Consider the following 60,948-nt stretch of genomic DNA (forward strand, 5'->3'; position numbering starts at 1 on the left):
AAAACAATTATCCGTTTTCAGTATTTCGGTTTATATTTATGTCTCTGTTAATTCTCTTTGTTCTGTTGTTCCTTCAGCACACTGATAGAATGGAAATAGTTGATATTCAATTGTGTTCCTGCTAGCACAAAGATCTAAGAATTCACTAAGTGCTATTTGTCTATCTATTGGTTGTCGAATTTGTTGTCAGTGCACTGTCATTCGTTTTCAAAGTGACATTCTTGTATATTTATATATATATAGAGAGAGAGAGAGAGAGAGAGAGAGAGAGAGAGAGAGAAGAGAGAGAGAGAGAGAGAGAGAGAGAGAGAGAGAGAGTTAAATTTTCATATTTAAAAAAAAACGCGATCGTTTTATACAGACCGACTTTATCGTACTTTTTCAATGATCTTCAAAAAGACGTGTTCTTCATATGTGACGTCATCGGGCATGATTGGCTTTTTTAGTGACGTCACAACAGTGAAGATGCAAGATTGAGGAAGATTCCAAGGAAAATTCAAAAAGTGAAAGTCCATAAAAACTGACAAAATCAAACGCTATCAATCAATGGAACAAGTGAAAGACAACTGTCATATTTCTGACTTGGTACAGACATTTTCCGAAGAAAATGGTTTTTTAAACCTCGTTTTATAGCTAGCTAAATTTCCTACTTGTATGACAGTTGTTTATAGTTCCGTTATATAGACAAAATTGGTTGAGCAACCCAAATAGACATAATAGGTTAATGTGACAATTATTGGGATCTAGCAGCCAAAACTGTGTAAACATACATCTCTGACATACAACACAACTGACTCAAATATTCAAACAAACTTACAAATTAATCTAACAAAGACTACAACAAAAATAGAATAGTAGATAGTAAATTTTAAAAATGACTGTCAATAAAAAATGTTTTTTGTCGTTGATAGTACATACCGTATGTATAGTATATACACTTTCTCGATGAAATTAAAATTAAGTAAATATAAATACCAAGGGTAAACAAAATAGAAACAATACTGTAAGAACGCTTTGTGCGATTCTGGACCCACCTGATTCAGGAATGCCCAAAGTCACAAAGTTATAAACCCGATGCCGGATGTAGAACTACGAAAAAACTTAGAGTGAAAACGATTCTCGGATTACATACGTCAAGTGATGCAAAAAATCAAGCTAGATCCTTTGTAAAACCGACCGCCTCGTAGAAGAAATTTTATTTTTACCGGACAAAATAATCCTAACAACTGCCCTGTTTATACCTATCGTACGAGATTTTTAACTATGAGACAGTGAGGAATATAAGGGCAAAATATATCATCCCTTGCAAACACTAAAAACTGAATCCCTTCAATGTTTTGTCCTTTTTCAAATCGACGCTATTGATAAAAGATTCACAAGAATAGTAACAATACTATTATGTCAATTATACGTATACTAGATCAGAAAAAAATGATCTATAACACAGATTTACACTTTTTAAATTAAGTTACTAGGTCAATTCAAACGTACTTTATTCCGATGTAAACATTAATGCAATTACATTGAGGAGATTGCACATACATGTAAAATGTAAAAAGTCGAGAGGACCTATAATGAGAATTATTGAAATACAGTAAAAATCACTTTTTGTTTCTTTTTTTTTTAAACCAGAACAGACATAACTTTAAAATCGTTATATTGACGAAAAGAAAATATTTTTATATTTAAAGTTCATGCAACAATAAGCAGACCGGCGTACTCGAAAACTTCGTTGTGAAAAAAGGTAACTATTGAGAAATTGCAACATGCTAAGGACAATGTAGAACACTCCGAAATTTTTTGACTGAAAAGCGCTTTTGATTGCATATTCATTATTTTTTGGCAAAATATTTAATCAATTTACAGCATAGATTAACTTTTTTTAAAATATTTCAATGAAAAAGCTTCTTATGCATTTATCTCGATAAATAATGAAAATAAGACATTATATTTCAAGTGACATATTTTAACAGACAATTTCTTTAAAATGTACTATTGTTGTTTAGAATTACATTTTGATCAGTATGGTTACCGACGTAAACAAACTATTGAATTTGTCGGCTTTTTTATAAGAAAAGTTGTTTTTCTATTGTTCTCACGACATCGTTTTTTAAGAGGGTATTAGATATCTTGACCCTTCAGGATGTATAATAAAAATCTCCTTATTGCTCTTGTTTATCATCCCCATACACATATAGTCCTCCTGCTGGTCATGTTATAACTGGAGACATTGGCATCATTAATAGTAAACAACTTAGAAAATTGCTATCCAAAAGCCTGAAATACCGAAAACTTCAACCGGATAAAGAAATTCAAGTTACTGATGGATGCAGTTGAGGACTATGCCAGAAAGTGGGTAAAAAGTGATCAAGTTGAACCAAAACTGAAAATTTTATCCGAATGGATCAGAGATTCTCGGTCGTGCATTTAAGAGCATATTCAATTCTACAACGTACAATGAGCACACAGGTTTCTAACCCTTTCAGGTCGCCCGAAGTTGTGGATGATTTATCCTCTTTTCACACAAAATGTGTTGTTTGTCCAGCGGACAATGCCTTAAACGATACTATTTTTCATGCCAAACTCATTCTTTGGAATGTCTAACTAAAGAACTTGGAATTCACAGCCAAATATATCCCTAAATAATTCACGAAAAAGGAGATTTAGAACATTACAAATCAGCCCTTCTCTCCTTTGGTATTAACACCTAAAAGGAGAAAGACAATCTCTCGTCTTTTTACTGGATACTTTAACTTGAAAAAAAAACTGCTTTATAGCCTGGTCGTCAAGATGTTTGACTAAACATTTATCTAAAGTTCTGACCACCAATTTTTTCTACAGTAAAAGATGGCCTCCAGATATATTTTGACGACCTATATTCCACCAGCGGTGTCAATCAGTTGTGGGTTCTTAGAAACTCTAAAGATCCGCTACAAACTCTTAATTAACAATCTTTATAATTTTGCAGTAATTCAAAATTTTTTATTTTTACGTTTTACTACGTTTTTTAATATTTCTACGCTTTTTTCATATGTTCATTTTCTGTAAATTTACTGTATACAAAATGTAGAAATATTCGAAAGACTAAGGTTTTTCTACCCCAGGTATAGATTGCCGTAACCGTATCTTGTTCAACTTTTGCGGTATTTAAATTAAGCTCTTCAACTTTGTATTTGATTTGGCCTACCAGCTGTTTTGGTTCCGGTGCCACTGGTTGGTCTTGTGTGTACGACAACGTGCGACTAACGTACAAAATGATAAGACTGGTCTTTAAGTTGGATTGATATTTCAAGTATAAAGTAAAATAACAAATATACCCAACTCCTAGGAAAATTCAAAATGGAAAGTCCCCTATCAAATGGCAAAATCAAAAGCTCAAATACATTCAAACGAACGGAAAACAGCTGTCATATTCTTGAATTGGAACAGGCATTTTCCTATGTAGAAAATGTTTGATTAAACTTGGTTTTATAGCTAGCTTAACCTCTCACTTGTATGACAGTCGCATATAATTTCATTTTATTGTAACAAACCGCCGCCACAGACCGAGTAATTGTGGAAGGGTCTGTTGACAATCTTTGCACCCATTGTAACTTCGTCAGGCATATGCTGTGGTTTGGTTTTTCTACCTCCGAAGACGAATGGACGCCAGGCAATGTACTCATTATAATCTTGTTGAGTTGTAAAATTCTAGTTGTAATGTAAATAATATTTATTTACATATATGTGATCAGCTATGAGATTTTCAGGCTAATGGAGGTATCAGGGTCAAAATGATTTTTTTTTTGCATTTTTATGAAGTATGCATATATTCAAAACACCATGACAAGTTATTTTGCTAGATTCTTCAAAATAACAGAATTATGGTCATTTTTGTTAGTTTCGATTACTAGTATATCAAAAACATTTTTTTCTTCATTTTTTTCACATGTATGTTCATTTATTATAGTTTATCATTTTTTTGAGGGGGGAGGGGGGACAAGTCTTTTTTTTTAATTAATCAAAATGTAATTGTAGCTTTATAACTAAATAACTGAATTTTTTTAATTCGGTTGCCATAGCAACAATGTACCAAAATAAGCAATCACTTTCGTAAGGAAAACTACATCAATGCTAAGAATGTGAATAACAACATATATAATAAAGCATCAATGAGCTGTGTACTATTTAATATGCTTTCTTATGTCATCTATTATCTTATTGTTGAATAGATTTTGTACATGTATTCTGACAAAATGATTAAATCAAAGATCTGTTAATGCAGAGTAAGATGAAAAATCAAACAGCATGATCAATAATATTAGGGCATGTAGGCAAAAGGGATGTAAGAAATTTTTCAACAACAAATAAATCTTGTTTATGTAGTTCTAAGACATTCATAGATAAAAAAAACTGGGAATTAACATGGGATGAGATACTATTTGGGTCCTAATGGGCAGGTATATCTTGCTTGATTTACATGTACCGGTATATGTCCATACATATGTTCATATTTTCCCTTACAATGTGAAACAATGAGATTTACTCCAAAAACTTGGTGTTCATGCTGCAATCTAATTCGGGAAAGTTAAAATTTTTCGGTACTTTATTTTTCTAAATAATATCTTGCAGTGGTGATATATTTCAAACTATTTTGTATAATCGAAAACATATTAATGATTCAGGAGAAAGTGATTTACGCAATGAAATCTAAAAGATAAATTGTGTAACTTTAGAACGCGATTCTAAACGGGATTTTAACCTAAATTATTAATTTTACGTAAAAACTCTAATTATTTTGTATATCTTCATATAAAATTCAAATTTTCTCAAGTCATGAAGAAATGAAACTTTTACCGCAACATTCAATAACAGGTGCCCCGATTACGTTACGTGACTTTACATCGACGTTTTCTCATTATGACGTTTACCGCCATAAACCTGGAAATGTCATGGAGGGTCACATATATATACAAATGCAGACGTCTTAGTAATCATTACATTCTACCCATGGAAATATTGTTCAACGTTCGGGACACTTTAGGTCACTCAGTGTGGTGGGGGATATCTACCACTACATTTACTTTTCTTAAAAATACTTCATCGTATCCTAAATTTAATTATATTAACCTGCTTGGCTATTCTGTTCTTGAAATGGTCTGGATATAATAAGCTTCGGTAAAATACGGCATATTTGCAATAAGTCTGTACCGCTTACTAATTAGCAGTTAGACTTGAGATAATCCGCCATTTCACCGAGAAGAACCCTACTTATACTATTAGGCGATTCCTGAATTCCAATAAAAAATACGGGATCTAGCCTGGGATCCCTGAGGGCCAATGAGAACTCTGTCAGGATTGACAGGAAAATGTCGGACAAAAAAGAACCTGACAGGAAAAACGGCACATCAAGAAATTAAATATAAAATGGACATTGAAATGCCTGTTCATTAATTATCAAGTAGAATGGACATAGTCTTAACTTTTCCTTTATTAAACTTTATAGATAGAAGCTCAAAACTTTATAACTAGACTTGTTTCCAAGTTCTAGCAGTGCGTAGGTCTAGCAGTGCGAGTGCTTATATTACAATCCAGCGGTAAACTGGTTACAAATATAGTTCCTATTGACTATTCTTTTCCAGGTATGAACATTGAAGCTTTAATAAAATTATTTAAACAATGACTTAATTTGTTACTCTTGAACTCTACTTTAGATAATTAAAGTATGTACTGCCCTAGCCTTATAAAGAAAAGCGAAGCAGCAGTTTAACCGTTTATTCCATCAAAACGTGTTATGATGACATGTGAATGAGGTGAATGTGATGATGGTTAAATCTGAAAGTACAAATGACAAACATAAATTTTACAAAAATTGCAAATAAATCCATATTTCAAGTTTATCTTGTATGTTCATTACCAAAAAGAGTATATGAATGAGGACTATAAAATTTAGATTAACAATAATATCCATATAAATGATTACCTTATAAGTATGTTGAATACTGTGTTTGCATTAAAAAAAAAAATGCTTAATACATGAGATCATAGTGTGTGTAAGTACAAGTTTAACTGTTCAGCACTGTCTAAAAAGTACAATAGAATCACGAAGCACTGTATTATGAAGAACAACCATAATATAGTATTGTAACCAGTATAACAATTCAGTAAAATGTACAGTATTAATAGTTCCACGGATAAAGTGTTAAACAATAAGTTGCACATGTGCAGTACTGTAGTTTATGAAACACCGACACTTGTAGGTTACATAAGTGCGGGACTGTAGTTACCAAATATATATGCTTGTCATCCACAATAATTCCAAAAATCAACAAAGGAGGGTTTATCGCGACCCTGGGACATTATGCAATGAGGCAATAATTATATAGTAAACGTACATACATAAGAAAGTCAAAATAAGTTCTGCGACACCAAAAATACATGGTTCGGTTATCGGATGACAAGTGTGTGTTTGTATCAAAAATACACAAAAGAATTATCAAGAAAACATTGCTAAAGCTTAGTCCCTTACAAACTAGCATTACATAATAAAATTAACTTACTCCATTGTGTTCCAAAGTTTCCAAATACAAAAAATACAGCACTGAGCTCCTTGTCAAAAAGTAAACACGTGTGAAGATAAGAGTAAGTATGAGTCCGATTACGGAAAATGACAAAATTTCCGGAATTACAAAAAATACAAAAATATGTAACATGACACTCCCCGTCTAATATCATTTTGATAAAAACATATATCAACCAAAAAAAAAAACAACTTCTCAAAAAAAGATACAATTTTCTGCTCGAATACTCATAGTCAGATACAATTATTCTTCCAACAATAGCACAAGTTCAGTTATCGGTCGTGTGTACAAAACATGTTTTCCATCTCTTGAGATCCTGACAACAGCCTTACGAACCAAATTATCTTCACTCTTGATGGCCTCTTCCACGACACCAAGTGGCCAGTCGTTACGAGCTACACCTTTGTCTTTCACAAGTACAATGTCACCAGGTTTAAGATTTGGCCTCTCGATACACCATTTCTGACGTGATTGTAATTCAAGCAAGTAGTCTTTTCGCCATTTATTCCAAAACATATCGGAAAGAAGTTGCACATGTTTCCAATCTGCAGTGTATATATCCTTAATAGAGAAACTTCACCTTGTTTCTGTGTAAGTAGAATGTTCGGACTGAGTATAATAGGTGAGTCATGATCTGACTATATAGTAGTAATTGGTCGTGAGTTTATAACAGCTGTGACGTCTGCCATGAGAGTTGACAGAACTTCATGAGTAAGGTTTTTAATGTTCTGTTGCGAAAGTATTCCATCAAGTATCCTACGTGTAGTTTCTATCATTCTATCCCACACTCCACCCATATGGGAGGAGTGTGGGGGTTAAACTTCCAAATAGATCCTGTATTGTCAAGCTGTTGTTTTACCTTTGTGTCTTCAACATTGATAGATTCTATGCCAATTTGATCAGTAGCTCCGACAAAATTGGTTCCCCGATCTGATCTGAAGATCTTGATTGGTCCTCGAAAAGCTGTAGACGACCAATGCATTGATGTAGCTAGAACTACTCATCTCTACAAGTTCAATGTGGACCGCACGAGTGGTCAAACATGTAAAATTGATCGCCCATCGCTTACTCAGAGCAGCTCCACCACACGGTTTACAAGTTATGTTCCACGGACCAAAGGTGTCCAACCCAACAGCAGAAAAGGTTGACCCAGGAGTGATACGGCCCTGAGGCAATTCAGCCATTTCCTGTGTTTCTACTGAAGCTTGCGACAGAGCACACAGCTCCTAATAAGTTTAGAAATGAGTCTCTTAGCTCCAATAATCCAAAAACCATTTGAATGTATTTCTCCTTCTGTGATTTTCCTGCCTTGATGAAATGCATTTTCATGGTAATGTCTAATTAACAATGTGGCTATGTGACTTTTCGGAACAATAATAGGATAGGTCGAAGCAAGTCCTAACTTGTTTCTTAAACAATTCAAACGTCCGCCTACTCTAAGTATCTCGTGCTCATCAAGATATGGAGACAATGAAATGATACGACTATCCTTTTTGATAGCATGCCCTTTTTTGAGATTCTCAATTTCACACTTAAAAAATGCTTCTTGACTCTGTTTCAATAGAAATATTCGTGTTTCTTGAATCATATCTAAAGATTTCCATTCCTTGCAAAAGTGCCATCCCTTACATGTTGAGTCCTTCCTTCTCCTTTCAATATGACGTAAGAATGTTAATGCATTCACAAGTTTGTTCCAAGATAAGTAGTGAGTAAATAGTTCATGTATGAGTTTTTCTACCGAAATTGTTGATTTGAGTGCTTGCACTGGCCGAATCTCCTTATCAATGTCAGGTTCAATCAATGGAAAGTCGTCTTTACTCTCATCTAACAATTTATTATCACGCAAAATGTACGTTGGACCTTGAATCCAAATGTTTATCGCACTTAAAATATCTACTGAAGAATCCCTCGTAGCAGCATCAGCTGGGTTGAGATTTGAAGGTACATAGTTCCATTGTTCAAAAGATGTGAACTGTTGAATCAAAGACACTCTATTGCTCACATAAGTATGAAATCTGCGTGTTTTGTTCCTAATGTATCCAAGAACCACTTTACTATCACTAAAATACTTTATATCTGACGGTTGAAGATCAAGTTGATCAGATACGAATTGTCCTATCTCTGTAGCAAGTACCATTCCACATAACTCTAGACGCGGAATACTATTTCCAGCTGGTGGGGCAAGTTTTGCCTTTCCCAGATGAAACCAAGATGATGTGCATCATTTAAATCTGTTGTCTTAAGGTATGCAGCTGCAGCTACAGCCTGCTCAGACGCATCTGAGTAAATTAGAACCTGATGATCTTTAAACGTACTAAGGGATATCTGTGCGAACATCCTAGGATTCTGATATTCATTTGACAAGTTGAGATTCTGAGTCCAAGTCTGCCAAGAGTCCTTGTGAACATCTGGTAATGTCTCATCCCAATCAATACCTTCTGGATACATTTGTCGCAATAACATCCTTCCACTAACTGTGAAGGGAGAAATAAAGCCAACAGGGTCGAATATGCTGCTAACAGCAGACAGCAGTCCTCTTCTTGTGAAAGGGTTGTCTACAACTGGTGCCGAAAATGCAAGCGAGTCCGTGTTAAGATTCCATGCTAGCCCTAAGCTATGTTAAAGAGACAAAGAGTCATCACCAATGTCCAAATCCTTCAGATCTTTCCCAAGATCCTCCTTTGAGAACTGAGACATAGCTGTTTTGTCATTGGAGGCAATTTTGTGAAGTCTTATGTTTCCATCATCTCGTAGTGTTTCTTGGGTGCGTTTTAACAACAGAACAGCAACATCTGCTGATGGTAACGAAGTGAGAGCATCGTTGACATAAAAGTTACGATTTACAAATTTCCATCTATCTTTATTTTAGAGTTTTCAACATCTTTTCTTAGTCCATAAGTTGCCACTGCTTGGTTTGACCTGTTTCCAAAAACATGCACGGTCATTCCATATTTTATTATTTGGTGATCCGGGTCATTGTTCATAAACCAGAAAAATCGGAGGTAGTCTTTATGTTCTGGTTTAACAAAGAATCTGTAAAACATCTGCTCTATGTCAGCAGTGATTGCACATTGATCTTTTCTGAACCTTTCTAAAACACCTTAAAGACTATTAGTCAGTTCGGTCCTGATAGCAATTCATTGTTCAAAGAAAGTCCCTTGTAAATAACTGAAGAGTCAAAAACTCCACGAATCTGATTTGGTTTTTTTGGGTGGTACACCCCGAAGATCGGCAAATACCATTTTTCTCTGTCATCCTCAACCGTAGGTGCTATCTCAGCAGCATCGTTGTTTATAACTTTCTCTATGAATGTCAAAAATTGTTTCAATTTATCTGGGTTCCTGTGTAAACTTGATTACAATTGACGAGCTCTCTGAAAAGCCTGTGCTCTGTTGTCTGGTAAGATTGATCTTGGAGTTTTAAATGGTAGAGCAGCTACCAATGCACTTTTATCATCCTTAGTAAATTCTGAGTCCATAATTGTCACAAATTTCCTATCCCCATATGAGGTCCCAACCACTTCATCCCATTGAGTTTTAACAAACAACGAATTTTCGAAAGAATGTTCTACTGATTGTTCACAAACACGTAACTTTGAATTGCATGGTTCGCCCGTCTACAAGTAAATTTGTTCTAAAGAACGTTCACACTACTATAATTCTTATGAAACTTGCCAAAGCAAACTTCTCCTACTATTAACCATCCTAAGCTTAGTTTCTGGGCAAACGGTGTGCCTTGTGGTCCTGTTATTTTTCCTGAACATGGTGTGCATCAATGAGATCACATCCAATGAGAAGTTGAATCTTACCAGATGGTAACAATGGAGATATTTTATCCGCAATTGAGTTCAGATGCAAATGTAGTTTTGCCACTTCTGGTGTTGGGATTCCTGAAGCATCATTTGGAATCGAGTTGCATTCAATAACTGTAGGTAAACTGTGACGTCAAGTACCATCCCATGATTCTACAACATAATCTGTAGCCCATCTTCCTTGCATGTTCACAATGCCGGCACAAGTTAAGAGTCGATTTCCAGTAGACGTACTGTCTACACCTAATAGGTCCATGAGTTCAGAACAAGCCAAAGTTTTGTTACTGTGCTCATCCAAAATAGCATATGTAGTGACAGCTTTCTAAAGTTTGTTGTTAGGGAAAACCTTTACACGAACAAATTTAGAATATGAACGACCAGTAAAATCACATAAAAAGATTTGCATTTGGTTACCACATCTTTATTTTCATCCGTTGTACTCTCCCAGCCATGATTTCTTTGGGGTTCAATACTGTTATTTGTTGTCCTTTTGTTGTACCATTCACTCTGTTCTATTATTTCGATGTGCATAGCGGTTGAGTGTTTCAAACTTCGGCAATTTTGACATATCACATTTTGTTTGCAGTCTTTCATCAAATGATTGTGTGTCTCACAACACTTGCAACATATTCCTTTACTTTTAAAAAAATCTTTTCGTTTTGACATATCCCATCTTGAAAATTCTCTGCAAGCATTCAAGGAATGAGTTGTACCATGTACTGGACACATATGATCTGCATTGTGCAAAGTTTTCTTTTCTGCATTCACCTGTGTTTTCCAAATACAAAATTTCAATTCTGGTATCTATGATGAGTGTATTTACAACCACTGGGTCGATGCCACTGCTGGTGGAGTTTTTTTCCCCGAGGGTATCACCAGCCCAGTAGTCAGCACTTCTGTGGTGACATGAATTATTATTGATATGGTCATAATTATAAATTAACTGTTTACAAAACTTTATATTTTTGAAAAACTAAGAGTCTTTTGCAGACGAAACGCGCGTCTGGCGCAAATACAAAATGTTAATCCTGGTATCTATGATGAGTTTATTCCTAGCAATGATTGCTTTCTGATTTGTAGGTTGCCTTGATCATGTTGACAAGAATGATGCTTTCTTAGTTTGCTGTCCATAAAGATTCGAAAACGAACGATCATTCCTGATCCTACTAATTTCCTTAAAAAAATCAAGAGCATATGAAAAAGGCGGAAATGGTACATTATGTTGCCGTTTGTAGTTCAACGCTCTATTGACCCATTTCTCTTGGAGGTTAAAGGGTAGTTTGTTAATAATAGGCATCACGCCTGAAAATGAATTAAAGTACGATAGCAACACTGTTGATTTCCCATAAGTGATTCGATCTCTATCATAATGTCAACAAGCTCATAGAGTTTTTTATTATCTTTGTTTCCTATTTGTGTGAATGAACTGAGTCTCTCTTTGATCGCTGCCTCGACCATCTCAGGTGCACCAAATCTTTCGTCAAAACGTTCCCATATTTTGGAAACTCCCCAACTTGGATCTGAACTTAATGAACATCTTATAGTCTTTGCATGCCTACCTGACTCATGACCTAACCAACGAATCAATAAATCTGCTTCTTCTGATGGCGTAACACTTAGTTCAGACATAATGGTTTTAAAATTAGTTTTCCATTACATATAATGTTCAGGTTTTTCATCAAACGTGGTAAGTCGTGTCATTAAGAGATCTTTTTTCAACAGGAAGGTGGTAAGTTGTGATGCTAAAACGTTAGGCGACTCCTGAAGTCATGGTTTATTATCGCGAATAACAGGAAGATTTTGTTGTGGCTTTGCAGTAGCAAGTATCAGTGTGCAACTCATTTCTAGGACGACCAAAATTTTCATTTACAAATCTTTCAGTTCGATTTTTATCAACAGGAAGTTTCAAGTCACAAACAACACTTTTGTGATCTGCATCTTCAACTTTCGCCTCAACTTCACCATCCACAGCTTCTTTTTAATTTGTAAAAGTTTGAGGTCTGCATGTACGTGTTCTTCGTCTGCTTTTTGTCTCATTGTGGCCATTCTTTTCTCAAGATCAGCTTCTTCTTCCGCTAATCTTACTTTAGCCTGAATGGCTTCTAACTTTGCTCTTGTCTTTGACCTTTGCGAAGAGATTGTCGATATGGATCTTGCATCAGCATTTTTAATTATCTTTGCTTGTGTCAAAGCACCTTTTTACAGTTTATCACATGATGCACGATCTCTTTCCATGAAGCTTTATTCTCTGCGAATTCCATGAGTACTTATGTCTCTTAAAAATATCATATACTCATTCTTTAGTCTTTTGTATTGTTCATAACTTTGCTGTAGTAGTCGTTTTATATCATCCAACTGTTCTAAATTACATTCTGACAGCTGTTCTCACACAGATTGTACATTGGCCCATTCTTGGTCAAGTTTGTCTTCGTAAGTTTTAAAACGTTTCTTGTAATGCTCCTGTGCTCTTTCCGTAAGTTCTCCAAAGCGCTCTGTATCCTCCTCAATCTTCTGTTGGTCCTTAAGTGCTGATACGGAATCAGCCATCTCTTTTAATGGAATCTAACTGTACTGCCCTTGCCTTATAAAGAAAAGCGATGCAGCAGTTTAACCGTTTATTCAATCAAAATGTGTTATGATGACATGTGAATGAGGTGAATGTGATGATGGTTAAATCTGAAAGTACAAATGACAAACATAAATTTTACAACAATTGCAAATAAATCCATATTTCAAGTTTATCTTGTATGTTCATTACCAAAAAGAGTATATGAATGAGGACTACAAAATTTAGGGTAACAATAATATCCATATAAATGATCACCTTATAAGTATGTTGAATAATGTGTTTGCATTACAAAAACCAATGCTTAATACATAAGATCATAGTGTGTGTAAGTACAAGTTTAACTGTTCAGCACTGTCTAAAAAGTACAATAGAATCACGAAGCACTGTATTATGAAGAACAACCATAATATAGTATTGTAACCAGTATTAGTGTGGGACTGTAGTTACCAAATATATATGCGTGTGTCGTCCACAATAATTTCAAAAATCAACAAAGGAGGGTTTATCGCGACCCTGGGACATTATGCAATGTGGCAATAATTATATAGTAAACGTTCATACGTCAGAAAGTCAAAATAAGTTCTGCGACACCCAAAATACATGGTTCGGTTATCGGACGACAAGTGTGTTTTTGTATCAAAAATACACATAATAATCATCAAGAAAACAATGCTAAAGCTTAGTCCCTTACAAACTAGCATAACATAATAAAATTAACCTACTCCATTGTGTTCCAAAGTTTCCAATTACAAAAAATACAGCACTGAGCTCCTTGCCAAAAAGTAAACATGTGTGAAGATAAGAGTAAGTATGAGTCCGATTACGGAAAATGACAAAATTAACGGAATTACAAACAAATACAAAAATATGTAACATGTCAAAATATGTAATTGCACGAGTTGTTGTGGAAGGGGCACTAGCCAAACAAAATAGAAAAAGTTTAAAGATGCAAATGTTACATTATGAGCAGTTCAAATTAATTTTCATCAAGGCAATTATATTTTCTGTTGCAGGTTTTCACAATGAAGGTTGATATCCATGTGTTGTTGTGTTCTTTCTTCGATTGAAATGGTAAATTCCAGGTTGTTAAAATAAACAAATGTCTGTTATTCCACTTATTACAATATTGACAACAATGTGTGAGCAAAACAAACAGACATTATAAGTAAAAATGTCAAACATTTGGGTACAACAGTCAACATTGTGTTATAATCTAAATCACTATAAAAACATACAACTATGTCAACAAAGAAAAACAAAATGGCATATGTGAAGTAATTGTGTACCCTTATCTGCCGACTTGCTTTTGTATTCACATGAAGCAGTGTTTATTCAGGACTTGAACAAAAAGCATCTTGCAAAGTTTTTTAATATATTTATGATGTCCTGTCACTCAATAATCCACATTTCAGTGACTGCTCGCATATATCTCAATGAGTTTAAGATTGATGATACTACCGAAAGTAGAAGGTCTACTGCATATCTGAATTATTACATTGCAGTCGTGCATGTTCACTCCATATTGACTTAATTAACAGGTGTGTGATCCTTACATAAAAACTGCCTCAACAGAGTTTTGATAAAGAACGAATCGACATTAACATACACCGTCACGAATAACTTACCGATATGATATGGCTTTGTCTCAACTCACTAGCAACTTCTTTTCGCGGTCTTAGATCTTTGGATACCGGAATAGTCGCCTGGTCAGTAACCTAACCGGATGTGTCCGATTGCGAAATTTTTACAGAGTGGAGATTTGCATTGCGGGTAATGTATGCATAACAGGAGACGCTTATCCTGTTCACGCACCCGGTCTCGCTCATTTTGAAATCCTTGCAATTCTCTCAAATTTTGTTTGTTACCTTGATTTATATCTTCTTAATCTAAAAATGAGATTTAAACATCGGTACACTACTCTTCCCTTACAACGGTACATTGCCGGCTCATCTACGTGTTCCACAACGGAATTGTCTATTAGATTGACAAAAATTATGTCCGCAGTGAAAGAGGGTCGTCAGAAATACTGGGAAACTGTTTACTCACGTAGTGATATTAACCATATGTGGATTCTAAAAAACTCTAAGGAACTTCTGGATGATTGTAAATCTCTATCTTTCTCTGAAATTAAATCTTTTGATTTTTCAACCCTGTATACCACCATATCCCAAGTGAAATTGAAAAATCGTCTAAAAGAAATAATCCACAATGCTTTTCAATATAAAAATGGTAGCATACGCTATAAAATTATTACTTTGGGATACCATACGACATATTTTGTTAATAGTGAACAAAAGGGTAAAACATGCTACACAGAAGAACAAGTGATCAGTATGCCTCAGTTTCTTATTGACAACATATCTGTTGAATTTGGAGGTAGACCTTTTCAACAAATTGTCGGCATTCCTATGGGAACGAACTGTGCGCCTCTCCTTGTCGACCTCTTTTTATTTTTATATGAGTCGGAGTTCCTTCAGACACTTGTCATAAACAAGAAGATCAAAGAAGCCAGATCATTTAATTTCACATTCAGATATATTGATGTTGTTCTTTCCATTAACAATCCAAACTTTTCTGATTGGATTCCATTAATATATCCTCCAGAACTAGATATTGAAGAAACAACAGACACGGCTTCCTCCGCCTCATTTTTAGACTTATACCTCGAAATTGACATAAGCGGTCATCTCAGTATCAGAATCTATGACAAACGAGACGATTTTGATTTTGAAATTGTCAATTTCCCCCAACTTAGTAGCAATATACCAACTTCGACTGCATTTAGGATATACATTTTCCAACTCATTCGGTATTCAAGAGCTTGCAGCTGCTACTCAGACTTTATAAAATGTTGCAAGTGTCTGAGCAGAAAGTTGTTGAACCAGGGTTATGTCAAAGAACGTCTCTTCCTTTTACTAAAAAAAGTTCATCGGAAGATACCAAGACCTTGTTGATAAATATTCCATATCAACTTCACAAATAATGCATGATGGTCTGTGAGTATAGATTATAGGTACTGACGTTGTTTGTCATCTTAATTACGTGTTATAGTTTTCTTTTATTTGTCTTTGTAAATTATTAACTTTTACTGTTTAGTCCATTTTTTTGGTAATATCCTTTTGGCGTGACTCGGTATCCCGCCATTGTGTTGTTGTGCTGTGATCTTTTTTTGTATGCCTGTCTTTCATTTTTGCTTATGTGCTTTGTTTATATGCCATTTTGTTTTTCTTTGTTGACATATTTGTTTGTTTTTATAATGATTAAGAGTATAACACAATGATGAATGCTGTTGCTGTTACCCCTATTTTTGACATTTATACCTATTATGTCTGTTTGTTTTGTTCACACATTGTTGTCAACATAATTGAATTTTATGCGAGTGTCATACAAGTGAGAGGTTTAGCTAGCTATAAAACCAGGTTTAATCCACCATTGTCTACATAAGGAAATGCCTTTACCAAGTCAGGAATATGACAGTTGTTTTCCGTTCGTTTCATGTGTTTGAGCTTTTGATTTTGCCATTTGATAAGGGACTTTCCGATTTGAATTTTCCTTGGAGTTCGGTATAATGGTTATTTTACTTCTTAATTCATCCTTTCTCTAAGTCAATGTATTTTGAAAGGGGCGTTAGCTACGATATACCAAAAAAAAATGTTTCAAACATTCATTAAAGCGGAATATTGAACTAATATGTCACTATAACCAGTCTGTTTTGTATAATTTTGTCAAAATAGGCTACAAAAAATCGCTGACATAGTTTTGGCTTGCAAGTCAATTATTCAACCTCATTTGAATCCGTATTCATGTAACCTTCAATTTCATCCTTAGATGGTTACGGGTTGCGCAAGTTCAGATATTGAAAAGAAACGAATTTCGTTGACTGATTCGTGCCACAAAAAAGCATCCTAATATCGGTAAAACGATGAGTTACACATTTTTTAAATGTATAACACGAAATCAAACAGACCTAGAAAATTCGTCATCATACTATTGCACGTGCTTGTCGGTCTTATAATGTTAATTTTTATGTTTTTATCGGGTCATATGACTATCGCCATTCTACGGAGGTCACTTCGATGGTTAATTAGATGGCGTCTAGTCTATAAAAAAAATGAAAACAACACGTCATAAATTTCATGCGTCCGAAGCGCTTTTCTGGATCTTCACCAGGAACGCTCAAAGCAGACTATTTGAAAGCCAAGGATTTATAAGAACCGGAACAGTTGTTTGGCATGAAATGCTGATACATTATAACGAGTCCATGCAATGTTAATCGTTTCTTTTGGACTTTTTGTAACTTGGATATACGTATTACTATGTTATAAATCAAATATCAGAATCTGAATCAAATCTTTGACAATGAATTTGACAGCCAACGCCCCATTAACTAAACAAACTATAAAAAGACTATTAGGAAAAAAACCTTGTAAAAAAATAGTAGCGCTTTTTACCATCAACCAGATAAAATTATATGAATGATGTAAATGTGCATTTGATTTGATATTATTATTATTATTTAGTTTTGATTTAGGTAAACATATTTAGAATAATTAACGAGTAAACGCTGAAACAAATGATCTAAAGAAATATCGATATATGTGACTTAATTATTCCTGCCAATCAAACCTTTTTGTCCTAGTTCAGTTTCCCTACAAAGGCATATGTAAAAAATAAACAGTGTGTCAAAGGGGCAACCAATAAATATTTGTCGGAGAAGGTCAGAGAACTTCAATAAAAATAAAGACGAACAGACAAACGTATAATAATCTTGCATAACATATTTCTAATATATTGTTATTTTAGACCGGTGATCTTTCATTTTTTTGTTTTAATCTTTGTCGTGATCATCGACATAAACCAGTCCTCAGAGAGTACATTCGATACAGGACACAATATTTGAGGCAGTACAAATCGGGACTACGTCTATTGTATCTTTTTGCGATCAAGTAACTTTGATAACGAAAATGCGAACATCATAGTTTTTTTTAAAGGTTTTACGTTTGCATTTAAAAATCAGATTAACTTTATCACCGAAAACGGTATTATGCATATATTAAAGCACTATTTTTTTTTATCAACAACATATTTGCTGAGTTTTGTGGATAGACAATTCTACAATACTTTTTTAACACCCCTACTGACTGTATTTTTGTACTTATATAAAGCAGAATTCATACAAAGGCAAAAAGGCAAAAAGAAAAAGCATCTAGCAAAACTCCTTAATTTCACTTTCAGGTATATCGAAGATGTGCTGTCACACAACAGGCGCAAACCCAGTTGAAATTAAACAAAGGAAATGGAACTCTTTGTTGGAGAAGGTCAAACAGGCCAAGTTTGTAAATTTGAATTGTTTACATCTGTTTCTATGGGCTTTAAAAGTTTAATGAATGTGCCTAATTTTGAATTTTATACGTCTTATGTATGTGTTTTAACTTAAATTATGGTATGAAGCTTCGAGATATTTGTAAAATTTTAAATTATAGACAAATTTTCACAAAACAGTCGATTGTGGTAGGTGCAAATACATGTGGATCTTTTTTTTCATAAGCATAAATTCCGCCGAAAAAAATACAAAGAAAGATAATAGATTGATCTTTTTAAAGCATTAATTTGCATCTCTGCCCCCGGCGAAAGTTTTTTGGGAAAAAATACCCAAAATGGGCAATAATTTCATCGAAAAGAAAAAGTTGAGTACACCTTTTTATGTTCAGGCGTGTTTGAGTTGACTATTCTGTCTTAAGCTTGAAAACGTATAAAAGAAAAATATTTGATACATCATCTCGCTTCATATTCTATTTTTTTTTATATATTTAGGCTCTAGGTTGATATAATAACATTAAAAATTTACAGTGCTAAAAATGAAATATATGGGTCAAGTGAAATACCTTTCTAATGAGTCATAACAACAGAGTAGGCGTGTTCGAATAACAAATTTTTACTAAAAGTACTTGACAGACTTTTCAAGTGGATCTTAAAAATGCATAACTTCGAAAAAACTTCATTTTTTGTGTGTATTATCTAGAGTAATTAGTCTTTATTTTTAGTCTGCCCTTCCAAGAAATATTCAATTAGATTTTTTTTTTAAATATTTTTGAACTTTCGATCAGACAATAGTTTTAAGTTGACCAAATGCATAAAAGTACATTAAATGATGCTCAATAGCTAGTAGATACATTTGTCTTTTAAAATACAACTGACATATAAGGATCGTAATGGTGTTATGTGGATAAATTTATTGGTTTTCAAGAGCTAAATTGACAGCGCGTCTTCACTACAATGGCTTCCAATTTTACGATAATAAAAATTCGGTTGCGTAATGGGGAGATAATTTTGACAAAGTAGAATCCTAACTGTCAATAACCCACATGTTTCCTAACTAAATATTGCAGTAGGTTTGAAATTATGATAACTTCTGAAACTTGAAAGTCTCCTTCATATTTGGATCTTTTTCTCGGTATTAACACAAATGGACGACTTCGGAAAATCTATGACTTTTTTTATTAAAATAATCGACGAAAAGGTCAAATCTTATCAAAAATATATGCTTTCATATTCTTAAACATAGTGACCATTTCAGGAATTTTCGTCGAATTTTTCCCGGGGGAACGTCGAATATAGAGCTTTCTGAAATCTGGTATCAAGCTTCATATTAGCCGCATACTATACCGTGTGATTTGTTTTGATTGGTCAGCAATAGCTCACACGTGTTAAATAATGGAAACTAAAAAGTGTTATTCATATTTTCATGTAAATATAGTTTGTTCCCTTAATAACTGATCTACAGGCAGATTTACAGGCAAAATGTTCTCTTTCCTAATAAACGACTCATCCTTGTTAGATACTGCCACCATTTTTCGAGACAAAGGCAACTTTAAAACCAATATATAGTTAGACTTGGGACCTCTATCTATAGAAAAAAATTAACAATGAGATTTTTATCAAAAATTTGAGAATATAAGAACTGAGAAAACTGACCACTATGGACGTCTGCTCTTGATTGAGGGAGATTGATAATTTTTACTTTCCATCCAATATAAGATTCGACACACACAACTAAAATAGAAAATTCAACGCTTTTATTAATCTTGATCGTTTTTTCTTAGCAGCAAAGACCTCGCATACGGTGTCTCTTGTCTATATATAAACCTGCAGTAAATATCACCAGTTCGTACATTACCTATAATGCCAAAATATTACAAAATATGATATATTCATCTTATCTCGAATTTATGACTACATAAAAAGGCATTGAATACAACTTACGTAATACATGTATACATACATTATATAAAAACTCGTCAGATATATAAATAGATATGCACATGATATGCAAGTTACGTGTTCAAACTTCCTTGAATTATCAACATAAACATTGGGGATTTTTTGGTTCAGGAAATTTACGTTGATATACGATTTGATGTTGGTGTGTGGATTTTCATTAAAGTCTATTTATTTTACTAATAAATGATAGACAAAACCTGTTTTTCATGTTTACAAAATATTTGAAACGACAAGAATATTGATTTGTAAGTAAACATACTCAACTTTCGTAATTTAAAAATGAATATTTATCGAATTTAAATAACTTCCGTCTTTACGTTAATTTCATGTATTGTATGTGCATGTTATATTTACTCTTATTTGTCGTTTTTTGTGAACATCGCATTTTATTTGCAGATCAACATATGTTGTTTACCTTTTAAATAACATCATCTTGTCACCACTAAATGCTAGTTCAAAGTGCCCTTTACCCACCCTCAGTGACGGTTATTACCACAAATATTCAAGTTGTATTTTTGGCAATTTATCAGTTTACTATAAAAAATACCAGGCTACAGTTTAACATGGTAAATCTAATGTAAGACTCTGGTGTTTCTGGTGTATGACGTAATCAGTTTTACTTATACATGTTATATGAAAATTAATACAAAAAGTTACCAGTCTGTTCTAAAAAATGTTCATCGGAAGATACTAAGACCTTGTTGATAAATATTCCGTATCAACTTCTCAAATAATGCATGATGGTCTTAAAGTATAGATTCTAGGTACTGACATTGTTTATCATCTTAATAACGTGTTATAGTGTTCTTTTTATCCGTTTTTGCATATTTTCAACTTTTACTGTTTAGTCCATTTGGTTTTGTAATATCCTTTTGGCGTGGCTCTGTATTTATACATTCCGTCATTGTGTTATTGTGCTATGGTCATTTTTTGTATTCTTGTCTTTCATTTTTGCTAAAATGCTTTGTCTATATACCATTTTGTTTTTCTTTGTTGACATAGTTGTTTGTTTTAAAGTGATTAAGATTATAACACAATGTTGACTGCTGTACCCGAATTTTTGACATTTTTACCTATTATGTCTGTTTGTTTTGCTCACACATTGTTGTCGATGTAATGAAAGGTTTAGCTAGCTATAAAACCAGGTTTAATTCACCACTTTCTACATAAGGAAATGCCTGTACTAAGTCGGGAATATGACAGTTGTTTTCCATTCGTTTGATGTGTTTCAGCTTTTGATTTTGCAATTTGATAAGGAACTTTCCGTTTTCAATTTTTCTTGGAATTTTAGTTATTTTACTTTTTGCATATAAAAGTTATTCTTATGTTGTGTTCTTTCAGTGATGTTTAGAATTATCAATATGGTCATGTGTTCACCTCAATATAGCTTGATATGAAAAGATTGAGTGTACACGTTTTATTCGGAGTCTTTGGTGTATGCGAGGTAAGTATAAATTTGATGTTTATCTTATATATAAAGGGGACTGCTTGATTCAGCATGAAGTTAGATTGATGAATATTATTTTGAAAATGTATCAGATTTTGTAGTTTAATCCCTGTATCATAATTGTAGGAATAGGATTTTATTTATTCATCACTTCACATGCTTTTTTTTTCTGTGCAAAGTAATACCAATTCCGAGTAATTATTTTCAAAATTATTATGATTTGAAGGACCTATGTATATTTTTTCAATATTGTCGCAAAATAGATACTTATAAACTGCTAGAACATGTACGAAGAAGGATTCATATAACCGAGTCTGAATATCGTAGAAAGTAAAATCACAAAAATACTGAACTCCGAGGAAAATTCAAAAAGGAAAGTCCCCAATCAAATGGCAAAATCAAAAAAACAAACACATCAAACGAATGGATAACAACTGTCATATTCCTGACTTGGTACAGGCATTTTCTTATGTAGAAAATGGTGGATTGAGTCTGGTTTTATAGCTAGCTAAACCTCTCACTTGTATGACAGTCGCATCAAATTCCATTATATTGACAACGATGCGTGAACAAAACAAACAGACACAATAGGTAAAAATGTCAAAAATAGGGGTACAGCAGTCAACATTGTGTTATCATCTTAATCACTATAAAAACAAACAAATGTAACGAAGAAGCAGAAACGTAGTTGTGTGGTATTAGACCTGCACACAAGTTAACTTCAACAAGACCGTTCAGATTGATTGATCAGACCTGCTTTAAATTTTACTTCTGATCTGCATTTCAATTAAGTAAACTTTTAATCGAAACCAATTTGTGTCGATTGATGACATATTTCTGTTTGTCATTGTTTATCGACATGCTGCATTCAAATTTAAATTGAATACAAATATTTTCTGAAGTTCCTTTTATAGAATAGAAAACATATTTTAGTTTGTCTGTTACAATCAATACCCGTCAATGTACTATCCAGTTCATTTTACCAATTAAGGAACAAAATATTTAGTCGTATAAATCTAAACTGTTTCCCCCAGAAGATAAAACTGATTGTTTTTATACATAGTTTATATTCGTGGAGTATCAAATGTTGCAGAAATCTTTTTTTGAATATTTTTACTGGACAAGAAGCTAATGCCATCTCTAATAACATACAATCACCTAATATAACCTAGATTGCTATCGAAATTAAAAAATTAAGGCATAATAGTGAATATTTTCAGAATCAACTCAAGGCTTAATTTACTTTGTAATCTCAGTTCCTCTATTATACACTGTTAATTACAATTTCATTTGAAGGTAATAGTATCTCCTTTTTCTGTCTCCCTCACAAAGGAACTCAAATAATCAGATTGTTTTGTTATCATACGCTTTCCTTCATATAGGCAGGTCTGATATAAAATGTAACGTTTTTTGTAGACTTAAATATGAGAATAGAGGAGTTCATTTAATCATTTTATCAAATATATTGAATGGTTACAATTAAAAAAAGTGTGCCTCCCTACCACGATGATACTCATTTACCAATCATATCTGACACCTAAAGAGGAATATCGTAAATATACATCTATTACTGTAAACGTTGGTACTAAAAACATCACAACAATCCTAGTTTTTGAGGTGTCTGTTATAACATTTATAGTTTCCATACTCTGTACACATACCACACAATTTTATCAATTCCCCCCCTTTTTTTTTAAGTAAAAAGGTCTTTTGATCAATCTGGCAAAAACTATGTCTTTTGTTGTCGTTACAATTCTTTTATCGGTAATGAAACTATCTAAAATATTTTAGTACAATAATCTTTCGATCAATCTGGATGAAATTGTATCTTTTGCAGTCGTTACAAATCATTTTCGGTAATAAATTCACTTTTTATAAATGTAAAAATCAACTTATCCAAGCTCATTTCATTCTTCCCATTTCAAACTTCATTACTGACCGATGTCCTTTATTAAAATTGCCTGTGGTTATTTTCTAGTGATTGATGCTGGTGTTCCCTTAGTTCCTCCTTTTAAATTCAATATGCATTTTTTTAGTGACGACATGAAAAAACGTTGGTTAAAGCTTTGATAACGTGTTATCAAATATATAGATATTTGTTGTGAAAGTATGATGCTACCTGCAAGACTTTAATCAAAAGTGGGTATTTCGCATCCAGCTTTTTATGGTTATATTACTCAAGTCATAAAGCTAACAAGTTGACGAATTTTCCTTCACTTATTTATAGTTTCAGTATTACTGAATTAATCTTTCTTTTGCTTGACTAGATTGCAATTCTTTAGTTTATTTTTAGCATTCCACATTCCCGTGTCCTTTTTAATTATACATATCATTGATGTACTGCATATTCTATAAAGTCGAAGAAGATACATTTAAGTGTAGTACGGTTTGGTTTTGTATCAGTAGATTACATATAGCTTGCTTTTAGTAACTTTAATCTTTCTTTGATACGATTAAATACTGTTTATTTTTTTTCTACATTAAAAAATAAGGTTCTTTTATGTAAACCGTGTGTTCGTTCAATGATCGAATAAAAAAATCGTTTAACCTGCCACGTCTTAAGTAAGGAACCTTGTCGGTCGGATGTTGTCTCATGTGCATTGTTTTTTTGATGTCAAATCTTTGATAGTTTCTGTTGCATGTATTCCAATCTTTTATAAACTGTGGTCTTTCTGAAGCTTTTGCAGACAACTGACGATTGTTGGTGACTGTCGTTTGCCATCTGGTTTATTTGGATTATTTGTGTTGCTGTCACATTGACGCATTCCAAAATTCCCTTTAATTCATACTGTTGTGATAGTGTTTCAAAATAATTAAAGATACGTCCGTTTTTTACGCTGGTATTCAACTGGTTAGAGGAGATTGACCATTTACAAACATGTTTAATAAAATTGAGAATGGAAATGGGGAATGTGTCAAAGAGACAACAACCCGACCATAGAACAGGCAACAGCAGAAGGTCACCAACAGGTCTTCAATGCAGCGAGAAATTCCCGCACCCGGAGGCGTCCTTCAGCTGGCCCCTAAACAAATATATATACTAGTTCAGTGATAATGAACGCCATACTAAACTCCAAATTGTACACAAGAAACTAAAATTAAAAATAATACAAGACTAACAAAGGCTAGAGGCTCCTGACTTGGGACAGGCGCAAAAATGCGGCGGGGTTAAACATGTTTATGAGATCTCAACCCTCCCCCTATACCTCTAGCCAATGTAGAAAAGTAAACGCATAACAATACGCACATTAAAATTCAGTTCAAGAGAAGTCCGAGTCTGATGTCAGAAGATGTAACCAAAGAAAATAAACAAAATGACAATAATACATAAATAACAACAGACTACTAGCAGTTAACTGACATGCCAGCTTCAGACTTCAATTAAACTGATTGAAAGATTATGTCTTCATCATATGAATATCAGGCACAATCCTTAACCTCACCATATTCAAGTTCAGTGTTTGTCGTTGGTTGGAATTTTTAATTTTCTTTATACTTAAGCTTCAATCAGGTCGTTAGATTTTTTTTAATAGTTTTGCTTTTCCCCCGGAGTCTTTTATAGCTCACTCTACGGAATAGGTTTTGCTCATTTTGAAAGCCGTTAAGTGACCTGTGGTTGTTTAAATCCTTCTCCTTTTGGTATTTGGTGGATATTTGGCCGAATTACAACGATATCAATAGTTGAAGTGTTTTGTTATCTTAAAGGGTTAATTTTGACCGAGAAAATTTGTGTTCTCTTTAAATATTTAAGAATCATCTCTAGAATATGGATTATTCTATTAACTTCAGCGTTTCAGACCAAAACTTATTCTTAAACCTTTATTTTTTTTTAGTTTAATGTGTTTCCTCGTCTTCTTTTAAAAACTTCGCTACCACCACAAACGTTAACGCCGCTACAAAAACTACGAAAATCTCCAACGAGTAAAATGAGCACAATATAAAATAATCATATATATATAGACTGGTATTTAATTTTAACTTACTCATTTAATCGATCTGAAGCAGCAGCGTAAAAAAGAACTAAATGAAAATAACACTTTGTCAATTTTGTGCGTCCAAAGCGCTTTTATGAATGTACCTTCACCAGGAACGCTCAAACCCATACAAAGAGTTCAGTCTTGCAGTGCACAAATATTTATCAGCAACGGTTATATATCCTACCTTCTCGAACATCAGCAATCATAACCCGTTAAAATATTAGCTTTTAAACTTATTAAAAAGCGAGACATTTCCTTTTACAAAAGGTTCGACGAATATGCGTACTAAGGACGAGATCAGACGAGGAGCACAGATTCGAGCTATAGATATTTTGCAGTTAGTCCGATGAATCAATGAAACATATAAAGCGTGGGGAAAAAGAGTTAATGCCTTTCTTTTTTTAACCGAAAAAGAGAGTACGCCTATCGAACGAGTGCTAAATTTGCATAGGCCGCAGCAAACGAAATACTTCACAGAAACCTAGAAATGGAATAATACAAACCAAAATTAGGGGAACTCATGTGCTTCGCAAAGGTGTGCAGTTCCTGTTTCACTATAGAGGCACTCGTCGAGTTGATTGTAACAAGACAAAATCCAGTGATAATTCGTATTTTACCATGATGATATAGACGAGGAAATGGATGGTAGTGTATCCAAGTAGTGGAATATATCATGAATCACTACTGAAAGTCCATAATGGTCAATCAAATAACTGTTGTTTGTTTTTTGGTTTCTTGGGTTTTTTTTTTTTTTTTTTTTTGGTTTTTTTTTTAGCTTTTTCTTGTTTTTGTTTTTGTTTTTTGCTCAACCAAATCATTATGGTGTTCATAAAACCTTCGAATGGACGAATAGTAGGAAATGATTACACTTGTCTATTGATGAATACGAGCAAATTAAATTTATTTCAAGTGTTACCTTTAAAATGCTTTTTATGCATTTACCTTTTTTGCAAAACACCTCTCTTATCTCATATGGAAATTTCTAATTAGGAACAAAGCAAACAAACAAAAAAGACGAAAAGTTAAAACAGAAATGCTTCATAAAGAGAAGATTGTAAGTCATATTTTTTGGTTTTACAGATTTTTTTTATTCAGATTACAAATGCAAATTATAGCACTAATTGTCCAGATAGATCACAGTGGAGAATAAACGCAAAAGAAAAATGTAATAATACAGAAGAGTATCATTGCCTTTACAATCAAGTAGATGAAGAATACATTGAACTGTGTAGACCCGCAAAGGAATTCGTGAAAGGTACATTTTAGAATAATATAAAGTCTGAATAAATTTTTAAAAGAATCAAGTAATTGTTAACCTCTTTCTAAGACAAATTATTAATGTTCGATTCATACTTTGAACCTATAAATCGTAGTAAATTTAGTAGAAGACACAACTTTAGAATGTTTTCGTTTATAAAGTAAGTATTGGGACGTAGTTACTCTCGTCTACTGGGATGAAAACTGTTTTAAGACCACTATATGTATTTTTGTGTGTGTGTCGTTTGGTTGTCTCATTGATGTGAACTCAACATCTGCAAACATTCAATTGTACAGCAACTAATTATAAGAAAAAAACCTTCCACATCTTAAAACACATATAATAACAATAAAGGAAAAAACAGATAGTATTTCAATCTTAAACGTATTTGTTGATTTAGATGGGGAATAAAAATTAAATATCTGCTCAGAAATGATAGACCATACTAAGAATTAAAGTGATACAGATGAAACCATATCTAAATAATGAAACAGTGTAAGAGCCTTGGGTTTCAGTAATAAATATGATATAGCGTATAGTGGACCCCAAACTAGTAAAGACTGTCACGAATGATTGTACCATTGACTAGTACTTCATTTTTGCAGAATAAAAGATTTTGCGAATACATCAATGTGTTAAAAACAATAAAACAAAAAACAACTTAAGTCATATTAAAAATAAAATAACAAAAATACCAAACTCCAAGGAAAATAAAAATCGGAAAGTCCCTTATCAAATGGCAAAATCAAAAGCTCAAACACATCAAACGAATGGAAAACAACTGTCATATTCCTGACGTGGTAGAGGCATTTCCTTGTGTAGAAAATGGTTGATTAAACCTGGTTTTAAAGCTAGCTAGACCTCTCACTTGTATAACAGTCGAATAAACTTCCATTATATTGACAACAATGTGTGAACAAAACAAACAGATCCAATAGGTAAAAATGTCAAAAATAGGGGTACAGTAGTCAACATTGTGTTATAATCTTAATCACTATAAAAACAAACAAATATTTCAACAAAGAAAAACAAAATGGCATATAGACAAAGCACGTTAGCAAAAATGAAAGACAAGACACACAATAAAAGAACATAGCACAATAACACAACGGCGGGATGTATAAGTACCGAGCCACGCCAAAAGGATACTACCAAAAATGGAATAAACAGTAAAAATGAATAATTTATAAAGACAAATAAAAGAAAACTATAACACTTTATTAAGATGATAAACAGTACTCAGAATCTATACGTCAAGACCCTCATGTATTATTTTTGAAGTTGAAACGGAATATTTATCAAACAAGATCTTGGTATCTTCCGATGAACTTTTTTAGAAAACGGTCGAGATGTTCTTTGACATAACTTTGGTTCACGAACTTCCAGCTCAGACACTGGTGACGTTTTATAAAGTCTGAGTAGCAGCTGCAAGCTCTTGAATACCAAATGAGTTGGCAAATGTATATCCCATATATATGTATAAAAGTCACACAAACAGTGTTATAAATAGTGTATATACACTATATCAAGCTCTAAATCGGCCGTTTTTAGAAAGCTCTGCCAAGACCCAAAATGAAAAATATTGAAATTAAAAGTAAAGACAGAAACTGACGTGAATTCTGACTCGGGACAAGCATATTTACATAAGAGGGGATAAAACTATTTCTTTTGTAAATGTTTAGACTTTACTACATGTATCATATACATAGAATAAAACAATTATTCTTAAAAAGTGCAACCATTTATCTTTTACCAATTTACATCTATAATATTACAATTTTTGAGATGTTTGTAGGCCGTAAAGTAGTTTATGCTGGTACAAATTTTGATGTTCCACGTTGTGCGGCTTCAACATTTATGCCTGTTAACGTTATATCAAATATGGGACATGAGTGTGTACTACAAAAGTCAATATGTAGCGAAGAAGGTCAACTTCTATATGAAAACAGATCAACAGCACAGGATTCTGTTTGTATATGTAACTTCCTAAATGGTTATGCAAATGTGAATGATAATTTGAGCAACCTTTGTTATTGCAATCCCTCTGAGGAAGACTGTTCTTGTTACAAGAAGCCTTTTCCTGATGACAACCCTTTGATTTCTGCAGGTAAAAACTGTTGCAAAATGGTAGATATGATTATATTTCAACTGCTTGCGTTATTACATCCCTGTAACACTTTAGGTGAAGTGAATATATGAATGATAATTACCGGTGTGATTTTGCTTTCTCTCATAACATGCAAGTATTCTTTAATTCAATAATCCTATGAAGTGTTTTTGACGTCCTTTATCGTATCGTGTTGTCATGGCTTCTGATTATAACGCTTCGTCCAGATAAATAAACACAAACTTATGTCTATATAAAAATAAGGAGATGTGGTACGATATCCAATGAGACAACTATCAATCAGAGTCCGAATTATGTTGATGTTAGCAACTATAAGTCATCGTACGGTCTTCAACAATGAGTAAAACACAAACCATATAGTCAGCTATAAAAGGGTCCGACATGACAAAATATGAAACAATTAAAATGAGAAAACCATAAACGGAAAACAAATATGACATACAGTAACCAATGATAACCGCTGTATTCCAGGCTCTTGACTTGGGACAGGCACATAAAAATGTGGTGGGGTTAAACTATTAAAAAATCAGTTAGAAATGGCTTGACTCGTCAGATTAGCACAAAGAACAAACAAAAATAACATAGAGAAAACAATATACCAGGTGTATTACCTTGTACGCCAGACGCGCGTTGTGTCTACAAAAGACACATCGTACCGATCTAAGAGTACTCGCAGTTACTGATCATAACATGATTCATAAACGGTGAGAAAATCATAAGTTTGTGCAGTGTTAAAAAAGAACCTAGTATTGACAAGATGTATGACCAAAAGTTTATAGCAGTACATAGTTATGTTTGAATTTATCAAAACACGAAATAAATGATAGTATCGATACAAACAATATTCAAAGATCTTACTACGGTTTTAATTTGATAATCTTTAAGAATAGCATTCAAATGTTTACCAAACTATAACAAATAGAAACATCAGGTTATAAGATCAAGCAAAATTTAACTCTTAGCAGTCAATAGAAGTGGCAGTCTGTATCACAATGCTCCCTTATAAAAGTCTATCCAAATTCAAAAGTTAAAAAAAACACAAAAAATGAACACTTAAGCATACTGGTAAAACATCAGATATTATATTCAAGCAGATGGAATATATATTAAAGGACACAGAAACCCCGGAGATTAAGGTGAATAATTCATGTAATATGGATTTCAAAATGTCATGGCTATAAATGAATTAATGAATACTTAGTTCTTATAAAATATAACATAAGATTCCGACTCCTTCATGCTAAGTTGACCTTCGATGGATTTGGCTATTATTTTTGGCATAAGAGATTTGAGATAGCTCCATTTAAAGAAAATGAGTTTGCAGTTAATATCAGACATCATCCCAAGATTATAGCTTTTAAAGGCTGTTAGCTTTAAATTCAGGGCCAAAACCAATCTTTGAGAGCATTCATGTACTTTTAATATCTAAACCTATCTGTTTATCACCTGCACGATGTGTTCAGCTTTTAACATAATGTAGTGTTATAATGAGTTATCTTGCTCAAACTTCTATTTCAACTTCCCCTGTTTAGATGTCGACAAGCACTGTCAGGCTAACGGAAAGAGTATATAAAAAAGGACATGTAATAAATAGAATGTCATTTATAACTAAACTCATCAAAGATACCAGGCTTAAATATTTATACGCCAGAAGCGCGTTTTGTCTACAAAAGACTTATCTTTGATGCTCGAGTAAAAAAAATTAAAAGGCCGAATAAAGTACGAATTTGAAGTGCATTGACGACCAAAAATTCCAAAATTGCCAAATACAGCTAAGGCAATATTTTCCTGGGGTAGAAAATGTTTAGTATTTCGAATAGTTCAAAGGTTTGTAAACAGCTAATTTTCAAATATGACCATATCAATGATAAATCATGTAAACACTGACGTTATAAAATTTAAAATATAAAAATTCAAAATATCATTTAACTTAAATATGTTACCCATAATTTACCTGTGCATGTGAGGATTAGCACACAATTTAGCCCAAATGTTGACTTGCCATTGGCTCAAACGTGACATTTTTTAGCAAATTGTTACATTAATTAGCCCAAACGTGCATCTCCCATTAGTTAAAGATGCTTTTTGATTATATAGCTCTGTTTCGATACCTATGCATCCTTGCCTTTCAAATATTTGCCTTTGAGCGTGTCTGATGCAGGTAAATAAGAAAGTTTTATTTTCAATAGTATTGCACTGTGTAGATACCTCTGCTGGCGGACTTTTAGTCTCAAAGGATGTTATCATCTCAGTAGTCAGTGCTTTGGTACTTACATGATTTATAACATTAATTTCTTTAATTTTCCGTTTATAAATTAAGAAATTATTAAACGGGCATTAGCTGTCAAATTCATGCTCACCGATTTGTTTGAAGTTCTCATATTTGATTTATAACATACTAAAACGTATATCAAAATATCAAAAAGTATGAAATAAACATTTTACGATGCATGGAATCGATAATATGTATCAACATTTCGTGTGTATTTTACTCTAGACGCCATCTAATTAACTATCGGGATGACCTCCGAAGACTGCCGACGGTCATATCACCCGATATAAACATAAATATAGATATAAATCGATAGCGAACGCGTGCAATTTGATTTTTCTAGGTCTGTTTGATTTCATATAGGTTAAAAAAAATATGTTAATCATCGTTTTTACCTGTATAAGAATGAGTTTTAGTGGATAGAATCAGTCAACCAAATGATTTACCCTTGTTTCACTTTCAATGTTGACATTCTTTTCCTTTAAATAGCTGAATAGGCCTTGTTCATGCGTAACTCATCTCTAGCTAAGGGTTTAAATTGAAGGTCACATGAATACGGATTCAATGAGGTTGAATTATTCACTTGCAAGTGAATTATTCATCAGCGATATTTCTTAGCTGATTTTGACAAAACTGAAACAAACTGGCTGCTAAAAGCGAATTATTATTTCACTATTTCGATTTCATTACTGATTGACAAATAAAAATCATATTTGATTTTTTTTTTTTATATATCTCGTAGCTAATGCCCCATTAAGAAACTAAGTTTCCAACTCCCTTAGGCTAGGTTGACCTTAGATGAATTTGGCTATTATTTTTAGGTCCCTTTTGGTCATTAAACTCTGCATGTGTCTCGGTTCTTATGAATCTTTGGCTTTTAATTATTTAGATATTAGTGTTCCTGATGAAGGTAAATCCAGAAAAGCGCTTCGGACGCATAACATTTATAAAGTGTCAATTTCATTTTTACAAACATGTATGAATATATATAAAAGAACTGACTTCCTCGTTTATTTTTCAATAATAAGCTTTCAGATCTAATTTATTGGAAGAGTTACATAATTAATTAAGGTATTTGAGTTTGAACAATAATGATGAGATATTTTGTCTTTCGGTTTTAAATGCATTACACGACATAATGTGTGGTTCCCGATGTCGTATTATTCACAAAGGTGTCACGTTCTTTCGTATATAGCCAGTACTTCGGTACTGGCATGAAAATACGGATTTTGTGTTATTTAAATTTGCCGTTACAAAATTTCGAAAATGATATGAAATTCAGGCATATATCTCCCTCACGCAAAGCTCTGATTCTTTGTCCGAATTTGGTTATACTTTTTTGTCAATTTTGGTTAATAAGCTCTTCATATTTTTAATAAGCTTGTGATTTTCAAATATTTTAGCCCCGAGCATCACTGAAGAGTCACTTATTGTCGAAATGTGCTTCTGGTGCAGAAAAATTGGTACCGTTAATATTATAGATCAATTATACCTACCTATGCTAATTGCCAAGCGGTAATTTACTTAATATACAACAAAATACAATATGTTAAGGTGCAGACGAAAAACAAATATTTTTCAAGGTTGAAACCTTGTTTTAACGCAGCTCCCGCTTTTTAAACACCATTTATTCGATAATATTATTTGACGAACATCTAAAAAAAATCAATATAGTTAAGAATACGCAAATTTGAAATCTTGTTTTAAAAATTTTATAGCAGATGATTTTTTGCTTTATTTGCAATAAATGACCCTTCTGATATAAGTTGCAGTTCCACACTTTTAAACAAATCGATCTGAGGATATTATATGAGGAACAACTGAAAAGTCACAATTGTTAATAACAAGCAGTTGCACCAAAATATACCTATTTTGGTAATATTGAAAAGTGCTGCAAGAATAAAATGGTATTTAAAGAAGGCGTCTTGTCATTCGTTGCTAAAATAATTCTGCAGAAAAACAACTTTCATCAGGATATCCCAAGGCAAATACATATTGTGCCAGATATGACTATTAAAAGTCCCATAACTCTGGAAATTTTCAGAATCAAAAGAATGTCTACATTCACTTATCCCAACAACAATATACAGTTTGTAGGTTTGTAGTAATTTGACCCAAGCAAACTAGGGCTAGAACATAACATGTAAAAAATTGCCTTTTACCAATCTGGGGACTAAAGTTCCTTAACTCTGGAAAGACAAATCAGATTTTTTAAAGTCAAATGTATCTTCCTTTCTCCAATTCAAACAATTATGTTAAAGTATCAAGTGAATCAATCCAATCATACTCAAGTTATGGAACAATATATGAAAAGTTTACTTTGTTCTGACAGTAAACGTCCCGAATCTCTGGAGCGACGAAAAATAAGATTTTCATGCTTCATGTCATCAACCCAAACAATAATGTTAAGTTAGGAGGAAATCAATCAAATATACTGGAGTAGGTGTACGATATAAAAAAAATGGTCTTAAGTTCGAGGGTTAAAGTCACGTAACTCTGGAACGACACAACCAAAACTCGAAAGGAAGCTTTCGTCTCTTTTTTTATGTTGTGTTAAAATTTCATGAAACCAATTTGGCTAAAAGTGTTGGACGGTAAATCGGAAATCTTACCGTCTGACCGGCTGTATAAAAATTATTTCAATGCAAGTCTTTCACATTGCTTCAAAAGCATAATTATATAATGACGCAATATTTTTTTTGGATATTTATTATTCTGGTCAAAAACGTTATTATGCGCATTTGTATTAAAAGTAAGATTTTTATTAAGTCTCAAAAGATAAAATTTGGAGTTGACTGTTTTAAATGTAAATTACCAACAGGCGTCATTTTTGAAAACCCAATGAAAATAAAAAGCAAAATGGCTTAAATCAAATGAGAAATCTAGGTTTAATTTCAAAGTAAATTTTAGTGCGTAGCTGAATTATGTTGGTAGTGAGAGTTGTAAACATACCAAAATAATGAATTATATCTGTCTTTTTTCCTTTATAAGGTCTAATTATATAATATGTGAAAATTTTGAAAAAAGTTATATCGGAATGTAATATAAAGCTATTCAACTGAAAATTAGATCAGCAGTTCTCAAAATTAAGGGACACTTTTCTTTTGTTTGCTTTAGTCATTATGTTACACATTTATATCAGAAAAAGTAAGCAAGATGGAAATACTCATAGATCATGTAAAAAACGATCAATTATTGTTTAAGAAGACCAAATTCACGTATCCCATTATTGTAATAAAGAAATAGAACATTACGGGAAAGACACATAATAAGTACATGAAGGAATATACTTTTCATATTCGGTTTAATATGCTTACTTATGCTTCAAACTAAATATCAGAAAAAATCCGTCCAGAATTAATAAAATTGAGAATGGAAATGGGGAAGATGTCAAAGAGACAACAACCCGAACATAGAGCAGATAACAGCCGAAGGCCACCAATGGGTCTTCAACGCAGCGAGAAAATCCCACCCGGAGGTGGTCCTCAGCTAACCCCTAAATAAAAATGTGTACTAGTTCAGTGAAAATGGACGTCATACTAAACTCCAAAACATATAAATAAACTAAAATTAAAAAACATACAAGACTAACAAAGGCCAGAGCCTACTGACTTGGGACAGGCGCAAAAATGCGGCGGGGTTAAACATGTTTTGTGAGATCTCAACCCTCCCCCTATACCTCTAGCAAATGTAGAATAAAGAAACACATAGCAATACGCACAATAAAACTCAGTTTAAAAGAAGTCCGAGTCCGATGTCAGAATAGATAACAAAAGAAACTAAGCAAAAGGACAATGGTACATAAATTAACAAAGGACTACTAGTAGTTACTGACATGCCAGCTCCAGACCTCAATTAAACTGATTGAAAGATTATGTCTTCATCATATGAAAATCAAGTACAATCCCTGCCGTTAGGGGTTTAGTATCATACCATCATAAAATATATGAAAAGAACATAACCCGTATCATGACAACTACTGGTTTTAGAATAAATGTGTTTATTTCCGATGCAAAGACCCTATGAGTGAATCAATATAATTACCAAAATATGCAATCCTTAATGACCTGACAACAGTATCGTAACTATATCCCTTCCGAATAAGTCTGTTTAAAGATTTGGTTAGCTTTTGAGGTGAATGCCGACATTTTTGTGCTTTGTAAAGAATATTACCATAAAAGATTGGATGTGAAATATCTGAACGTATAAGATGTCTGCATGTTGATTTATATTTACGAATGATGTCCTTGTACCGATGATAAAATTAAGTTAATGTTTTGACTAGTTTCTGATATCAAAAACCCTGGTGTAATAATTTTTCAGTTATACAGAGATTTCTTTCGTTAAAATCAAATACGTTGTTACATACACGAGCGAATCGAACAAGTTGAGATATATAAACACCATAAGATGGTGACAAGGGAACGTCACCATCAAAAAATGGATAATTAACAATAGGAAATGAAAAATCATCTCTTTTTTCATAAATTTTGGTATTAAGCTTCTCGTTAAAGATATAGATATCAAGATCCAGGAAAGGGCAGTGTTCATTGTTAGTATTATCTTTATTTAAAGTCAGTTCGACAGTATAAATCTCTTAAGTGTACATACTGAAGTCGTCATTATTGAGAGCCAATATATCATCTAAAAATCTAAAAGTGTTATTAAATTTTTGAATCAGATGTTGTTACGATGGGTCTTTGCTGATTTGAGTCATAATTTGTAACTCATAACAATACAGAAACAGGTTCACAATAAGTGGTGCACAGTTAGTCCCCATGGGAATTCCGATAACCTGACGATAAACGGAATCTCCATACCGAACAAAAATGTTATCTAGTAAAAATTCAAGGGCAGTTATAGTATCAAAGCAGGTCCAATTGACATAGTTCTTTTGTTTGTTGTTACTAAAAAAGGACCTAAAAGAGTTTGAACATATTACACACATAAGCTGTGTACCAAGATTGCATTTAATCTTTCCCTTCAAAAAATATACTTTATCCACAGAACAAAACTTCCAGCTTGCACAAATAGTGAAAGCATATATCTTAAGTGTAAATTTAATCCTAAACTTAAGACAATGCAATAAAAAAAACATAAAAAATACCAGGCTTTTAATTTTGTACGCCAGACGCGCGTTTCTTCTACAAAAGACTCATCAGTGACGCTCGAATAAAACCAATTAAATGATCAAATAAAGTACAAGGTTGGGGAGCATTGAGGACCTAAAATTCGGGAATATAGTGGTATTTAGATATTCCCTTAGGTTATTTAAAACCAGTTTAAGGAATCCGAGTTTTGCACGAGGGAGATATATTCCTAAATGATTTCCAAAATTTTATAGCAGCAAATGTCATTCAAACAATATCCGTATTTTTATGCAAATACCGAAATACTGGTTACTAGGCTGGCGGGGACTAAAAGTCCACCCGCAGAGGTATCGACCCAGTCTTTTCAATAAGGCTCGAGGCCAAACTTACACGCTGCAACAAAAATTTCGAACAGAGAGAAGTGAAGGATTTGATTTTACACTGATTGTATAATATAGAAAAAATCATTTAAGAAAAACTTTTTTCTGATTGATTTTAAACTAAAGGTACATTTACATTAAAAATAATGCATTATATAATCAATTCATTATGTATTTCAACTAAGGAACAACATTTATAAATTGATAATATTTTTTTTCTTAAAGGTGATAAATGCATTTTGAAGAATGAGACTGTAGATGGAATTCAACGCAAAATTCCCATTATCAGGTAAGATAGGCAAGTTATTTTAATAACTATTTTTATGCAGACAACGGACACCATTAATTTGTTTCGAAATTTACATTTTCCTAATTCATTTTGGTCGGATTATGCAGTTATCTGTTTTGAAACAACGTATGTTCTGTGACGTCTTTATTATACAAATGAACAGATAAGCGATGAACGAACACACCAAAATGAAACCGAACTTTTCTATTACCATCTCAACAATCATTTACGAATAATATCTCAGTAGTTTGGACTTTTGATGTAAACATTTGTAAATAATTTGGTCATGATATGTTTCGACTGTGTTTATTTCATTGAATCAGCTGACGACGTTTTCTCGTTTAGTCTACCTTTACTTTGCAATTGTTTACAAGTTAAGAGCACGTATGGACAACATTTATTGACGAGAAATTGTAATAACATTCTGGTTTGACCGTTCAAATGTTAAAAACCTATCTTTTGTCATATCTAAAAAATTAATAAACATTCTCTGTCTACATGTTTGTTGCAAATATATATATATATATGTTCATAAAGTCAATTTTGTTAAACAAATTATGTATAGGTGAGATCTTCTAAAGCCAGAAAATTAAAGGAAGCTGTCTTATTTAACTTTATGTAATGTCATCTAAGGGAAACATTTAACTTAAAAACAACATCATCAAAGTGATAAATTTTTGTTATCAACAAAATATTGTTAACGTTACATGAACGTGTTTTTCAACAGACAGTTGGTATTCCTATATGTAGCAACTGTGCTCCCTTTCATGCAGAATCATACATGAGCTTCCAAAGCATAATGAAAAGAAGATAGCATTAACCGTTTTGTTGCGCTGTTAAGATTATGTTCCCTCATTGAATAATTTCAAATTTGGTTACTGCTTGGGTCGCATTATCCCAATGAACATGTAATAAAGTATACCAGTTATGTTATACAGTTTAATCTGCAGGTATATAGACTTGAATAAATTAAAATTGAGGGTCGGGTGAGAATTAAACTCTACGACAGAAGAGATGATTTCGATTTACCCATTGTGAGCATTTCATATCTATGTAGCAATATTCCAGCAGCGCCTGGTAATAAAGCATACATTTGTGCCTGCTGATACGATGATCTAGGACTTGCATTTCTTATCATGTTTTTTTAATAGAGGAAGACTTTGTGAAAATTGGTGACAACTAAACAAATCTAAATCAATCTGTAATCAACTGATATACTATCATAAAACAATATCAAAGAACACTGTACTTAAGTGATCATGTTAAAGCACTCGATATTATTTATAATTAAAATTTATATTATTTTTGAAGTTTTGAATAATTTTTTTATCATACCTTCTTTTGCTAACTGGTTTGTTTTTACATCTGTTGCAATGTCAAACAAGAAACAAACCATATATGTAAAATAAAACCGAGGAATAACAAATCTGCAAAACAAAGTAAGTGAAATAAATCTGGAACGCTCAAAAACATAGAAGCCAAGGATGTTTAAATATCAAAAATAAAATATTATTTTCATCCAAAATTATCATGTCAAACTGTAGCTAACTATATGGAATGGGTTTTGTTGATTGTTGAAGGATGGATGGCGACTGATAGGTAGAACATAGGACCATCAAACAAATATTAATAACTGTAATCATATAAAAGTCTTTTTTTTTTCTACAAAACAAGATTTATAACATTCATAAAAAATTCTGAAAGTGACCCACTATGTAACATAATATAATAATAATAATTATAATAATAATAATTATTATAATAATCATAATAATAATAATAATTATAATAATAATAATTATCATATTAATAATACTACTAAAAGTAATGTTATGTAAATGAGTGAAAAAAAATAGTTATTTGAATTTTTTTCAGGTGTGACACATTATATAACAGCACAACAAATCTTCCTTTTATCAAAGAAATTATAACTGAGGATTTAAGTGTACAGGATCGAATATTACAAATATTGACGGGTATGGCTTATATGTTGTGATCACGCATAATTGATGGCGGAGTAACTTGACTTCTTCTAAGGAAATCCTTTTCCATTCTTTCTTATTTAATAGTGGTCGATGATCCACTGTGTCGCCAAACATTGCCTGCCACCTTAACATTCAAAAATGCTTAAACATTTTGTATCAGGCCACTTCCAAATTTTTTTTGGCAAAATGATACTTTTATAATTCCCTTTAGAATATATGGTTGATGATCCAAACCACACTAATTTGATGAATTATAACAAAGATTCAGAAAATAAATAAAAGATTCAAAGTAAAGAATGTTAGTCTTTAAAATTGGATATCTAAACATAACATTCCTTTCAAAAAGTCAGTAAGTCTCGATGTCCAACTAACCCCCTTTCCAAAATTTATAATTTCCGGTTTAACAAAACGGTAATTGAAAGCGAAACTCAGTCGGAATCGATTCAGTTAAATCAGGAGTATCGATTGTCATCAATTGTCACACGATTACAAGTTGTAAAGTGTCAAAGCCAAGAATATGAAAACAACGAGATGCCAATTAGTATTGGTGGTCATTTTGGTTCTGTGAAAGAGTTAAAATATCCGTTATGGGTTGAGCAACTGTTAGTGAAATCACCTCATTGAAAACGAATTCTACCATAATTTATCAAGTGAGATATATAACGGCTTGGATAAATGGCATGATACTGCTTACGAACGGAAATGTGATAATTTGAAATATGTGTCTAAGATCCTTGTTTTCAGTTGTTAAGCAAAACAATTTCTTGTTTTAAGAAGATGTATGTATAACTTATGTCCTTGATATGGTAACAGGACAAAGTCGCCCAGCAGTGAGAAAGAGTAAGTGCTAATTGTCCATCCATTGAAAAAACATTATTATTGGACAATTATTAATTCTGTATCGAATATATTTTTCATCTGTTTCCCAGTTCTTAAGTTTGCATTCTATTGGTTAATATAAAAAATAATTGTAATTCCATGATATATATAAGCGACGAAGAAGGAGTTGTTCTTTCAAGATTTATTGACAAAAGCTGACGGAAAAAATAAAGACAGACGGACAATGAGAAAAAAAGCTTTCTACATGTCCGCAAAACATATGTATATACTATATTCATTTTTCATATCAGTTTTACTTACCTTTGTGAATTCATTAAAACATTGACTTTGAACAAACTGGATTTTCCATCCATGATTAGGAAAAAGAAAAAGATAAGGGGAAAACGAAAGCCGAAGTCGATGATTGGCAGGAAACGCTTTAAACAAAAGCAGACAGAAAAACAACAGTTAATAAACATTTCACAGAAAACAGAAGCTTGAGCAAAACAAACATAAACAAACTTCGATGACATCATGTGCTATGAAAAGGTAAGCAAATCCTGCTTCATTAGAGACTGATGTAGCTTAACATTCGATGTTAATATATATTATTCTTTAGTCATGATTTTTAGAATATAAAATTGCTTCCTATTCGCTAGTTAATATGACGTGACTTGGATTTGTGATTAAAAGAACCGTCAAAGATGCCCAGGTTTATAATTTTGTGCGCTATACGCACGTTTCGTTTGCATAGGATTCGTCGGTGGCAAAAGAATCGAAACAGTTCGAAGGACAAATCAATTTTGAAATTGAGAAGCACTTGAAAACAAAAGTTCCAAAAAATTTGCTAAATACGACTATGTCCATCTATGCCTGGGGGTAAAAAATCTTGGTGTTTCGAATAATTAAACATTTTATAAACAGTCACCTTACAGAAAATTGCCGTATCAACGATATTTCATGTCACAACGACTACTGGGCTGGTGATACCCTCAGGGAAGAGACAACACAGTGGCAGTAAAATCTAATAAAAAAAAACAGGCTTATAGTTTTGTACGCCAGACAAGTGTTTCTTGTACATAAGACTCAGCATTGGCGTTCGAATAAAAATCTATTGGAATGCAAAATCAAAGACGAAGTTGAAGTCCTTTGAAATCCGAAAATTTTCAAAAAAAGGTGCCAAATACGCCTCAGGCTATCTTTGCCATGGGGTAGGAAAATTTAAGTGTTTCGAATAATTCAACATTTATAAACAGAAAATATACAGAAAATGCCCATATTAATGATATTTCATGTCGACTGCTTGGCTGCTGATAGAATCAGGGACGAAACGTCTACAGCACCATCGACTTAGCTGTTATAAAAAGCGAAAGGTGCAAACAGTGTTATTTGAATATTCCTACCATGCCCGAGAATTAAAGCAATATCATTATGTCGGCTTTGTTGATTAAAACAAAGGACTATTATGTGCTTGCAAGCGCAAATAACTGATTTAAATTTGGCTATTAATCATTTGACAGTAAAAACATGATTTCAAAATAAATTAAGTTGGAGTTTAAAAGCATATTTTCACTCGTCTTCCCGGCCTTTTGGACCTTTAAGACGCCTCCTACAAACACTGAACATTTATTTCTTCGTGATACTAAAATAATCTATGTGTTATCTTATACAAAGATAAGGAGACATGATATGATTTCCATGCACTGAGATAACTATCCACCACAAACCAAAAGACAAAGATGTAAATTATTATAGAGCAATGTACAGCCTTCGACAATGAGCAAAACAAATACCGTATATTGAGCTATTAAAGGACACGGCATGACAAAAATTAAACAAAGAGAAACGCGTTTAAAGAAAAATATTATATTATGGAACAATAAATACTGGTCCTCAAGAAATATTTCGCTTTTACATAATCATTATCATATTTGAGGAATTAAAAAATGATTTTGGTGTAGATTGCGTGATTAACATTAAGGTGTCAATTTGGTATTCTATTTTATAAGGCTGATTATGATTTGGAAGCATTTTATCATTCAACGGACAAAAACATTTGTGTTTATTTTTTTACAAAAATAGGAATGTTTATTTTTTAACTTTTACTAGTACCTTGATTTAACAGATATTACACCGCACGACTTGCTGACTGCAGGGCAAAACGAATAGTACAGATAATAAGCTTTCGAATGGTATATAATATAGCTGTAAGTTAGATGGGTGCAATACATTCCTTGAATAAGAGTCTTTTTGAAAACTGTCACTCGCCAATTAAGTTATCATGGAACTAACCATTTAAGAAATAATTCATGGAAGCCATAGATTTGTTGGAAATTTACACATGGCCCAGGCCATGTGTAAATTTTCAACAAATCTATGGTTTCCATAAATTATTTCGATTCTAATAGAGACAAATACGGTCATTAAAATACTGAAGCGAGGGTGGGTATGCCGTGTGTATGGCTGTTCTGTTTTACCCACTGTTAGATAAATGTTAAAAAAATCTAATAAATCTGTAGCTTGCATGAATCATTTCTTAAATAACCGCTAGAAAAAATATGGTTGATTCTTTTCATTCTCAAACCCAACATTTGCCTTTTTTAATTTACATTTTTTTCTCGTAAGCTACCGTCAAATTCACTGTTGACATTTTGTAACCAAGGAGCCGCCATGTTGACTTGCTGAAATCAGTAAATGTGCCAATAATGCAATAGAATAGAAAAAAAAGCAATATCTACCACAAAACTTTATTTAAATGCAATATTATCCGAGTTTAGAAAGTAAACGCAGTGGGAAAACCTTCAGCTTTGGCATTTTCATTCGTATGACGTCATGTTTTAAAACGACGTTAATGCTCCAAAAACATTAATGGAATTTCGCGGAATTTTAATTTATTTTGATTTTGTACATTTTTCCGATCTCTAATGCATTAATTCTTTTTGTTATGCCTCAGAATAAGAATAAAGGTTCTGTAGGGTTTTTCAATTGTATTTTTTAACACAGCGAAATCGACAAAGCGTTTGCACATAGGTTACGATACATGTGGATTTACGTGGGAGGTATATTTTAACAGCCATTATTATGTACATACTAAGTATAGATATATCGAGAATTTTATCACAGTGTTGTTTACAAAGCGAAAGAAGCACGTCATATTAGAATATACATTCTGTCCCGTTTCAAATTAAAAGCGGCCAACACTGACACACATAATGTAATTATATAAGGCCAAATATATATATATATATAACAAGAAATATGCAAGCACATCAATACTCATTATAATTAAGTTAATATGTGAAAATAAAGAAAAAGAATACTAGTACTTTGCTGAAATGTTGTCAATATTTTGATATTATAATAATACCACAAAAAGTGTAGTGTATCGAGCATGTAATCAAGCAAAAAGCTGATCAAAATAAAAAAAAAAACAGTAATAAGTAGAACACTATAATTTGGAAAGACAACTAAATGATTGAAATTTAAAATAAAATGAGGAGATAGCTTCTCTGATATAATGTTTTGATGAAAAAAAAAATAAAAATTGTGTTTAGCGGAATCCGGTGTTCGGCTTGAAGCTGCAGCTCAATTGTCAATTCAAAATCGAAATGTTCTCTAAAATATAAGAAGATGAGGATTGATTGCTTAAGAGAATTCTCTCCATCAGAGACCAAATGACGTAGAATTTAGCAATTATAGGTCATCGTTCAACAATGAGACATGACAAATATAATTTTAAACAATTCAGATGAGTAAATTAACGATTCCCTGACACGATACTTTGTTACCTTTGTTTGGGGTCTGTGTTGCTAGCATTTCGCTGCGTATTCTAAACAGTTTGCTGTAACAAATTTCTGTCATTTTTTTAGTTTTTAAAAAAACACGACGTAAATCTCTGTCAATCAGATTTAAACTGTAAAAATCTGTCAGAGATCAAATGTGCGAATGCTTGGGCGTTTTCTGGAACATTGCGTTGGAATTCATCTCTGATTTAAATATCAACCACGGATTCCTTCAATTTTTCATACTGTTTACTAACAAACTCTGGAAGTGGTGGATCGGCAAAATTTAGAGGTGGTAGTAAAGCTGGCATCGTGGTTGGAATATCTTACCTTAGCTGTATTTGGCAAAACTTTTAGGAAATTTTGGTCCTGAATGCTCTTCAACTTCGTACTTTATTTGGCCTTTTTAACTTTGTTTGATTCGAGCCTCACTGATGAGTCTGTTGTAGACGAAACGCGCGTCTGGCGCAAATACACAATTTCAATCCTGGTATCTATGATGAGTTTATATTCAATCTTTTTGGTGATTTGCGAAGCGGCTTCTTTTGCACCTCAACCGCAGGTTTAAACACTTTACTGAAGTCTTTAGTGAGATAATCCAATCTTGTATATTCTTAGTTGATAGTTCCTTCCTGGGATTGCTTGCTTGGCATCAAGCATTTCCTTAGGAAGTGCATCACGTTGATTAGGATCTTAAATCTTAGTAATTGTCATTTATTTATAGTGGTGAACGCTGTAAAAAGTGTTGAATGCAGGTGAATAGTGTTGAACGCAGTTGAATAGAGTTGAATGCTGTTGATCAGTGTTGAAAAATGTTGAATGCTATTGAACAGTGCTGAATAGTATAATCCAGTGTCTAGACTTTGAATATGAAACAAGATCTCAAGAATATCCCTTTTTTACTTCTTTCCCCCTTTTTTAATAATATCCATAATGATAATTATTATTCAATAATTCATCATTATATCTGTTGATCATTCTTTCGGCACAGCACTCAATACATATTTCTACATTTTTCTCATATCGTTCAAAGTCATGCACATTCTCTGAATCAGAGTCTGAATTTAAACTATGATTAAAATCAACGAAAAACATTTTTGTAGTTCTCTATTTATTTCATATTTTGTAGAACTCATCTAATTTGCATATATACTTTCCATTGGATTTTGGCTGGTGAGGTCAATGTTGACAACCCCGTGTGTTCGGACCAACATAGATTGAACAGCCAAATGTTCTCTGTGTAGTCTTTTCACTATAAGAAATTTCTTTCACGTCCATTTATTTTTAATTTAATGATAATCTTTTGTACGAAATGTTGGAACAAAAATTAACACAGTGAACATTTAGAAAACCACGATCAGCATTGGTCGACTTCGAGAGAGTTGGATATGCTCCGTGTATTGGTTGAACAAAATCTCAATTTGTCGCCGTTAATGCCCAAAATATCGTGAGCCTAAACCAATCAATCAAAATACTTGTGGATTCAGTCGAGGATTATGCTAGGCAATGGGCTAAGCACAAAAAGAAGACGGAGATGCAATTTCCCCCCAATGCAATTATCCATTTCCTTTAACATGAGATAGTTATTTGGTTTGTAGCTATCATATCCTTTCACATACTGATGTTAGCTTTTGCATACTTTTGTGGAACAACGATAAGTCCACCTCTAATTCCTTTCTCAATCATGAACAGCATGTCTAGTTCTGTCAGGTAATTTAGATTGACAACGGTAACTTTCAGTGCCACATCGTAGGCCGAAACGTGGGCTGTGTTGTACCAGGCCGGTTCGGGTTCATAGTTCTTTAGACATAGGTTCATAAATAACATCCGTTTTCAAATATAGGTCATAGCATTCTCCTGGCATCCTCGCATTTCGGTCGCCTCTGCAACTTCTTTTTTTCTGCAGTGAAAGTGAGCCTTTTCTTTTTCATATTTATTGCAAACCATCTTTTCAAAAATACAATGCAGAATAACATTTACTTTAGCCCTTTTTGTTCACCTCATTGGTACTTACCATCCTCTTCATTGTTTCTCCTGGGTTTTGATTCCACCTTTTAATATATCCTTCGTGTTCAATCTTCTTACCCCCTTCATTCCCTGTTCCAGAAGCATATTTTGAAGTACCCTATAAGTTTGTTCATTTTCCGTCAGTTTAATATAGGTTTTGGATTGGATTAGTTCAATTATCTGAGGTTTTCTCCTGTTTGAATATTTTAAAGCTTTGGATCCCTAACAATATCTTTTAACTGTTCTACCTATTCAACAATCAACATCATTTTATTGTATGTATTTATTTTTTTGATATATTTTTTCTAATTCGTTTTTTTTCGAATCCAATTTTATTGAATTAGAATTTTAAAAAAAAGTTTCAAATTTATTTCTACCAACCCCCCGATGTCAGTTTCTTATCTATGTGTAGGTAAAATAACGTGTTTGATTTTTTTAGAATTTGTTAAACAATTACTTTTAACATATATTCCCCCCAATTTGCTTTTCTAAATTTTGTCCAGTGCAAGCCTATACTTTTTTTAGGTCACCATCTCTTTTTCTAAGAATTGAAATTTGACTTTCCCCAAAATTTCCCGTTCACTTCTGTAATTTCTATAATTTTAAATATCGCATTAGCTGGTAAATTTTTTTCATTTCATATTTTGTTGAGAAGCCTTTTCATTAAACTGATCTATACTGATATAATCTTTTTTCATTTTCCTTGTATTTATTGATGTCATGTCTTTACTGTATCCCTCTTTAGAAAAACATTACCATCCGCCTTCCAGGCCGATGTTTTTAATTCAAACTGGAAATTCAAGGTACGGCAGAACTTTCAACTTTATAATTATAAAAAGAATATATTTCAAAATCTGTTCTTCCAAATTTTTTTTTCCAATTTTTGTTTTAATTTTTTTTCTCAAAATTTTTTTTTTTCTTTCAAATTTTATATATATAATTTTTCTACTACTTGTCTTTCCAAAAGCAACTGTCATGTAGGTATCGTAATGATGTAATGTGAAAGAGAGGCGGAAAATCCAGAAGGGATATTCAAACTCATAAGTCGAATACAAACTGACAACACTGTCGCAAAAAAGGAAAAGCAACCAAAAGACAAACATCAGTATACAAAACACAACATAGAAAACTAAAGACTGAGCAACACGAACCCCACTAAAATTATGTGTAACCTAGAGCTATTATAGCAACGTGTCACGTCTATTATGGCTACTGGTTTCATGAATCAATACACATATTCTGGAAACAATTTTGGCGAAGTAGAAATCTGATTTAGACATTTAATCTGAAGGACATAATATGTAGTATTTTACATTAGTATTTTACGTTCATATTCGTAGATATGGAGATTTTTAACGCATAAATGAAAGTTGATAAACAAATTTATCCCCGGTCTTAGTCCAATTCAGGCATTTTTAAGGAAAGGTAACGTTAAAGAAACATCCTTTCAACGGAGCGTAGAACCCTGAAGGTGGTCAAATATTAGACAACATTTCATGAAGAATAAGAGAAATTAGAATAAACCAAATTTGGCGACCAACGTCTCAAACGGCACGACATGGTCAACATTGGTCATTTCCATAACTAGGTCCCATTAATGGACGGCAAAGCCAAGCAAAGTTAGCAGCTTGTCATGCGTGCCAGTAACCAATCGAAATCCGAGAAATTTACTAGGCCGTGGATAAGATAATATAGGATACATAAGTTGTTCTAATCTTATATTGTAGGGTCAGTGACGCAAGTAGTACGTTCATAAAGACACATTAAAATGATAAACAGCTACATGGTCGATAAAGTGATAAACTGATGGATTGCTGAAATGACACTTACAATAATTTTCGTATAAAAACTATGATAACACAAACAGTGTCTTGATTAAACTTAATGATTAACTAAGTCTCTCCATTGCGCAATCTTTAATTTTCTGTCTTGCATTTTGTGTATTGTTGGTTATCAGTTCGTCCTATTTCTTTTGTTTCCTGTATATATTCAAGGTAAGGACGTTTTTGGCCACATTATCTTCTGACTTTTTGGCCGCAATAGTAAAAGGATTTTAAATTTTTGATTGATCATAACAATTGCATGTAATTCTCGTTTTTCAGACAGTCGGAATATGGTACTTGTCTTCATCTGCCTAATTATTTTCTGTCTGGTTGTTATGATTATAGGTAAGTGCAAAAGTTGAAGGAAAATAAAAACGACCGAAGAGTCAGTGATAGTAAACTTAATGTAGTTTTAAAAGGTGTAAGAAATGCAGCATGGGATGACGATGCCAGTATTATTTATTGTGATCAAAACATGGAGAAAAACAGAAAAATGTAAAACGTAAATAACTCTCAGAAAAATTAGAAGCGAATTCCTTTAACTACCTTTATCAGGATTGCTCAAACCCAAAAATTTGAAAACAAAGCGCGTACAAAAAATAGAGACTTGAGCCGCTATATGACCGAAAGCAACACCCACATCACACAAAGGTCAACTTTGCTTGAGGGAGTTTTTAACCTTGTTTTTTTAAATCTCTAAAATCCGCGGATTTAAGGAAGGTATGGTATTATTATTGTCAGAACCGAAGCACTGACTTCTGAGCTGATGATACCTTTGGAATATAAAAAGTTCTTTGTGATCATCAGTGCCATAAACATGTAGAGACAGAGAGGCGAATGGTATTCAAACTCATAAGTCGAAAACAAACTGACAATGCCATGGCATTATGTATCCTCCTTCCAACTCCGTTAAAACAACTGACAATGCCATGGCATAATGTATCCGCATTCCAACTCCGTTAAAACAACTGACCGAATTTTGCATATGTACATATAAGTGAAAGGAGGATGCATAATAGGACATCTTTTTGGTCCCTTGAATTTGAAAATCAAATGTGTTATTATTCTGTAAAAAATGTACTGCAGATTTCCACAGGACTTCTGATTCCCGCCTCCCTTAGACTATGTAGTCATACTTCAACTCTGGATCCTGGTTTTGATTGCTGATAACATATATGTTAATGATTTGGAAAAGATTTCGTGACGCATTTGACCAACCCAGCAAAATGACTTGTTTATAAGGACACTTACATGTGTGGAATTTGGGAATTCAGTACAAAGGAACACAGATAAGACCTATAATTTATGAGGAGTTCCTCTTGAATTAGTGTCGAGGGACTATATGTTGGTTTTCTAACTAAATGGTTGGTACTTAATTCGTTATAAAGCAGTTAAATAAACTTGATTTATAAAACAAAACGATATTGGAATTTGGTGGATGTGGGTTTAGTATGCAGGATAAAAAGATTTGTCATAGAAGAACGAGTGTTTGTCAACATTGAACGAAGGTTACTATTCAGCTTTCCGTATTGCATTTATGATTTGTTTTGATTTATTTTAAGTTTCGGTATTTTTTATGAAGAGTTCAGATTTTTGTATTATTTATTAAAGGGCTCATATTTGTCTACAGACAAAAACAGAAATTTGGTGCTGTCGAATTAGAAAAGGGTAACTATATATTATTCAAATAAGGCTGTTGCAACTGTTTTTTCCGACTTCGAACTCATATTGCAAGTCTTATACATTGGTCTGTTAAACAACTGCTGTAAAAGTCAGTCTTTCAAATCAAAAGTTTCAATTTTACACTTTTTGTAATGAAAAGAAATATTTGTCAAATATTCAGAAAACTCCGCCTTTTATTTAAAAGTAATAGATCAACTTTGAGATCATTATACTCTTTTCAAGTTAAAAATTTAGTTTGTTTTAAAACGAACATTTATGTCTAGAATTATTTACATTACTGTTTTATTGACACCTTAATGTCTTTTTGTGCTACATTATCATTGTTTAACGCTACTTCATGTATTCTGTGTGATTAGGGAAGATGAAAGTATTTATTTATTTTTAATTTTGCATACCATGTTCTGAATGTTTTAAAGGCCAAAACTGTCGTCCTTTGTTAAATATCGTTCTTTTTAAGATATATGATGTTAGCAACTATGTTAAGAAAACAATAGTTTGTCATTAAAAGATTACGAAGATACAAATCAAGGTACAAACAAACAATGATGGAATCGTATGAACTCCAAAAGAAGCGAAACTGTGTACATTCATAGGTAAGCGTATCCTGCTATGCATCATAAGTCATGCGAATCTAGACTCACAACAGTCTATATAACAGTAGTACAAATCCATCAAGCTTTTTATTATAAAAAAAAAAAAAACACACAAAAAGGCATTTATCCTGCCTCCCGTCTCTTGTAATGATTTTATTTAATGTTGATGATTCTGGCTTGATTGTTTAATTGTCAATTGAGTTTCGAAAAATAAACTTTTCTTTATTATATTTAAAATAAATCATATACTTCTGCAGAACCTGATAAAGTTAATGAAACTTTGTGCATAAATATAAAAAGACAACAAACCAATACCACAGAATGTAATACGGAGAAACGGTACCTAGAAGGTAATTTTTGTCTCACTTTTGTCAATTTAGTCCAAAGCAGGGTTTAATTCATCTCGTCCTGAATATGCATTTTATTTGCCACTGGACGTAAAACAGCCATTCATCGTGATCATCATCAAAATGACTGAATACCTAGGCCATCTATTTCCAGTGCACATATATGGTTAATTGTCTAATTTCCGCCTGCAATTTCCTGATTTTGTTATTTCAGTAACATTAGGTTAGTTTCTTAGTAACCTATGTGTCCTAGGTAAACTAAATTTTTTGTAGAGAATAAATTACACGTGGGTCTGATAGGCATAACCTTACTTTGTCTAAAGTAACCCAGAGAAAAATGATTGAACTCAATAGTATATAATATCCAGTACGGTAACGGACCACCTACAGGCAGAGAAAAAGTATGATTTCTGTTATTTTTTTTTTTGTAATTTAAATGAAATTATATATTATTGATACACATATTACTATTTTCAATTGTGAAAAGTAATATTTTCTGCAATCGGTGTAGATTAATGGAGAATGCACGTCAAAATGATGACTAGAGTGAATCTTGCCTCTAATTGTTTAATTTCTTATTAAATTGTGCGCCTTAAAAGGAAAGAAACGTGCGTAAAGATAGATATATACATGGAGATTGCAAGACAAATCACTTTGAGCACTTCAGTTTTTGTATTTTCATACACGAATGCAGAAGTAAGTAAAAATGCACGGCAATAAGAATTATATCGACCATGTACTTCGTCCTCAGTCGATATACTTCTCTCAAGTAGATATATTCTCGAATTGACCTCGAGCAAAGGCTAAAATTGCATAATGATATTAACAATATGAAACAGGTTTAAGGGGAGGGATGGAATCCCACTAACAAGTTTAACTCCGCGACATTCTGTATGTGCCTGTCCGTAATCAGCAGTCTTTAATTCAGTGGTTTCGTTTGTTTCTGTATATTATATCAGTTTTTCGTTTATTGATTTTGAACATAAATCAGGCCATTAAAATAAATATAAGAACATGTGGCATGATTGCCTATGAGACAACTCTCCACTACAGACCAAATGACGTCAAAGTTTACAATTATAGGTCAGCGTACGGCCTTCAATAATGAACAAACCCCATACCGCATAGTAAGTTAAAAACAAAAAAGCCCCGAAATGACAAATGTAAAACAATTCAAACGAGATGACTAACGGTCTGATTTATATTTTCTTGTTTGAATTGTTTTACCTTTGTCATTTCGGTGCCTGTTATAGCTTGTTGTATGGATATTGGTTTTTTTCTCATTGTTGAAGACCGTATAGTGGCCTATAATTGCTTACTCTACATCATTTTTGTCTCTGGTGAAGAGTTTTCACATTGGCAATCATACCACATTTTCTTATTTCTATATTGACCAACGTATTTAAAATGTAAAAGAATTGGCAATGCACCATAATCATTACACAATAGAGAGATACAAGAACCTTTATTCATAAAAGGTTAACCGTTTCATTTTCTAGAGGGGTTTGGACTTGTATTCTAGCTTATACTTAGTAGAATATTCCCAGGCAAGGGTATGATGATTTTTCAACGCATGATCATTGTGATCATTTGCTCCGCATGAACAATCCTTTTAATAGCAATTCAGCATGCGTATGTATTTATCTGAACTATCCTGTTGTCGAAGAAAATCAAATATGGAATGAGAGTCCTCCATTTTTCAAGGCTATACACTATCCAAGTTTTACAGTATCATATCGAAAAACGAATAGAGAGTTTAGAGCATCAAATTGCATTGCAAGTAAATTATGTAAAATGTAGTGTTCAGACTTGTTTAGTGAACAGCCTCCAAAATTGAAGGAAGCATATTCGATATGTGATTTTCTTGGACAACCGGATGGTTATCTAAGTAAATATTCCACTCTACCTGGTGGGATCTTTCCTATGGTTGTTTGAAAATAAATATCATGAGCATAAAATGTTGAACATGATAAAGCAAATGAATAAGTTAAAAAATGGAGAATGGAAATGGGGAATGTGTCAAAGAGACAACAACTCTACCAAAGAGCAGAAAACAGCCCAAGGCTCTTTGGTCGGGTTGTTGTCTCTTTGACACATTCCCCGTTTCCATTCTCAATTTTATTTAACATTTGGCAAAAACGAGTCCTTCCACTTTGAAGTGACCCATTTCTTTCGTTTCGCGCATAAAAATAAAAATAGTGATGTGCTCAAATTGATTCGTCTTGCAATCGTCATGTATATATCTATAATGTTAAGCGCACCATTTAATTAGAAATTAAACAATTCGAGGCAAGATTCATTCTATTCATCATTTTGTCGTGCATTTTTAAACTTATTTCTCCATTAATCTAGAACGATTGTAGAAAATATTACATCTCATAATCGAAAATAGTTATATGTGTATTTATATCCTAAAAGTTCATACAAATAATAAATATATAAACAGAAATCCTATCTTTTCTCTGTCTGTATGTGGTCCGTTGCAGGACCGAATATTAGATACTATCGAGTCCAAACATTTTTTGCCGGGTTACTTTAGACACAGTGATAGGTGTTCCGTCACCTAACCTTGCATTGTTCAACGACCAGCACTTTTTTGTTCAACTAGTCAATAGAGCAATCAGTAATTACAAGTAATTAATCAACTATGTTAATCCTGTAAAATAGATGAAATGTGTGCGACTCCATCCAACAGGAGTCAATTTACCATTTACAAGTATATGTAATATGTCAAATATATATTTGTTAAATAGAATAGACGAAGAGAAACAGAAATTGTGCGGGTCAAAAGAAAAACGACAAAAAGATACTACAGAGATATAAAATTCTATTACTTTTTAGGTTTTTTACAAAAAGTTTATGGTATTGGACACCTAAAAATTTGATTGGCGATTAATGTAATAATTTCAGTTATCTATCTTTTTTTTTTCTCATGTTTACTAGTAACATACTATTTGCCGCAAACTAAAGCATTCTCTCTTCATAAAATACAGTTTTTTCATGATTAGGCGATTTAAATAACAGAAGTATACACTTGACCTAAAATCTACTCTAGCAATGAGGGAGAAAGACTGAAATTGTCACTTCACAATTAAATTATATGAGCTTACCCTAAGATGTGTTGTTCGTCACAGTTTTTCGATCTCTTAATTCATCTGTGATATTTGAATATGTTATAGGTTAAACATGTCCAGTATGTCTGACATTTTTACTGGTTTGTCATGTTTTTGGTTTTGACACTAAATACTTGTGTCTTTGGTGTGTGACTTATGATGAATTGTTAAGCTACCCCATCGACGCACTTAAAATCACTTCACTCAGAGTAAATTATTCATTCATTTTTACTCGCGGATCTAGTTTGAACTTTGACTAAGGAGAGCGACCAACAGTACTCAGCGATATACCACTTTTATATTTAGGTTAGGTTCTCAATTTCTATAAATAATAGGTAAACTACATTTGTACTAAAGAATGTTTGATAATGTGCATGTCCGTAAGACAGGATTAAAAATCGACATTCGGTTGCTATGGGTAACAGGTAAACTTATTCAATTCACTGAATCACTTTTCGGTGTGCATGTCTGTCTAATATGGGTCATGTGACCGTGCTTTAATGGTCAGTAGATCAACTCGAACGTCTTACATGTATTAAGAATGGTATCTTATAGCTTTGGACATTTCATTTATTTATAATCAATTAAACCAAATGAAAAGTTAATATTCTTGATGATATACAAAATTAGGTATTGCCTACTTTGAAACGATATTTACATAGAAAACTTATTGACAATATTTGTTTAAAGAAATAATGATACATGAAAACAATTATGTTTTTTGTAGATGGACTTTTTTAGATATTGTATAAATTGTCAATTTTCTTCCGTTTTGATGGTAGTGGTAACGGTTAGTCAATGGAAATGTACATACTGCAAATCTAGTATGAGCTGCTATGAACCGAGTTCTTCATCTCATAGTATATACCTGTCAATTTACTATCCAATTTAGCACGTATTTGCAACTCGAGTAAAAAATTAATTGTTCTACTGATAGTTTATTTTTGGTATCGTCCGTTTATGAATTTATAAATCATTAAGAAACTAAGGTTTTTATACCCTCACGCAAAGTTGACATAAGATGTATTTGGCTTTTATTTTTATGTTGTTTTTGGTCATATAGCTCTTCAACTGCTTCGGTTCTTATACATCATTGGCTTTCAAATATTCGGATTCGAGCGTTCCTAATGAATTTAAATCCAGAAACGCCCTGAAAAGAAAAAAAGTGTTGTTTTCAATTTTAACAGCACTGGGTACTGACATGATTTATAACAAATCTTTCTTAAATTGTTCGTTTATAAATTTATAAATTTATTTTTGTTCTTCATCATGGGTTGATAGGCATTTATATATATTCATCTATAGTGGCACATAATTAAGAAAGCGAGATAAATAGGCATAATCAAGCAAATGAAAGGAAAGACAAAAAAAATAATAATACGATCCGAAATAACAGAATAAAATATATGGACGAAGTATAACATTTTCATTAATATAACTATAATTGTAATTACAGCTCAAGCACATTTATACGTTAATAATTCATCGTTAATATCTAATCAGTGACTTTAACCCAGGCAAAGTTGACCTTAGATGGATTTAGCTATTACTTTTAGGTTCTTTTTGGTCATATAGCACTTTAACTGTTTCTGTTCTCATATATTCTTGGCTTTTAAATATTCGGCTTAGATCGTTCCTGATGAAGGTAGATCCAGAAAAGCGCGTCGGACGCATGAAATCTATCAAGTTGTTTTTTTTGGTTTTTTTTTAATTTTTTATATTTGGTTGACTATTTTCATAACAATTGTTTGTAAAACGGGAGTTCATTAATTAGTTTAATTTTATGAAAGCCTACTCACTAGTGTTCAATTTGGAACATTGAGTTACCAGTCCTTGTGTTTATAAATGAGGCAAACACGAATAAGGAACTTAACAGTTTATATGTCAATCAAGCATAAAAATTGATGATTTTAAAAAGCAATTCACTCCAAAAAGAAAAGATGGCAGTTGCTGGTGTAAGTATGTACATTGAGATAAATATGTGTCTGTTTCTTTACATGATTAGATGAAAAAATAAATTGTCAAAAAACAGGCATATATATTTTAGAGGTGGTGGGCGTTCTACATGTTTTTAAAAAATTATCAATTTCACAGTAAAACTAAAGCTATGTTAATTTAGAAAAAAATATAGCTCTACATGGCCCATAGTATAGCGGATAGGCATTACAAAAGGAACTATCAATATTATTTCTATTTCTCTTCACAAGGTTTCATAGTACATACTTTTTTGTGTACAAAGTAACTTGATGGATGATTGATAACCACAATAAGAAGATTGGATTGTAATCTGATCAAGGAATTAAGAACCATATTATTATTCTTTATAAAATGAAAGTAACCTGTCCTTTAAAGATATTTTCAAATCATGGATTTTAAAAGTAGGGTATAACATTATATGTTTCAGAGTTAAGTGTGACGTCCATTTTCACTGAACTAGTACATCTTTTGGTTTAGGGGCCATCTGAAGCCCGCCTCCGTTTGCGGGATTTTCTCGCTGTGTTGAAGACCCATTGGTGGCCTTTGGTTTTTTCTGCTCTTTGGTCGGGTTGTTGTCTCTTTGACACATTCCCCATTTCCATTCTCAATGTTATACTGTATAAAAGATATGTTGAAAACTAGAAACATACACTTCTTTAATTTGGGACAACACAAAATGTTAATCCAAAATAGCTAGTGGCAATTTTTGTCCATAATATCTTGATTACAATAAAATAAATTTTACCCTTCTGATTATTCATGCAAAATTTCTACTTTAAGTATGAAACCCATTCTTTCAAAATGAACAAAGATACAAGGAATTTTATTTGTGATGTGAAATAATTTGTCATTTCACACAATTTGATCTTTGATTGTTTGTTTTTTTCAGTTGAAGGTATAATACGAATTAAAGTTGAATCGGCACAATTGAGATGTCATTTACATGGGGAAAATTTGAAATCAGATGATTGCAAGAAAGAGCCACGAATTTTAGACATGTGTTTTATTAAGAAACGGAAACAACTGTATCTTTTATACATTGATGCTGACAACATTGAAAATAGTATTGTCACTCGGCAGATAAGAGGTGACAAGTCCCCACAGGACTCATGCAGGAATATTTCTCTTGTAAAGCATCCAAATAGATTAGCAAAATTAGGTGATGACGTAATTGCCTTGATATACAAGGATGATTTTAATATTCTTACATTTAAATTTATTTTTGATGAAATGAAGTTAGAAGATGGACCTTCATATAACCTGAATAAAAAACAAAAATCAATTATAGGTGAAAAAGGAATTCAAGGAATAGCCGGTATATCAGAAAAACTTTTTATTTTATCTAACAGATCCGAATTATTTCAATTTAAGATACACGAGGGCAATGTAGAAATGACAAATCTTTCAATTAAAGACCCTTTTGATACAGCTCGCCGTCTATCCGTAACGACTGGAACAGATACACGTGTGTTTATTGCAGATGAAAATGATAAAAAAATTGTATGTATTGACAGTGAAGGTGTTATCAAGGGTACAAGAAAGAGTCACGATCGTGCTCTCCAAAACGTTCGAAGCATTGCATCGACAGATGACAAATTGTTCGCTGCAACTAGTGAGGGTGTGTGTGTATTTAATCATACGAAAGGGAAATTTGAAAACACCGATAAAAATGAGAAAGATCCATATAGATACAGTCCTATTCTAGTGGAATACTTGAAACATGTAAGTCATGCCAGATCTTTATGCCTTGAAGTATTTGAAAACGAAATATATCTTGGATTATCATTTGTTATTGATAGAAAAGATCATATAATAGTTTTTAGTGTTGATAAAAGTAATATTTCAAATTTTAATTCAATATCGAAATAATATTTTTGTTGCCTTAAGTGAGATTTGTACAATTTAATCTTTCTCTTAAATATATGTTGTTGTACAAAGAAATGTCATGCTGTTATGTCTGTTATAAAAAGGAAGTGTTCAGAATAGACTGTTGAATTCCATATATACAATAATTTACTCCACTATCTTTGATAAAATACACTACTTTTAATATGTAAAATGTGAATAAACCATTCCCCTCCACTTTAAAAAAAAAAGGGTAAACACAAAAAAAGAAGAAAACAGATAAATCAACAAAAAAAGGAACCCATACTAAATAACATGCTCTTATCTTTTATTATATTTGTTCCATCGCTGCAAACGTGTTAATAATTCGAATGGCTAACGGTGAAATGTGCGGTACTAGTATAAAGACGAAAAAAATTAAAACATGCTTTATACCACCACTGGGTCGATACCTCTGCTGGTGGACTGTATGTTTCCAAGGTAACAGCAGCCCAATAGCCAATACTGGCATGAAAATACGAATTTGGTTTTAATGAAATTTGCTGCTGTAAAATTTGGGAACTATTCCAAATTAAGGAATGTGTCTCCCTCATGCAAAGCTTTAATTCCTAATATTTTTCCTAATATCGATATGAGTTATGACCTTTTTGGTTTTATGAGCTCTGCAACGTTTGTTTTAGGTTTTGGATGTTTAAATATTTTAGACTCGAGCATCACTGAATAGACATAAATTGTCGAAATGCGCCTCTGGTGGAGTATAATTGGAACTGTTTATGTTATTTATATCTGAGTAACGACAAAAAGTTAATTTGGTACCGTTCATGTTATTTATACCTGAGTAACGATAAAAAGTTAATTCGGTACCGTTTAATTTTCCTACCATTGTGTCGATATATCAGCTGGTAAACTGCTAGTCCCCAGGGAGTATCGCCAGCCTAGTAGCCAGAACTTAAGTACTGGCATGAAAATACGGATATTATTTTAATGAAACTTTCTGTTATAAACTTTTCGAAATTATTCTATATTAAGGAATACATCTTCCTCATGAAAACCTCTGATTCCTAAACTGAATTCGGATACATGTTAGGTAGGATCTTCTTGGTTTTATCAGCTCTTTAACATTCGCTTGATGTTTTGGATTTTCAATTATTTTGGACTTGAGAGCGTCACTGAAGAGACATAATTTGCGTATCTGGTGCAGTAAAAGTGGTACCGTTTAAGATATTACTACCATTGGGTCGATGCATCTGCTGGTCAACTGTTAGTCCCCAGGGGGTATCACCAGCCTAAAAGCCATTACTTCAATACTGGCATGAAAATACGTATATTGTTTTAATGAAATTTGCTGTTATAAACTTTTGAAAATTACGGAATATATCTCCCTCATGCAAACTTGATTCCTTATCTGAATTTGAACCCATGTTAGGTAGGCCCTTTTAAGTTTTATCAGCTGGGTAAATATGCACAATTCAGTTCAGATAGTCGGGAATGGTAGCCTTTTCCTCAATTACTCTGCCCATATCGTAAACTTGGAAATGTATGATGGCTCGTTTCGAAGCCGAGACATTTTCACAGATGTGGTTAAAATTTTCTGGGTACGAAGTGAAATTAGATTTTTCACAAATTGGACAACCCTGAAAGGCCCCACATTATGCCGCTTCAGCAGGTGAAAAGTCCCCAATTTCACACAGTGAAATTCTCTTGAATTTTCAGTTCTTTACAAACATTAAATAACTCCAAAGTTTTTACATCTTTATTGTATAGTCTTCTGCTCCTCAAAAAAGCACAAATGATTAAGTACAGTCAATTACTGAAAATAGCTTCATGTCCAATAGCATTGCATACAGTTTCTTTTATTTCTATCTATAGTTGAGTTTCTCACTCTGAGGCGCATTAGGGATTTTGACCAATATTGAAGATGTTAGTTCAGATGTTTACAAACATTCTTGTGCGATCCTCTTCTGTATGACTTTCTGAATAAAGCTGTGCATTTTTGTTCATTTCTGAAAAAAGGGTAGTTTCAGCACTTAAAGTCAATGAATCTAATATAGTCATCAATTTTGATTACAATGTGTAAGTATGATATATTGCTTCAAGTAAAGATTCACATGTCACAATATGGATGACAAATCAGATGAGAACTTTCAATTATAATACTAGTACTAGTATACAGACCCTGTTAATTTTTTGACATTTTTACCTATTATGTCTGTTTGTTTTGTTCACACATTGTTGTCAATATAATGGAATTTAATGCGACTGTCATACAAGTGAGTGCTTTAGTTAGCTATAAAACCAGGTTTAATCCACCATTTTCTACATAAGGAAATGCCTGTACCAAGTCAGGAATATGACAGTTGTTTTCCATTCGTTTGATTTGTTTGAGCTTTTAATTTTGCCATTTGATAAGGGACTTTCCGTTTTGAATTTTCCTTTGAGTTGGGTATTTTTGTTATTTTACTTTTCAAAGCATTTAGAAAAAAAATGTTTTAAAAGTGCATTTGAACTCAAAATATGCAAACAAGATTTAATACTAGTTACTACTGGAAATCTGATATTTCCAACCTTAGAATCCACTTTAAACGGATGTGAACATCATTCTTTTTATATAGTATTAAGGGCAATATATTACCAATTTTAAAATCTTGTGTTTTAATATAATTCCACCTTAAAATTAGGGTTTTTAATGTTCTTCAGTGTCAACACTTCATCAGTGAGAAATGCATAATTAGTTTTCAAATAAACATAATGACAACACAGATTTTTATGATGTTATGAAATAACTACTTTTTCAAATAAGGCTATGCACAGTTTTCGGTGTTACATAATGAACAGTTGCCTAAGAGTTTAATTTAAAAAGGTTGGACGAAATTAACAGAAACTAAGCATATGTATATAATATCAAGTCCATAGCAACAGTTTTCATACCTGCAAATTTTCACATCCTGACTTGTCCTTGACTGTAATGTCAATCACATAAATACCATCAATGTACAATCAATTAAGAGTTTGTTTGATAAAAATAATGCTTACCAGTACTTCATTTCTTTGTAAAACTTCTTATTAGCCATTCCAGCTTAAAACTGGGGTAGAACGTCGCAAACTGAAATAAGGCGAGAAAAATGATCCAGGTTGTGTTTTTAGTTCATGCAGCTTCAAACTGTAAACTTCATTAAAATTGACAAATTATTGACAGAATTATCACAAAAAAGAGGTTTTCTTCCCTTTGTTGGTTTGCAAACATTCAGTTCAACCCTAGTGGGTATAATAAACCACCTCCAGCCTAGCCTAAAAGGTTTCAGCACCTGTGTTTTAAAAATGTTTTAATCCTCCCTCTTTTCACTCGAGATGATATTATCTTGTGAATTTTTGTTTTGCATTGAAATAACAACAATCTCTTTATTATTTGAAATATATTTTACTGTTTTTTTGTTAGTTTAAGTGCCCAGCTTCTAATTACTGTTCGAAATTGTTCGTATAATTTATCATGATATTGTTAGATACTTGTGCAGAGTTATTTCCCTTGATTTCTGGGTTCTTCACATTCGTACTATAATAGCAAATTCGTGTGCTCTCTGTGTCAAATAAACTTACAATTTACCCTTTCCAAATGCTTGCATGAGAAATCAGGCTTGTTGTTTGAAGAAACCCATGCAATGTGCTTGAAAAGTTTTATATCAATAGGACTTAAACCCATGGTTCGTACCGTATTAAAAATAATTATATTAACTGCGGCTAATATTAATAAATAATGTTAGTGTGGAACAATTGGTGATACTTTGGTATTTATAAAAGTAAACAAACCTTTATTTTTTTTCTGAATTTGATCAGGTGAACGTTGATACATTCATCAAAGAAACAGACAGACACTTCCAAAAACCATAAATTGGGTAAAGATGCGCAATTCATTTC

The 60,948-nt window shown here is 32.7% G+C and overlaps 1 protein-coding gene across 2 annotated transcripts; it reads left to right on the forward strand.

Moving 5' to 3' along the window:
• Nucleotides 1-20,287: 20,287 nt before the first annotated feature.
• On the forward strand, nt 20,288-57,132 carry LOC127732615 (uncharacterized). Of its 2 annotated transcripts, none has more exons than XM_052241696.1 (10): nt 20,288-20,466; nt 21,563-21,665; nt 26,726-26,900; nt 28,699-29,010; nt 36,999-37,062; nt 38,938-39,038; nt 47,758-47,823; nt 49,090-49,146; nt 50,012-50,104; nt 56,081-57,132. In XM_052241696.1, the coding sequence occupies exons 2-10, from the start codon at nt 21,615-21,617 to the stop codon at nt 57,058-57,060; spliced, it is 1,899 nt and encodes a 632-aa protein (XP_052097656.1). In that variant the 5' UTR covers nt 20,288-20,466; nt 21,563-21,614; the 3' UTR covers nt 57,061-57,132. The 2 variants fall into 2 exon arrangements, with proteins under 2 accessions (XP_052097656.1, XP_052097657.1); XM_052241697.1 differs by having other exon boundaries at nt 26,741-26,900.
• The last annotated feature ends 3,816 nt before the right edge of the window (nt 57,133-60,948 follow it).

This window comes from Mytilus californianus, unplaced genomic scaffold (assembly GCF_021869535.1).
Source record: "Mytilus californianus isolate M0D057914Y unplaced genomic scaffold, xbMytCali1.0.p SCAF_26, whole genome shotgun sequence".
Lineage (NCBI taxonomy): Eukaryota > Metazoa > Mollusca > Bivalvia > Mytilida > Mytilidae > Mytilus > Mytilus californianus.

Coding starts and splice junctions, on each gene's coding strand:
- LOC127732615 (XM_052241696.1), top strand. CDS start 21,615: ATGAAAAGATTGAGTGTACACGTTTTATTCGGAGTCTTTGGTGTATGC. Junction 21,666..26,725: donor GAGTCTTTGGTGTATGCGAG/GTAAGTATAAAT, acceptor TTGGTTTTACAG/ATTTTTTTTATTCAGATTAC. Junction 37,063..38,937: donor CGCAAAATTCCCATTATCAG/GTAAGATAGGCA, acceptor AATTTTTTTCAG/GTGTGACACATTATATAACA.